The 72,089-nt window shown below is 35.9% G+C and overlaps 5 protein-coding genes across 5 annotated transcripts; 2 read left to right on the top strand and 3 right to left on the bottom strand.

The window, feature by feature from the left end:
* Positions 1-9,846: 9,846 nt before the first annotated feature.
* LOC133865842 (transcription factor MYB44-like) lies at positions 9,847-11,459 on the bottom strand. The gene has a single exon (XM_062302335.1). The coding sequence runs from the start codon at positions 11,286-11,288 to the stop codon at positions 10,371-10,373; it is 918 nt and encodes a 305-aa protein (XP_062158319.1). The 5' UTR covers positions 11,289-11,459; the 3' UTR covers positions 9,847-10,370.
* Positions 11,460-31,931: 20,472 nt separating this feature from the next.
* Positions 31,932-36,586, top strand: LOC133866930 (D-3-phosphoglycerate dehydrogenase 1, chloroplastic-like). The gene is made up of 5 exons (XM_062303592.1): positions 31,932-32,550; positions 33,377-33,753; positions 33,837-33,947; positions 34,036-34,131; positions 35,804-36,586. Exons 1-5 carry the CDS (start codon positions 31,998-32,000, stop codon positions 36,473-36,475), a joined length of 1,809 nt encoding a protein of 602 aa, XP_062159576.1. The 5' UTR covers positions 31,932-31,997; the 3' UTR covers positions 36,476-36,586.
* A 1,423-nt stretch (positions 36,587-38,009) lies between these two features.
* Positions 38,010-38,861, top strand: LOC133867456 (uncharacterized). Its single transcript, XM_062304226.1, has 2 exons — positions 38,010-38,166; positions 38,257-38,861. The coding sequence occupies exons 1-2, from the start codon at positions 38,152-38,154 to the stop codon at positions 38,650-38,652; spliced, it is 411 nt and encodes a 136-aa protein (XP_062160210.1). The 5' UTR covers positions 38,010-38,151; the 3' UTR covers positions 38,653-38,861.
* A 5,671-nt stretch (positions 38,862-44,532) lies between these two features.
* LOC133866187 (probable isoaspartyl peptidase/L-asparaginase 2) lies at positions 44,533-46,481 on the bottom strand. The gene is made up of 4 exons (XM_062302728.1): positions 46,244-46,481; positions 45,621-45,854; positions 45,223-45,309; positions 44,533-45,133 (listed from the first exon to the last, which is right to left on the bottom strand). The coding sequence occupies exons 1-4, from the start codon at positions 46,403-46,405 to the stop codon at positions 44,636-44,638; spliced, it is 981 nt and encodes a 326-aa protein (XP_062158712.1). The 5' UTR covers positions 46,406-46,481; the 3' UTR covers positions 44,533-44,635.
* A 4,413-nt stretch (positions 46,482-50,894) lies between these two features.
* Positions 50,895-52,829, bottom strand: LOC133866533 (probable isoaspartyl peptidase/L-asparaginase 2). The gene is made up of 4 exons (XM_062303087.1): positions 52,596-52,829; positions 51,991-52,224; positions 51,584-51,670; positions 50,895-51,494 (listed from the first exon to the last, which is right to left on the bottom strand). The coding sequence occupies exons 1-4, from the start codon at positions 52,755-52,757 to the stop codon at positions 50,997-50,999; spliced, it is 981 nt and encodes a 326-aa protein (XP_062159071.1). The 5' UTR covers positions 52,758-52,829; the 3' UTR covers positions 50,895-50,996.
* Between the last annotated feature and the right edge of the window lie 19,260 nt (positions 52,830-72,089).

The raw sequence follows: 72,089 nt of genomic DNA, 5'->3' as shown, positions 1-72,089 counted from the left end.
GGATACATGACTACCCAAGTGCGAGTAATGGCATGTCTATGAGTAAGAAGGTTGACTGTTCTTATTCTTCAGGAAAGACATGTTAGCATGATTGAGTTTAACTCTAGTGCTCTCATGTTCTACTGACGTTCAAGGCACGAAGCTGAAATACGATTAGAGATGGTGTTGCGAGTGTTTTGTTGAAAGATGTTATCCTAGTATGGAAGAGTAAGATGTCATGTTCCTTGCTTAAGACTTATGTGTATACGTGATATCTATGATGGAGTGATCGTGTGCACATATGTCTGAGAATTCGATGAAAAGTATTATTATAGAGGGGACTATATGTAGAAACTTCCAAGAAGGAATGTATGGATCTTCTACATATTTTCACAACTATATAGTATGTTTTAAGTGTTTTCTGAATAGTCGGTGTCTGCTATATTAGCTATTGGTAACTTGTGGCTAATATAGTGCTCGCACGACTAAAAATAAAATAAAGGTTTGTTCTTTATGAAAACTCAGTTAGTTTTATACCACTGAGGTCTTAGTGTGTTTCATGCTAAGGCGGTGAACTCATCATTTCACCTATGCGGATATGGATACTACCACAACCGTGTAGATGATATTCCTGTGATTGCAGGTACTCTTGAGGCGGACGATGATCCGGTAGCACACTATTTGGGTTACTACGATTGAAGCCCGTAGCGACAATCGTAGTGGGATAGGACTAGGGTGTCCTTATTTTGGGTACTTTTGTATATGGCTTGTGGTGCATGTGTCACATATTATTTTGTATAAGCCATTCTTTTGTAATAGTTATGTGTAGTTGAACCTTAAACAGATAGACTTGTGTTATGGCTCATGTTTGTATAGATAACAGATATATTTATAGTTATGCTTTTCTGCTATATGCAATGATATCATGATTTATTCCGCTGTAGATGTAACTCTATATATCAAGTACATGTTATGGGGCATGTGTCTATGTTGGCTGAGCGACACATAGTCGTGCCACTGCGATGACTCATTTGTGTTTTGTATAAAAAAAAAAAGGTCGTCACAGGAGGGGTATATGGGGTCGAAGCTTGACATGAGTAAAGCATATGACAAGGTGGAGTGGAGATATCTGAAGGCTATAATGCTTAGAATTGGCTTTAATGCTCGATGGGTTGATCTTGTTATGAATTGTGTTGCCTCTGTTAAATACTTTGTGTTAATTAATGGTAATTCGGTTGGTAACATCTAACCTTCTAGAGGTCTTAGACAGGGAGACCCTATATCCCCTTATTTGTTCCTGATTTGTGCAAAAGGCCTCAGTTCCTTGATTGGGAAAGCGGAGAGAAAAGGATACATTTCGAGTGTTCCCTCTTCCCCAAAAGGCCCAAAAATCAGCCACCTTTTCTTTGCTGATGACTGCATTCTCTTTTGTAAGTCAAGTGATGTTGAATGGAAAAGGTTGATGGGAATACTAGAAAAGTATGAGCAAGCCTCTGGTCAGAAATTAAATGTCAATAAAACCTCGGTGTTTTTTAGTCGCAATACGTGTTTATCAAGGAGACAAGAGATCCTTCATGAGTCGGGACTGGCTGAAGCTCATAGAATTGATGTTTATCTTGGCCTTCCTTCTTTTGTGGGCAAATCTAAAATTCAAACTTTCAGTTACATCAAGGATAACGTGATCAAAAGGCTCTCAAATTGGAAGAATCAATTTCTCTCTCAAGCAAGAAAGGAAATTTTGATAAAAACTATTGTTCAGGCTATTCCTTCCTATTCTATGGGAGTTTTTAAAATTCCCACATCTTTATGCAAGGAATTAAATGATCTGATGCAAAGCTTTTGGTGGAATCACATGTCTAAAAACTCTAAAATTCATTGGATAATTTGGAGGAATTTGGGGAGATCTAAGGCCATAGGTGGTTTGGGTTTTAGGGACTTGGTAATTTTTAACCAAGCTCTTCTTGCTAAGCAAGGCTGGGCATCATCCAAAATCTGGATTCTCTTGTCTCTAGATTGCTTAAAGCTAAATACCATCCTCATTCTAGCTTCCTAGACTCTAAGTCTGGGCCTCATTCTTCTTTTGTTTGGAGAAGCATTTGTAGTGCTAAGGCTTTGCTGAAACAAGGCCTAGTATGGAGGGTTGGTAATGGATTTTCTATCAACATTTGGAAGGATCGTTGGTTTCCCACCCCTATTACTCATGAAGTTCAATCTCCCCAAAGGCTTGAGGGCCAACTTGACATGGTGGAGGAGCTCATTGACCATAATCGAGGCATCTGGAAGGAAGACATTATTAGAGAGAATTTTTTTCAGGAAGAGGCTGATGTGATCCTTAATATCCCTCTTAGTCCTTGTTTTCCCCCTGATCAGTTGATTTGGAAGGAATCAAAAGATGGCAAGTTCTCGATTAGGAGTGCTGACCATTTGGGTCTATGGCTTAATGACCTTTATAAGGGGCAATGTTCTAAGGGATTAGAGGAGAAGTTTTTTTGGAAGTTCCTTTGGAGTTTAAAGGTTCCAAACCAGGTAAAGACCTTTACTTGGAGTGCTTGCCATGACACTCTGCCCACTAAGTCCAATCTTTTGAAGCGTAAAGTGATTGAGGAAGACATTTGTCCTTGTTGTAACTTGGAGAATGAGACTTTATTTCATGCTATTTGGCTTTGCCTTGCGGCCCAGGATGTATGGGGGGACTCCAAGTCTTACTTTCAGAAATGCAACATGATTTGTAATTCCTTCAAATCCCTTTTTGAGGAGTGTATGTCCAGATTCTCCAAAGAAGATATGGAACTCTTTGTTAATATTGCACGTAAGATCTGGCTTAGAAGAAATGTTCTCATTTTTGAAGGTTCCTTTAAACATCCTTCGGATGTCCGTAAATCGGCGATGATTTCATTGCAAGACTATCGAAATAGTTTGTGTCGTGACAACACTAATTGGCAAGAGCCGGATGTATCTACAGTTCATAAGTGTCAAGTGTGGTTAGCTCCTCCTCCAAACTTCATTAAAATTAATTGGGATGCGGCTTTAAACTCTAGTAGAGGATGTGTTGGTTTTGGTTTGGTGGCAAGGAACTGTAATGGGGTTTTTTTGGCTGCCAAATGTATTGTGCACCCTCAGAAAATAGAGGTAAAAACAGCGAAAGCCTTGGCAACTTTCTAGGCAGTTAGATTTAGTATGGAGATGGAGTTTCGTAAGGTAATCTTTGAAGGAGATGTGGCTCAGGTGATTGATGATATTTGTTCCCCTCTTCCTCATCTTTCTAAATCTAGCCATATTACTGAAAGTATTGCCCATGACATTTATCGCTTGACAACTGCCAAATTCGTTCACGTTAAAAGGGAAGGAAATGCGATTGCTCACTGTTTAGCAAAATTGGCAGTTGACCAGATTTTATCTTCTTGTTGGATGGTTGAGCCACCGGCTTGTATTGTAGATTTATTGTTTAGAGATCGTTTGCATCTCTAGATTCTATTTGGAATCACCTTTGTATTTCCCCAGTTTTAATGAGAAGTTTCTTCTTCTGTACCAAAAAAAAAAAAAAAAGACTCAATACAATGTAGTCCATTATTCTCTTCCACTCTTTCTATATTTCATATATTTAACTAACATGATATCAGAGTCATACTGTCTTGTGGCCTTCAATAAATTCTTTTTATTTTTCTAGCATCTTCCCAACAGTTTTTTGGCGCCACCTTTTCTTCCACAACACCTCATCGCTCTGTCTTTCACGATTCTTCCTCTTGCTGTCCTTGTTTCGAACTAGTGACTATACCACTAGAAACCTTGGGAGACGACCGTGCCAAAGCTGCCGAGATCAGTTTCATCGAAGCCTCCACACTCCGCCACATGCCACTTGAATATTCTACTGCCTGAAGCTTCTGTCGTCCCGCCGCCAGCCGCTACAGTCCGCTAACCGATCCAATTTCTACCTAGATCCGTTGATCAGCCCAAGACCTGTTCAAAGTCACTGAGAACGCCCCCGTCAGATTTTGCACACACCTTGTTTCACGCACCCCACGCGCTGCCCAACTGCCGCATGTGCACTACACGCGCCTATAGTGAAGCTTGTGCCTCGCCCTTTTTAGCCTCCAGCCTCCACTTTTCAGCCGGTGACATTTTCTAGCGACTTTCTGGCAATTTTTTGGCCTTTCCCGGTGGCTTTTCGTTTTCAACTTTTGGCCTCTTTCCGGACTTTTCCAGCAGCTTTGTTGTCGACTTTTGGCCTCTTTCTGGACTCTTTTTGGTCTCTATTCGAGCGACTTTTCGGCCTTCTCTGGCGACTTTTCTGTGCGACTTCTCTAGGGACTTTTGCCTTTCTTTTTACCCACACAAGGTTATACCTTAAGTTTGAGGGGATGTTAGAATATTTGATATTCTCATTAATATTATGTTTACCGTATATTTTCTGTTAGGGTTTATTCCCTACCAATTATTCTAAGTAGCAAATTTTTATAGAAACAACATCGTCAACAGACAACAATTAAAAGCAAAACAGACGTCGTTGTTCTTCACGTTCTTTTCCATTGATATTTTATGAAAGATCTCGTCTTTGAAAAGATGTTGCAGCAAGAATTACGCAGCTCCTGAGCTCCTCAGCAAATTCAGCTTTCCACCTGAGCAATTAATCACCGCCGTTAAATCCCATCTCACAGGCAAGGCAAGGGAGCTCCGATTCTCCAAATGCAAAGTTTTTTATTTCCTTGAAGTGTTTCAAAACAACATTAGGGGAATAGTAAAAGAAATTGTTAGAATTGGATTTTATGGCTAGTTTAGAAGAAACGAAATGATGAAGAAACTGTGAGAACTTTTATGGGGAAGCCTTAATTGCCTTGGTTTTGGATTTAGGTAAAATTAAAAAACGAGAGGGGAAAGAAAAGGGTGGTGTCGATTTGGGAAGAAGGGAAGCAATGCATTGCTGAAGACAGAAAGGCATCTGCTTAAACGTTGACGACGTCTGTTTGGCTTTTTGGTAGTTGACGACGTCGTTTCTATAAAAATGCTACATCAAATCTTGACCGTTTAAATTTTAACAGCAGATATCCGGTCATATTTATAACTGTACTGAAGCCAGATCCATAATATATTATATTAACAAGACTGAATAGAATATAGTCCATTATTCTCCTCCGCTCTTTCTATATTTCATATATTTAACTAACAACGAGAATCATTTTTTCTCAAACTTTCTCGTTTCTTTTGATTTCCTGTTACTTCTCACCATCAGATTCAAGCCACTCAATTCACAGCTGGCTCGGGCTACCATGGCGTCAGCTTGGAACTTTGCCTCTCTGTTGGCCATTGAGACACTAGCTCCAAACAAGTTCCACTTTGCTGCTCCCCTTCAGAGCCATGTGGATCGTATTCTTCAACAAGGGCCTTGGAATACCCGGGGTTCACTCCTCCTTCTCCTGCCATGGTCGCCTGACCTAGCCCTTGATGAAGTTGATCTACACCTCTGCCATTTCTAGATCCAAGTGCACGGTCTACCTATGCAAAATATAACTCTCCGGAATGCCATCCGAATTGGGAAAGCTCTTGGGAATCTTTTGGAGGTGGAGAACCAAGATGTCTCTGGACTGATATGTCAACAGCATCTCTGTCTCCGGGTGGAACAAAACTCTTCACTACCGCTGACCCCTGGCTTTCACATTCCTCGCACTGGTAAGGAACCCCTCTGGGTGAGCTTCAAATACGAACGGCTAGTCGATTACTGCAATCTGTGTGGTCTTACAGGTCACAAAAAATTTAGCTGCCCTACTGCATCTTCTCCTCTTCCACTGGCAAATATCAGAAATTCTCTTAAGGCAATGGCCTCCTCCAGCCCTCGCATGGTTTCAGCTGGCATATCTAAAGCTTCTATGCCTGGAGTTATGTTTGGCGAGCCCACTTCGGCAAGACCTGCAACCTCCGATCCCGGCTACAGTGGCGGAGTCTCCAACCAGATAGCAGGGCTTCTTTTGCTCAACCAGATATTGGCCTTAACCAATATCCAAACTGACCCGAATCCATTTGAAGTCACTCTCACCCAGCCCACTTCCATGATTTCCCTTCTCAATGGGTTGTCGTCTCCCCAAAGCCCAACGCCTACCCCCTCCTTAAAAAACCGGCCTTATCAATCTCAACAAACCCTCCCACTCTCCAAAGCCCACCCTCCCCCCTAAACCCAGCCTTATCAGTCTCGACAAACACTCTCCTAAGCCCATCTTCCCCCCTAAGCCCAGCCCCTCACCCCCTTTGCATCCGGAAACTGGCCCGTTCCTCTCCAAAGCTCTCTCGCCTTCATCCGTATTTTCCCAAGCCTGCCTCTCCTCCTAGCCAGCCTTCCTCCCCTCCCATGGCCTCAGGTTCTTCGCCCCCCTCCCCCCCCCTTATCTCCTGATATTCCCCTTGAGTTCATCAACAAAAAAAGACTTCCCATAATGACGATACAGAGCCTATTGCATTCCCGAGGAAACCAAAAATCTCAAGGACGTCTCACTCAAATTCTCCATCCCAACTGGAAATGGCAGCTGTGTCTTTAATTGCTCTGAAAAACTCAGCCACTCCCATGGAACCAATTACCACCTCCCTTTACAGTCCGTTACTACCTTTGCAACCCGGAATTACTACTCAACCACTGGCATTCTCTCACATTAGCTCAAATTCTGGATTTCTGGACAGGCAAGTAAACAGGTCCCCGCCACCTCTACAAACGGTTACAACCACCCTAGCACTAATGGCAGATCCTCCCATCCTTTCCAGCCGGTTCTTCAGGTCTACTATTGGGCGCAAACTGTTCAACCCAGCTATTATGAATGACGCTTCCCTTGAGGTCACAACCTCGTCTTCCACTACTTCTACGTAGGTGAGCCAAGCTGGGCCACCTGGCCCACCTCCACCACCAAGAAGCTCCAATCTTGGAACTGTCAAGGGTTGACCCGTGCCTCTGAAGTTCGTAGCTTAAGGGTCAAGGTTAAAAAGCTATCTCCTGATGTAATTTTCTTGTCTGAAACCAAGGCCTCACCTTCTGTTACTAGTGTGATCATGAACAATTTGGTTTTTTCTTTTTTTTGTCCCATGTCCCTTCTTATGGTTCCAAAGGAGGTCTTTTGTTGGCATGGCGCAATGGTGTGGATCTTGTATGTTTTCTTACCAATGTCAATATAATAAATGCTTGGTGCTACTCTGCCCCGGATACTGTCTTGTATATATGGACCCCTGTATAGAAAAAATAAATGCAATTTTTGGGACTCTCTCCAACTAGTGGTGAAAATCATGATGGAGCTTGGATATGTATAGGAGACTTCAATATGATAATTGACCAATCTGAAAAACCTGGTGGCCGTCCCTTTGCGTGCTCATCCTCTGATTTTTTCCGTTTGTTTATTAGTAATAATGGTATGGTAGATTTAGGATTCTCTGATAATCCCTTTACTTGGTCAAATAACATAGATGGTGTTCACCTCATCAAAAAAAAGATTAGATAAGGGCTTAGCCTCCACTCAGTGGATCCATCTATTTCCATGAGTTTATGTACAACATCATCCTGCCATTACCTCTGCCCACAATCCTCTATTTTCTGCATACTGCTACTCCATTAAATAACCTGCCCCAACCATTTAGTTTTGAGGAATTATGGACAAAGGATCACTCTTGCAGGAATATTATCTCCTTTGCCTAGAGCTCTTACTTTGCTTGTTCTCCAGCTTTTACTCTAACCAACAAACTGAAGGCCACAAAATATGCTCTCAAAATTTGGAATAAGCTTCACTTTGGCCATATTCAAACAATGATTTCTTCTCTCACAAGACAACTGGATATGATACAACAATCCATTGCCTCTAACCAATCTTTTCAAGCAAAAGTATCGCTCAAACAAGACTTAATTGAGCTCTTCTACAAGAAGAAACTCTTTGGAAAAATAAATCCAAAGAATTCGGGCTCACTTGCAAGGACTTAAAGACTATGTTCTTCCATACGTCCACTCTGATTAAAAGGAGGAGAAATATTGTCACCTCTCTTAAACTCTCCCCTCTGGAGCCTAGATCTCTAATCGTGCTACAATCAGAAGTTGCTTTACAAATCACTTTAGTTCTTTGTTCTCATCTTCCTTGCATGTTATTAGTAACAACTTGTTAAATTTATTTGATAACTCCATTTCAACTGAAGAGAATTTAGCTCTATGTGCCATCCCATCAAGACAGGAAATTTTCACGGTCCTCTCGAGCATTAGATCTTCTAAGGCACCAAGCCCGAATGGCTTCACAGCTCTTTTCTATAAGAAATATTGGAATATTGTAAAGGATGTAGTTCTACAATGTGTTTGGGATTTCTTTACGATAAACCATCTTCTGAAAAGAGCAAAATCACACATTTATTGCTCTGGTCCCCAAGCAGTTAGGGCCATTCTTTGTCAACCATTTCCGAGCAATCAGCCTCTGCAACATCATCTACAAGATTATATCAAAAGTCTAACTAATCGCTTCAAAGTTTTGCTCCATCACTTTATCTCTCCATATCAATCTGTTTTTGTTCCTTCATAAAGTATACAAGATAATTCTATTATGGCCCATGAATTACTCCATACAATCAAAAATCAAAACAAGGTTATGGAGGGCTTATGGCTGTCAAGATTGATATGGAAAAAGCTTTTGATCATATGGAATGGTCATTTCTCTTAGCCATCTTAAGTAAACTAGGCTTCCACCCTACATGGATAAACTGAATTCGGGTTTGTGTCTCCTCAATGTCTTTCTCCATCTTAATCAATGACAACCCGTTTGGGTTATTTGCTCCAACTAGAGGACTTCGTCAATGAGATCATTGAGGGTGACTCTCAAGTAATTATTCTATCTATACAATATTCTCATAGTTCTCTTGATTGGCACATCTCATCTTTTATTTATGATATCATTAACTCTCTTCCGGTCTTCATCTCCTGGAATGGTAGAAAAGTTAAAAGATGTACAAATTTCTATACTCAATTAGTAGCACATTAAGTCACGGCCAAATCTTTTTCTGACCGCATTTCCACTGCTACCCCCAGTCCCTATTGTAAGTGGGAAAGACCCACCTCCTATTAGATTATTAAGTTGTTGGAAAATGCTACACTTACACCCAAAGTTTCACACCCTGATTTGGCATTTCCATGTAAGTTTTTTTTTCATTAAAACAAAACACTCTCTCTCTCTCTCTCTCTGGCGAGGAAGGGATCTGAAGTTCGGGACGACGGGGGAGAGTGCCGGACTCGGGAAAGACGGATTTCTGGCATGGGTTTCTTGGATCCTGCCGAAAATCCAAAAGAGAGAGAGAGAGAGAGAGAGAGAGAGAGATATCCAGCTAGAAAAATGAGCACACCAACTGGATCTCTCTCTTTCGCAAGTGGTCGGGTTTGGGTCGTGGCAAGAGAGAAAGAGAGATCCGGCCAGAAACCCACGTACACCTGCCGAATCTCTCTGTAGGAGGTCAGGATTAGGCTGGGGTCGAGAGCACTAGATCTCTCTTTCCCTCACCGAATCTCTCCTTCTCTTTGGTGGTATGGGTATGAGTCAGGGTTGAGAGCACCGGATCTCTCTTTCTCTCACTGGAGTGATTGGGGTGCTGGTGGCTTGGCTACCAAAAAAAAAAAAATCTCACTGTAAAAATGAGTGTGAAATTTTGAATGTAAGCGTGACCGCCCTCTTAAGTTGTTAGTTTCTTTAAGTTTGGGAACTGCTTGTTTCTTGTTCAATGTTCTTCAAAAAAACAAAGATGGAGATTTTTTATCATTTATCTTCCATTGAAAACCATTAGAAAAGAAATTGATATCCCCAAGTTTTTCACATGCTCTCTAAATTAATTGCAAGTCACCACTCAATCACATCTCCAACCCCAAGTCAGTCGACAAGCAAACAAAATTATTTAGAACCTTTTCGCTTCTCGCTCCCAAACAAAACTTTGAGTGTCCGATTTTCCTTTCAATTACATGGAAGCAAACAAAATCGGTTGTCATCTCTGTCCATCACTATTAATCAACTTGGACCTTTGAATCAGCCCCTCAGAGAATTTAATGGAAGATAAGTAGGCTAAATATGTCCACTGCAACATAATTTAAATGCACAGGTTTCCCCAAACTCTCATTCCCTCCCTCCCTCCCTCCCTCCCATTCCCATCAACCATAAAACGACACCGTCTCCTCCCTCTTCTTACAAACCCCATTATGTCCCACTGTACACTACCAAAATTATTTTCAATTGTATTCTAAAAAAAAAAAAAAATAGGGGGAACGGAACTTAAAAAAGAAAAACGAAATTGAAAAAAAAAAAAAAAAAGATCGATTTCTTCTTCTCTCTCGTTCCTTGAGGGTCGGGACTCATTTCCCAATAAAAAAAGAAGCCGAGTACTAAGAGTAGAGTCTAGAGTCTGTTTGGCTACTCGATCTTGCTAATCCCAATCCGCTTCACCACGGCGTTCCTAACAGCTTCGGTCTGCAAATTACACAGCCCGTTCTGCTCAATCCCGGACATGTAATTCCTCACTTCCGTTCTGATCATTTCTTGCATCACAGACAGGAACTCGGAACTGAAAAACGGCTTCTCGTACCCGTTCTGAGCTGCCAACAGAGTTTGCTGCACCGGTACCGGTGGCTGCACCACTTGAGTGGGACTCGCAACCTGGTTGGATCCTGTGCCATGGTTCGAGACCTCGCACAAATCCGATCCGGGAAGAGAGAGACTCAGAGAGGTGGGCGGATCCGTATTGGAAGACGAGGCCTCAACATGCTGAGTCGGTGGAACCAGAGAGGCGGTCCTGGCCAAAGGTCTGAAGACGTGCGACGGTGACATACCGGGCAAACTCGAATCGCTCAAATCGGATCCTGATGGGCTACCCGGGTTCAGGTACAGACCCGAGCCGGCTGTACCCGATCCCGTACCCGCACCGACACTAGCCGATCTCTTGAGAGGCTGTTGCGCATGTGCGTCGTCGTTTAAATCTTCGGTCATGGATGAGCATTTGCGCTTGAGGGTGGAGTTCCAGTGGTTCTTGATGGCGTTATCGGTGCGACCATTGAGGAGGCGAGCGATGGTGGCCCACTTGTTGCCGAACCTGGCGTGGGCCCTGATTATGGTGTCGTCCTCGTCCTGGGAGAAGGGTCGGTGCTCCACCTCCGGGGAGAGTTGGTTGCACCAACGTAGACGGCAAGACTTGCCGGATCGACCAGGGATCGACTTGCTTATCAGAGACCAGTTTCTTGGGCCGTAGGTTTGGACGAGTCGCTGCAACGCTTCGTCTTCCTCGGGGCTCCATGGACCTTTTATCCGATCCACATCCTTCCTTGTGGACGCCATGGAATGAAACTCTAACCTAACTTTTGAACAAAAAGGAAAGCAATAATAAATAGAGATTTGTCTGATTTTTTGGATATTTGAAATGAAAAATAATCGTCGGTAAAGAGGTTTTGTGGGAGAGAGCTTGGGAGGTGGGGGAGGCCGAGCCTCGCCTTCTTCATAGAGAGAGAAGTGTGTCGTGAGAGTGAGAGGGTATATATAAGAAAGGATAACTATGACTGGTTGAGCCGGTTGTAGTGACCGGTCATGGCCGTTGAGCTTTAGGGATTCTTCCAGGCAAGGCAGTTACTAGCATACAGCTGTCAAACAGACACGCGTCCCCTCGTAGCCCTTCCAGCGTACACGTATAAATAATAATCACTCCCTCACTAGACCGTTCCTCTGAAAACTGGCGTGCGTACTGTTCCAACTATACACGACGTCAAATTCACACCATAAAACCTTCTTCTCCCCCGTTATAATAACAAGACAACAGGATCGCAGATCCATGATCTAGTGGGCCTCTCATCAACGATCCCAAGAACCAAAAATCTTTCCCAATTTAATGATTTTTTACTCCAATACCAATCAGATCTAATTTAGAAATTACAATTAATATCACCCCATATTTAATAGTGTTAACACTTAGAGAAATGATTCCTACACTCAATTTCTTATAACAGCCTCACAATAAATTGACGTGATGGTAATATTTTATTATTTTTTTACAAAAAGATAATAAAACAAAAAATAATAAAATATTACCAACTACGTCAGCTTGTTGTGACGCTGTTGTGAGAAATAAGTGTAGTAGAGATCATTTCTCTAACGCTTATTACTCATTAGTATTATTTATTGTGGACCATAATTACCAAATATGCGTATATCCTACAATAAATATGAATCTAAAAATTAAAGGTTGTTTCTAATATATTATTAAATTACATTGAGTTAATATAAGTATACTTTTAAAATAGAATATAGTAAAAAAAAAATGTAATTTAAATTGAACTTACATAATTTTCCTTTAAACTCGAATATTTAATAAATATTTTAAAATCTTAAGGTGAATATTTGCGTCGACCCGGCATGAAGAACCTAATTAACTGTTTAGCTCAAACAGAGGAAACGTTGGAAAAGTCCGGTACGGAGATGGTAAACGGCCGTTTTGGAAGTTAAATTCAAAAGAGCAAACGTGCGCTTAATGAGAAGAGACTTTTAAAATAATTTATTCAAAAATTAAAAGATACAGTTGGAGGGTAGATGGGGAGAGAGCGGGAGCGGGATGACTTTGACCGAGCCAGGCTGGAGAGCAATTTCGAGGAAGGGGATATTTTAAGAGATGAATGAGACGCACGGAAGTGCTGAGCTAGCCCGTAACACGACAAATTTCAGTAGCAGAATTGGGGGACGAACCGAACTGCTATCTTGTCAGTCCAGCCTGTCAAACCCACTCCCGCTCAACCAGTACCCCCAACGGCCTACTCCCTCCCACCGCCACGTGCCAGTCACGCACTCCGCCTTCCTGAACTGCCAAAACAGACTCCACTGTCTTTACGATGTCGGCCTTCCCAGTTACTTCTCATCCTCCAATTCTCATTTCTCAATTTGACAAAGCCAACGCTCAAAATAAAAAGTAAATCTTGTTATTTCGTATTTTCCTTTTTGCTGCCATGCTTAAATATTAAAAAATAGTGATTAGCCTGGTTTCTTTTTGTAGTCAAAAATATGATTTTTTTTTTTTTTTTTTTAAACCAATAGTAAAAAAGGGTGTCCACTTTATGAATTAAGAATTAATTAGTGATTACTAGACATAATTAATGTCCGACAGTTTCTGTACCGCACATTCCATATCTTCGTTTTAATTAGTTACCAACCAAATACTGAATTATGAGAGATTTTTGGACCACATAACATTATAATGATTTGAAATGTTCATGTTTTGGAAGCTCCTTTGCCTTCAATGCAAGAAATTCAAAACACAGAGAGTTTTTACTTTTATGTTATATTATAATTTTTTTTGTTTTTTTTTTTTTAAAAAAAAAAAAAAAAAAAAAAAAAAAAAAAAAAAGCAGAAGTGGATATGAGTCAAATATTGGCCAGCAAATAACAAAATTCAAAAGCTAATTTCCGAAATATTTGAATTTGCAAATAAATAGTGTGAATAAAGGGGGTGTAAACTAAAGAAGTGGTCTGACGGGCACGCACAAAGGTGCGTGGGAATAAAATTGGGAAGAGAAACGGAAAAAACGGAAAAGCGGAAGAGGAAAGCAACAAAAACAGAAAGCAGAAAAGGAGGGAGAGTCCCAATCTTCAACATGCAGTCGTTACGGCGAAACAGCTGTATGGAGCTCTTCCCTGCCATACATACCCACTCTCACGTGCCACGCGCACCCATCCCTTACCTAACCCCCCCGTCCTTTAGCCGTACCCGCACGTTTTAGAGAACTCATCACGTGTCTTAGCCCAGCACGCGTGTGCACCTCACGTGAGCCACCTCCACATCGATCCCACGCGTTTATAAAATGTTACAATAGCAATCTAAAACAAAAAAATATATATATAATAAAATTACAGATAACCGAATAAAGGCACAAAAAAAGAAGAAGTACACTATCCATTGCATCAATCTATTCTATAGCTATGGCGTATGGGAGGATCCTCAAAATGGAGCTGTGCTAGTTGTAGTGGCCCATAGTGAAAATTGTGCCGATGTGCTTCCTGTCTGTGAGGAGAGTTGCACTCGCAAGGCGCCTTAGGTTTTGGCATAGTTATGTTCTGATGAGGGCGAGAGAAACTCTTCGGAAAGGGTACAAATGAAGCACATTAAGGGTTTTTAGTTTCAGGTCCAGCTGCAAGAAGAGCTAAAAAATTAGGTGATACATCTGCCATTGGTAACAGATTCACCACCACAAATTGTGAGACAAAGAAAAAAAGAGAAGAAAGGCTAGTTTATTTTTTTTTAGGTCCAGATCTAAATCTAGAATTTCCTATGCGGTAAGAAGTCTCCTCAAGAGGAGAATCCTGAAAATTGGAATGGGATAAAGGGTTCGTTTGGGTTTGCGATTTCAAAATAGCGATTTTAAAATGTGCGATTTGAAATAAGTGATTTTTAAAAACGCAGTTAAGCGTTTGACAAAATTACAGTTTGGCCTTTAAAATCCCAGATTAGCCTTTTAAAATACTGCGTTTTCAAAAAAACACCACATTGTCTGCAATTTGAATATGCACTTTTTTGCATTCTGCGTTTTCAAATCGCAATTTTTTAAAAACGCAGTTTTCAAACGGTTCATTTTCTGCGATTTTGGTTTAAAATCACACTTTTTCTCTACGAAATCGCAATCACAAACGCACCCAAAGAAGCTTCATATCAACCGAATATTTATTTGGGATGAGATTCTTATTCATTAAAGAAAAAAAAGTTTCAAATCAACCAAAATGAGCCAAAAAGGACAGTGACGAGTGTAGCTTACACGTGACAAGGCAGCGAGTAACATACACGCACGGTAGAGGCGGAGGCCCTCTAGTAAAAGAGGGACTACAGCCATGGTTCATTTGCATTTAGCAGCTCTTCTAATGTGGTTCAGCACTACTAGCTAGCAAGTAGGAAGAATATATTGGTCCATGGATGAGGGAATCGCAGACTATAGAATGGTCCCAAAGGTGGCAGGCTTGTGCTTTTGTATGGCCTTTTGCAACCCATTTTGTGCCTTGGATCCTTTCAATCATGCTGCTCTTGTGGTTTTTTTTTTCGTTATGGGACAATGGGTGGTGGCCGGTGTCAGTCAACTAAACCCTTCTGAAAGTACTGCCTTTAAGTACTCCAAAATTCGGATCAGCCCAGTAATAAAATATTGATTAAGGAATGTGATTCTCATTAAGCTGGGCAAGCTAGTCACATGGTTTAGAAAGAGGCAGGATGTTTCCTAGCAGTGGAGCCCTTGATTGGAGTACTATAAGAATGAAAGAAATCTCCCTTTGGTAATTATCATTAAACAAAAATCATGTGTCATCAACACATCACCAATTCACATATGTAAGAGCGACACATGGGTAAGACAGGTTTGTAGAAAATTCTTACAAATCAACCTCTATCGGTCTTTAACAATGAAATGTTAATTCTTTAAATTAGTAAACAAGCACGTGAAAAGGTTATGTATATTTGTATTGTAGATATTACATGCCTATCTATACAGGCTTTAGAATTTTTTCTTATCTTTTCTTTTTTGTGCGTATAAGTTCTGAAATATTGAGACAAGAGTTACAAGATGATAAATTAAATTTATTGTTACTAATGTAGAAGTAGAAGAGACTTATAACGTTTAGACTCTTTCTCTATAAATATAATCTTATATACAATCAAATGAATCAAGAGAACATGCAGCCAAGAAAAAAATTTGACGTGTAGACGTAGGCAATAGGTCAAACCACCTTAAATTTCTATATCTTTCTTTCATGTTATAATCTCTTTCCTAGATTATATGTTGTTGGATGAAAAAATTTAATCAACAACTAATATGCCTAAAGTGATATTAACACTAAAAGCAATTGGAAAAGATGAAATAAAACCCTATATTCTAAAAGTCGGAAAATTATATATAAATATAAAAGATTGATCCATATATATATATATATATATATATATATATGCTGCCCCGGCCAGATCAGATTCTCTCATATCATATTTACAAATTCCTCATTTAAAATAGGATAGTAGGATGCATTCCATTCCCATGTTAAGAATAATCGAACCCAAGTATTTACGTACGAATGATTTGAACCCAACCAATACAAATGCCGGGGGGCGGCCCCCAGCGTACAAACTTTTCAAATCCTAGTACGTAACTACGTACTTCGACGGAAGAGACTAAATTTTGGATTTTTTCTTTTTTAAAAAAAATAATTATATTCTCGATGCTCATTTTAAACTAATATTGATTAGAGATAATTTCAACTACACAATTTTACACAATAATTGCATAATAATGCTGATGTGTTGTGCAATGAGTTTATTTTATTTTATTTTATTTTAAAAAAAAAATGCTGGATAATATTAGGAGAGAGGAAAACTCACTTACACGTCAGTATTATTGTGCAATTGTTGTGTAAAAAGTTGTACAGCTAATATATCTTGAGAAATGATCCCTACACTCATTTCTCACAACAGTCCCACAACAAGCTGACGTGGCTGGTAATATTTTATTATTTTTTTTGTTTTTCTTTTCTTTTCTTTTTGTAAAAAAATAATAAAATATTACCAGCCACGTCAGCTTGTTGTGGGACTGTTGTGAGAAATGAGTGTAGGGATCATTTCTCAAATATCTTTATGAATTAACTTAATGTATTTTAAATATTTTTTAAAATATTTAGGATAATTATAAAAAAGCCCTTCAAACTACCAGTTATTTTTAAAGTAATCCCCTAAACCACCAAGTGCATCACTCGGACCCCACAAACTACCAGTGCAAAAAATACTAATTTTGTTGAAATATTCATGTAATATCCTCGCCACGTATCATATATTCAAATTAAAACAATTTAAAATCAAAGAAATATTAATATATTAAAAAAAAAATGGCCAATGGGGTGGCCGGCCACCCGTATTTTTGCCAATGGAGGCTGCCGGCCAACGCCATTTTTGACAAGGGGTAGCTCAACTATTCCCATGGCCAGTCTGGGGATGGCTAAAGCACCCTATAGTCCTTGGAGGTAATTCGACCACCAAGAGTCGGAGTTGATCGGGTTGTTAGTTGGTGGCCGCTATTGTACACATCATAGAACCGATATTGTGCCATAAATTCTTACAAGAACGTGAAAACCCTTCCAAAAATGGATTAAGAGCTTCGATAAACTATATAGAGTTGAACTATAATAATGTAACTTATTGCTTATCATGAATCTATGTGTTTCTACCCGTAAAACATGTATGTGTTTTACAACTAGTCGTCAATTTGATGCCAAGCTGTAACACCAACTATCGTTCCTTTAAAATAGGTAGAGCGATTGGAGAGATTGGTGTGCGACTTTGGAGGATCTGGCAGCCTTAAGTTGTGGAATGAATACAAAGGAAAAGCTTGATGAATTTATGGTCGTGTTATTTTTGGTATATTGTGTTCGGTGTCGACAGAATATCAAGAAATCATTGCAGAAGTAGATGATTTAGAGAGTTCAGATTTTTAAGAGTAGTTTAATTTTATTATAATATTTTGAGAGACTCGTCCTATTTTGGGAGACGTTTTATAGTTATTTTTTAGGAGTTTGTTATGACCTTGGTATTTAAGTTTAATTTATGTGAGACTTTGGAGACTTTAGTATTCGGTTCTGGTAACTTAATGCTTATGTTTTATTTTAGACATCGATCTGTCTTATGTAAGTATTTCATTTTTCACTGAATATTTTAATTTAGAGTTAGCAGCAAGAATTACATTAAGGCTTATTTGTGTGATAAATAGGTCTTTGGACGCAAGTTGGGTTAACTAATAATTAGTTAATTTTCAAACGCGTTACACAATAACACCAAGGTTTACATTGTTCCTTCAATGTATGGTACGCACACAACAGTGTCAGTCATAACAAAATTTACCATCAAAGATGAAAAATAAAATTGTGAAGAGGATATCACTTAAAATAGAAATAAAAAATAATAATAATAATAAAAATACAAACTTCTTTTTTTCTCTCTCTCGGTTCACTTCTAGCTCTCTTCTTACACGCCCGTGCGACTAACTGAACAAAGGGATTTGATTCTTGTACAACACCAATACAACAACTGTACAACAATCTCTCACATGAGAGTGGGTCCTAGACCCACCCTCATGTGAAGGGTTGTTGTACAGTTGTTGTATTGGTGTTGTAAATCTAACATTTTCCCTGAACAAAAGCTCTTCTTTTGTTTTTGTCGTGCGACGCTTATGGAGAAAGACTCCAACCCCAATAAAAAGAAATAAAAGCCGTGAGATCAACCGTGAATTGAAGAGAGTGTAAAGTCATACGTAAAACAGGGGATAAGAATCGTTTTGCACTTTGATCAAACTAACGGTTAAAAACATTTTGACTTAACTACCTGCATAACCGAAAACGTAACATTAATGCAATTATGCAAAAGATGTTGGTTCGTTTTTTGGTGCTTTTTTTTTTTTACTATTTTTTACTTGTTAAAAGGGGAAAAATACAAAAAGTTTCATCAACAAACATTCGATTTTAAAATAATTTTTAAAATTTTTAAGTATATTAATGTGACTCATTAAACTACAAAGTGTGTCAAAAAAAGCTATTGTTGCCATAATATTCCTATAATATTCTTATTCTCTTAAAAATTAAAATAAAAAAAAACAATTTTTTTAAAAAATAAAATTAAAAAACTATTATTATAAAACTAAAAAGTTAAAAAAAAATAAAAAATAAAAAAAAAAGTGAAAAATTTTAAATTTTAAATTTTAAAAATTAAAATTTTTTAATTAAAAAAAATTAAGAAAGTAAAGAAGAAAATGGGTGGCTACCACTCCCAAGCCACCCCTGTTCTTTTTGCTTTTAATTTTGTTTTTTTTTTTTTTAATTTTTTAATTTCTTTAACTTTCTAGTTATATATATATATTTTATTAACAATGGCACATGTTGTTATTTTATTGATGCTAACATGACACTAATGGAATCCATTAACAAGTTTGACGGAATTTAACTACAAGGGGTGATTTAGTTTTATAGATGTATATTTTTAATGTATTGATATTTTTTTAGTAATAATGACATATGTTATTATTTTATTGGTGTTAACGTTGACACTAACAGAAAATTTGTCAAAGCATTTTGACGGAATTTGACTACAATGATAAATTGTTATTTTTTGCTAACCTTGAAGACCTTTAAATTATTTTTTATTTCACGGTGAGCGATTTGTAATTTAGGCCAACTACATGGATTGATTTTGCATTTATCCTTTTTTTTTTTTTTTTTTTAAAAAAAAAAGCTTTAAAGAGAATAGGGGTATTATATTAATATTTCAACAAAAGTGGCATTTTCGGCATACTTTGATAGTTTAACAAGTCACATTAGTATACTTGAAAATTTAGGGGACTATTCAAAAGTCAGTTGTTAGTTCATAAGGCTTTATATATATATATATATATATATATATATATATATATATATATATATATTTCCCTAAAAAGTAATATTTTTAGCAAATAACACAACTTAAAAAACAATCACAAAATACTTAAAATTACTTTCATCTATTTGTTATATATATATATATATATATATACCACCTTTTTTATTTTTTTATAGTTCCTAAAGATATTTCATTAATGCAAATATAGGACCCTTTTTCATGGTTGTTCGAGAATTGAGAAAGTTTATTTACTACCCCTCAGAAAACAGATCTTAGGGGAGGGAGCATATCAGCAATTTTGGCATCTCCGCTATGCATCCTTCCATCTACCTTTGTGCTTTGCCATTACATTTCCTCCCTGGCCGCCGCTGTTATTTGCTGGTTGTGTTTTTACTTTGAATAAGAGTTTTCATCTCTTTAAATTTGTCATTTTAGGCGATCTATGGAATAAAGGTTAATTAAGTGTGAGGGGTTATCTCTCACAGCCTAGATAGTTCAGTGTGAATGATAATTTTCATTAGGTTTTTGCTTTCTATTAAAAAAACCTATTAAAAATGTGGCATGTTATAGTTGTGAATTGAGTATATTTTCATTAGGTTTTTGCTTTCTATGTTGTAAAAAAGTTTTAAGCCAAAAATTGTATTTTTGGGAGGGAAATTATTTATGGTTGCGTCGATAACATGCCACATTTTTAATAGGTGGTCTTTTACAAGCGTTTCGATGCCTATAAATGGATAAAATTACGTAATTTGAGAATCTACAATTTATTTGAAATTGTAGAGGATCCTAATCCACTCCCACTCAGTATCCCCTAATCCAAGAGGAATAACCTGATGAAAATATACTCAATTCACAACTTTAATATGCCACATTTTTAATAAGTGACATTTTTCAAGCATTTCAAAACCTAAAAACGACTAAAATTACGTAATTTGATAATCTAAAATTTATTTAAAATCGTAAAAAATTATAATCCAGTTTCAAGCCCTAACAAATAAATTTCACTACTCTCTCTCTCTCTCTCATTATTAGTGTCATGTTGTGCCATAAGATTCATCGGTAAAAGTAGTTGTGCATTTTTTGGCTATGGATGTAATCGAGCTGAGCCAAGCTTTAAGATTTCAAGATTGACTTGTTTATGAGTTTAGCTTAAATAGTCGAGCTCAAACTCGAGTCGAGTTATGAAATGTGTATTCAAGCTTAGCTCGTTTAAAACTCGGACGAGCTCAAGCTTGAGTTCGAGCTCGTTGAGAATGCCGTTCGAGCTTGTTGAGAATGTCATTCGAGCCGAGCCGGGTTACTCGATAAGCTCGGCTTAACTAGAACTCCAGCTAGACTATTAAATTTTTCAATGTGTGATCAAAGCAGAGTTCAAACCCGAGTTTGTGAACAACTTCTATACATTTATTAATAGCATAAATATATAATATGTAACTATATAAGTCATATTATAAAATATAGTACATAACTATAATCTATAAACTATGGTATATGTAAATGTGAGTAAGTAGTAAATTTAATATATTCTATATAACTTTAATAATATATATATATATATATATATAATCAATATTGTTATATACTCACTATTAATAACTTAATATGTTAGTTTAACATATTAAATACTATTATCAAAGTATTACAATTAATATGTAATACTATATTTACTTAGCTAGTGTACTATATGCTTATTGTGTGTGTGTGTGTGTGTATATATATACCAAGAACATATAGTTAATTATATTAACTTAGTATATGTTAATTAACTAGATAAATGTTAGTTTATGAACTAACTAGTTAGTATGTTAACTAAACACATACATATAAATATTAAGTAACATATACAACATATATTACTTAATTACTAATATACATGCTTAAATTTATACAACTCATTTTTAGTAATATATTAAGAACAAACATTTAATACAAATAAGTTTGTAGGAAATTTCATATAACTTACATATAAGAGTGACATGTGTCTTTTAAACATGTGAGAAGTACACGTATTTTTATTAATGTTATTAAAAAAGCATGTGAGAATCACATGCTATTAAAACAACATATGTTTCTTACATGTGAAAAGACACATGTCAATCTTATATGTGAGTTGTAAGAAATTCTTCTCTCTCTCTCTCTATATATATAGAGTAATGATTCACTACCACCTAAATATACAACTTTTCACCACCTTGTCTATGTGGCAAGGTGGTCCCCTACTAACTTTAGAGTTTTTTTATTTTTAAAAAATAAAATAAAGTGGGGGACCACCTTGCCACATAGACAAGATGGTGAAAAGTTGTATATTTAGGTGGTAAAGAATCATTTCTCATATATATATGAACGAGTTAACGAGTCGAACGAGCGATTCGATCGAGCTTTAAATGAGCTGAGCTCGCAAGTCGAGTATATATTACTTACTAATCGAATGAATTTCTACAATAATAAGTGAGTCCTTACATTATTAAATTCGAGTTCAAATCAAACTATATCGAGTGGGCATCCGACATCCGATTGGTTGATTTCAACCGTAAATTTTCGACACTTGTGTTTAGTGGACCCAATCCGAAGGCATGCAACGTGACACATCGATCAGCGTATAGCTCAATCATCACTAGGAATTCTGCCACGACGCTTGATTTGTCCGTTACTGACTGACGTGGCCGCTACACTAACTAACGGACGTAAACCGAAGCAGAAGCAATTTTTGAAAATCTGGTGGTAACGTCAGTCGGTGCCAGCTATAACCCACTTCGGCAGTTCCAAAAAAGAATCCATACTATTGGGATCCGCGTCGCGTGGGGTCCCTTTCCATGATTTTCAGCTACATGTATCTGCCGTACGATGTGACCTCCTGACGTATGACACACATATATATTAACTGCTTGGGAAGTGAGCCTTCGTATTTCCTACACCTATATGATTGCTTCTTCCCCTCCTCCTTTCATTAGCGGTGGTGCGTCTACACTCTACAAACCCTTTTTCCACACTTCCATTTTTCCCCAACAAAAGTCAAACCTTCTCCATTTAAAAGTCGTTTGGAATTGATATTTAGTAGATAAAAAAATATGATATTAAATCAAATACCATAAAATAAATTCTTTAGAAATTATAAATTAAAAATGTCGAAATTTACCTTTTCAAATTGTACTTAATGGTTGATTTTTTAAAACGTAAGATTTTAAAAATTAACTGGGAATTTTGTCAAATGCTTAATTGTATTTTTTAAAATTTTATATTTTTAAATCTCAATTTTAAAATCGCAAACTCAAGCGAATCTTTAAGTTCATAATTTTAGAATTTTCCTTTACCAAGTTATTGATGACTGATTTGGGAGTGTAATTTTTTTTTTATAATAAAATAAAATAAAATTGTGTGATATGATATTTTGTCACCCAAAGATACAACTATTGGCTTTTAATTTTTAATTATTATTAAAAAAAAGCACAAAACTAGACCCTAACCCATTTACCTGGTTTTGTATTTTTTTTTAATCAAAGAAAAATAAATAAACAAAGTCAATAATTATGTTTTTAAGTGACAAAATATCATATTTCAAACACTAAACACATCTTTAATCCATTTAAGATTAGGAAATTAGTTAGAACAAATCATGTCATTTGTTTTTCCTCTCATGGTTAGAGTCTTTGTAACAATCTAACTTTATTTTATGCTTAGAAAGGAGCGTCAATATCAAATAGCATATCTCTTAATTATAAATGGTTAGAGTTTTTGTAATATCTTTTTGAAAAATTAAAAATATTTTTCTTGACATAAAATATTTTAAGCCGAAAGAAACATAACATTAATGTGAAAGGTATCTATAAAACTCTTGGACAGTTGAAAAGACCAATGAATACTTTTTTGTTACCGGAAATCCCTCATCAATCTTAAGCATCTTTCCCCGCTTTTTATGTTCCCGGTGACAACTTAATTTCTGAATGAAATCAATCCAACTGGCAAAGCGACCAAGACAAGGCTTGCAGCAAATGTCATTCAATTTGGTCCTTGTTGTTTGTTTGTTTGTGTTTATTTTTTATTTTTTCTCTGTTGGTTCTTTATTGTTAATTATATATATATATATATAAGAAATTTGTAACAACTTACTTTATCAACATAATATTATTCGTTTTTTTGTTATTTCGAACTAGACTTCAGAAGAAGTCATCCATCATAGTTCTATTTTTGCAAAAAACACACTGAATTGTGAAATTCTTATAAATTCATAATCATTACGGCTTTAAAACACGTTGTATTAAAAAATATGCGTTTATATATATAAACACATCTCTATTTTCAAGTTATATGGGACGTCTCTCCTTTGAAAAACTCCAAAAGGAGAAAGAGTTCATATGGAACAAAAAGTTTTCAAAATTAATAAAGCAAAAAAAAAATTAAAAGTTTTATCTAAAGTTTATCTTCCTTAAAAAATGAGATAAACTTATCATTGAAACAAATGATTCATATATTTAATTATTTATAGAGGATGGGAGTTAAACCGCCACCATTGATTTGTTGTTTGAAAATTCATTCGACATATTTTTTTAGGTTATATTTTGATAGCTGTGAATTAAGGTCCCTCACTCAAGCTGCAACATGTTAAGACACTTGGGCCATGTACATCTGTTATGCTTGTACCCATAGAATTTTCTGAACAAATATTGTAGTCGACAAAATCAAAGTTATATACTCTTGGCCAACACAAGGGTCCAAGAATAGGAACTAGACAACATCATCTAGTGGGCGAGCAAGAAATACTCAAATTAAATTCACCAACATCATCTGTTTACCCTTTACAAACAATGGCAATTATTTAATTACCCGCATTTCATAAATACATTTAAGTATAAGATTTATCATGCTTTTATGGGACTATAACTAGCATCCGAATCACCATAAAGTTAAGAATTTGATGAGTATTGTATTGCTTTTAATAAATATTAGATTCATTTGAATTTTTTTTTTAAAAAAAAAAAAAAAAGATATTCTTGAATTTAGGAATTCAATGATATTGAAATTAAGGGATTTGTTTAAGAATATATTTCATCTGTAAGCTATATAAATTTCATTTATAAGCTCTATAAATAGAACATTTTGTATTGTAAACTTATCAAGTTAATAAGAATATAATTTAGCTTACTTACAAAAAAAAAAGAAAAAAAGAATAAAATGTAGGTCTTTGGACTTAAGAAAGCTATCTTTGTGTTATATATATATATATATATATATATATATATATATATATATATTATATTGTCTCATATTGGTTATTGGTGTGTGTATTTGTATTATTGACCTCTATATATAGGTCTTTCTTATATACTACTACGTGTGATTCAATATACAATCATATTCTCAACATAATATTAAAGCTTAGGTTCTGAATCATCTTCCCCACATCCTCTCTAGCGCCACCAGTCTTTTTAATGAATCTAGTAGCTCTGCATTCTTCAGATCTTCCTCTTTCACACATCATTTTGAGCCGATGACTCCACCAATTAAAACATTGGAAGACGATCTATCCAAAGCCGTAGAGACCAATCCCATTGAAGTTGCCACGCTCCTCCTTGCGGCTCTTGAAGGATCATCTACCCATTTTGCCATGCGCTGCCACGTTTGACCAACAGATTTGCCAATGACCTTTCTAGTGCCCCCTAGATCACTGTTGTCCGAGCTATCATGTGCCACCAGAGGATCCTGCTACCGTAGCCTGCATCGCTGCTATTACTCAACGTGTCTACCATGCGCCGGCATGCCTCCAACACACATCTTTCGCCATGTATCAACCAAACTGACTACCACGTAAGTAGTGCTGCCACATCAGCCCTATTGACACATCAACAGATACATCATGTTTGACTGTTGATTGCTAGATGTTGGCTGTTGATCATTGACTTTGATCATTGACCAAAGTTTATGTTGTGTTTTCTACTCAATCTTTCTCCCTGATTTCATGTTTTTGGTATGTTTTTGCATTTAACATCTCTAAATGACACAAAACGAGGTTTTCATCATATTTAGGTTACATTGGATGACACCAACTAATCTATTTGGACCCAATGCATGTGTGGTTTCCGCAAAGTCCGTAAGCTTTGACTTTATGTGACTATAAATCTCAAAAAGCGCGCTAATTGTGCTTCTGAATCCAATCAAGATTTTTACACTCGACTCATGGATTGGAATATCAATCATCATCAGATTCTTACGTGGCTTCGTAACACCACCATGTCATCCATCTCAACACTATTTGGTAGTTTTGACGATTCTAAGTCTGCTTATGATATGCTTACTTTCTGTTACTCATTTGCTGATGGTTCTCGAGAGTACCAACTTCTGTTTGATCTCTATCATTTGAAGCAATAATTGAGATAGACTATTAATGACTTCTTTACTCGTATGCAATTCTTATGAGATCAGCCGTAATAGAATTGATTATTTGTGGGTATATAGTGACGAAGTGGGAGTCCAAGGGTTCCTTGGGCCCTAATGAATGAGGGGTGCGAAGAATAGTTACTAAATTTTCTTGACTAGAAGAGGAAGCAGGTGAGTAATTTCTGACTTTGGAGGTCGAAGCTTGTGAAGGAGACATGGCATAAGCTGATAAGCATATGCCATTCTCCGACTTTGGTCCTTTCATTTATGGGCAGGGGCCACAACCTCATGCTTATCTTTTATTAACCACTTCTAATCACACTTTTATTGAATCGTCACTCACCTCAAAACTAGAAGGAAAAAGAAACAGAAATAAATAAATAAAAATAAATAAAAAGGTGGGCCCAACAGTTCGTAGTTATCTTTTAGTACTCAGTTTTGACGATACCATCGGTTCATAAGTTTCCCAAAAAAGAGAAACAAAAGGCCAAAGAAAAAAAAAAAAATAAAGAAGGAAGAATTATTAGAAGAATATCTCGTGATTCTCGTGCTGCATTTTTCGTCCACAAACAAAAACATCGCAGGTCCCATCGAGTAATTGTCTATTCAGTACGTAAGTCAGAATTGGCCAAGGATGAAAGATGAATTGGCAGTTGGATTGAGTCGGCGATTTTTTACATTATCATTGGATTTAATACAAAATTAATTTTTCAACGATATAAACTTTTAATCAAATAGATTGAGTTAAAGTTAATTTATATTATTTTTATACCCTTGCTCTAATAATATCTGACCCCGATACGTGACATAAGGGCGGACAATATTTGACACGACTCACAAATCCAATGCAAAATTAACGGGTTGAAATTGAGGAGTATGACCTATGTCGGGTTAAGATTGGCTTATATTGTTTTAAGACAAATTTCTTTCGAAAAGCGACATGTGTCCATTGCATGTAAGAAGCACATATATTTTTTTTTTTTTAATTGCATGCGTTTCTCACAGTTTTTTTTAATAGCTTAAATAACACGTGTCGTTTTTGCTGTTAATAATTTTATACTCATGTCACGACACAATTCAAATCCGACACGCAAATAGAAATTGCCACAGCAATCAGAAAGCTTTAATTGGGTCTCCCTTTCGGTCATCCAACTTGTTGATATATAACGCATTTCTCTCCACTAGAAATGAAACATTTTTGGCAAAAGGAACATCTTTGTCGAGACTCATATTAAAATGTAAGTGGTTTACAACAAAGTATTCATGGTAGGGTAACTAGAGCTTATTGCTAATATTGAAAAGGGCAAAATGACAAAAGTCTAATGTACGTCTACATCTTCAATCAATTTTGCAACCACAGCTTCTAGAATCTGTGTTACGTCCGGGATTTGGAAAGCAATCAAAATGGCTGGAATCACTTGGTCCCCCCCAATTGGCTAAGACAGTCGTCAATTGGTTGGCACCAAAATGAGATAGGTTGATAGTATTAAAATTTAGTAAACAATTAATTGTAAGTGATACCTTAAAATGTTATTCAAAAGTATCCCAAACTATATGTTAATATTTAATTATTTATGGACCAATATATTAAACGTACACTACCTTAAATTAATTGATTAATTATGAGGATGCATGGCATGATGTCCGGACAAAATGGATGAAAAGAAAAACGACATTCGAAGGAAATTCAGCACGAGATATAGAGGTCCATGCTCATCATTCAATAGAACTTTATGACCACGAGATACACAACAATTTTAGAAGAAAATTCTCTCGTAATGAAGCAAAATGGCTGAAATTTCATTTAAAACAAAAAACAATACATTTCTAATTAAGTACTTTTAACGTATCCTTTGTATAGGTGATAACAGGAAGCCCTACCTTAATAACATAATATGACGAAAATATCCTTAAAAATATATATATATATATTAAGAACGCGTGAAAAAAACCTTACATTCATTATGTTCGCAGATAGTCAAAGCAACAGTCGACCAAGCCTATTTATTGAGGTGAGTAATGCTAGAGACCATTTTTTTTTTTTTTTTAATTTTCTCAAAATTAATGTGGCTTTTACGATCACCATTGAATTTGAGATAGACTACTATTAGATTTTGTTCCAATTGTGGTTTTAAAAGTCACATCAACTTTAAGAAGGTGAAAAAAAGATAAAAATGTCATAGAATAAATTGAATAATAGGTACATTATAACATAACTTAATAAGTAAATTTTATTTATTTATTTATTTTTAATTTTTTTTTTCCCCCAAGGCACCTATTAAAACATAAAATAGATGTAGAAAAAGTAATGACATGCTAATACAATGATCCCTCAACGAATCTCTATATCAAGGCCACCTTTTTTTTTTTCTTTAATATGGGAAAAGATAAAGGGGGTCAAACTACAAGCCAATCGAGCCACAACGGAAAAGGCAACAAAACACAAACACAAACAGTAAACAGTAGGCAATGGTAGTCATCTACGATTCTAGAATAACTATAAACAAGTCGGGCCTTTCCTAGGGCCGCATGCACTGGGTGGTTTTAAATGGCAAAATGGCTCAAAGTCGAGCGCCAACAAGTAAAGACAACAACCATTGGGAAATGTTGTTGCTGAAGAAACAGTGCCAAAGACAAGAGTGGATTTGTTGATGAAGAATGAAACCCGATTACAGAAGTCTCCTCTAATAAATCAGATATCAAAAGAACTGGGAGATGGAAACCCAAATCACAAAACAAAAAAACCAAACAACCAAAACAAAAAGCACATAAAAACTAGGGAAAGTAGTAAAAAAAAGGAACAACACGCTGTTAATTGGCGGACCGACGGTCCTTTGCTAGTGCGTGAAGACCACGCGTCAGCGACAGTTGCCAGAAACTCCACAGGAGGCCGACGGCGGTTGTGGAAGCCGGAGGAAACCGCCACATGCGGCCCTGCGTTGTCCACGTGTCCGCGGCTGTGGGCCACGCACCCGTGAGTAAGATCTACTCACAAGAGCGTGGTGGCCGGGCGAAGGAGCAGCTAGTGGTAGAACAGAGCAGAATTAGCCCATATCACGGTGGAGCGGCACGTGTGAGGTGAAGATGCCTGAAGTGGACAAATCTGATTTTGAAGAAATGAAATCTAAAAACTTCAAGAGAGGGCAGATCCGGGGCTAGGGCGGCGATGGGAGGCTGCAAACGGACCATCCGCTGTGGAGGAGAAGCAAGAGGAGAAGTTGAACCAGGATAAATCACCTAGGACAATGTATAGAACCTCTGTGTCGTTTCAAGTATATCGTACACCCTTAGGTTTTTTTTTTCCTTTTTTTTTTTGTCTTATTAGAATTTTGTGTGTGGCATTAACTTTTTCTAATCGACATTTCATGCACAATTTCGTTTCTTTTCATCACACAAATTTTGCAAGAAAACCTAATATGTAAAAGATGTCAACAACTTAAAAATCTTAATAAAAATGCCTAGCCTCCCTCTTTTTTTCTTTTTTCTTTTTAAACCATGTATGTATGTTCTGTTTATTTGTCCTCAAGAATTAAGGGTCCGTTTGGGGTTGTAATTTCAAAATATGCAATTTTAAAAAACGTAGTTAAGCATTTGGCAAAATCGCAGTTTGGCCTTTAAAATCACAAGTTAGTTTTAAAATTCTTCATTTTCAAAAAAAAACCACATTACTTGCAATTTGAAAAAACAGATTTTTGTGTTTTTAAAACGCAATTCTTAATAAATTAATTTTTTGCGATTTTATTTAAAATTGCATTTTTTGTTATGAAATACATAAACATGCATGCTTATTTCTTAAATTAAAACGTCGTAGCATATATTTTTCTATTATTTTATGTAAACTTAAAAATTCTAAATCAAACTAATAAACCCATCAGCTGGAAATGGATTTTTGGCCCAATCTAAGTCCATTCCAATTCTATCGGCCCATTTCCCTTATCATTTGGTCCAAAATCCAATCCAAAATTTTAGTAGGCCTAAGTTCCAAAAGTTTAGGCCATTTATTTTTCAATTTTCTTTTATTTCTCAAAATAGGAGAAGTTATTTATCTTGGAAAAACACATATTGTTAATGGGCAGAGGTCTAATTTCCGCAAATTATTTCCAATTTCAAATTGGATAACTATTTCTGCTGAAAGTTAAAAAAAAAAAGGGTTCTCTAAAAGCCCATTAAAGTTTTTTTTGGCCCGTTTTGACCAATCCTTGAAAGTTCTTTTTCTTTTTGAAAAGCCCACTTGTGTGTGAGTGTGTTTGTGTATGGTATTTAAATATGGACAGAAATTATCTACAAATTGATTTGTTGTAATTAGCTACAACCCAGTCTAATAAAGTGACACATGCCTCTTAACATGTGAAAATCATATTTCTTTTAATAGCATTAATAATTAAGCATGTTTTTGTGTTTCCAAGGGGTAGCTCATTCGGTTGGGGACCACGCCTCATGAAGCGAAGGTCACTAGTTCGAATCCCCCTTCTTGTATGGACATGTCAAACAAAAAAAAAAAAAAAAAAAAAAAAGCATGTTCTTCTCGTATGTTTTAAGAACACATGTTACTTTATTAGACTGGTTTATAATTAATTGATACATACCAATTTGAAACTGATTTGTGTCCAATATTATTGTCAATTCACATCAAACAATTGCTTTAGAACAATGCTTGGGTGTACTTACACCGTATGCACACTTGCGCATGCACGTGCCCATGTACTTATGCGTGGCTAATGATTGTAGGGCATTAGTGGTGCATTGTTGTGGTACCTTAATGGCGCACTTGACACTTAGCACAAAGCTTCAAAGCGATAAGCGATTAGATCATGACCATTAAATTTTGGCCAATTATGTTTGCACAATCTAGTAATTTAATCTGGATCGTAGAATGCTTCCAAATATGATCCAATATTTGTATTTAATTGACCTTTAGCAATAGCAACTATAAGATTAAATCGAGTCAGATCTAATGGTTAAAATTTAGTAATCGTTACTAAAAAGTAAGATCTAACACTTATAATTAAATAATCGTTATCTATAAGAGAGATTTAACAGTCATGATTAAGTGTCCGTTGGTAAAGGTGCAATCGAACAACCATAATTTAATGATCATTAAAAAGAAATTTATTTTTTAAAATTGTCTATTAATTAAATGATAAAGAAAACTTACCAAGTCAATCACCTAAATTTAGTGGCGAAGCCAAATTAAGGCAAGTTGGGGCGTAGAAGACACAACACCCAAGAACCTCTTCACGGGGAAGTTGATTATGGGAAGACGTGGAATTGGGCCTGGCATGCCTTTTGCGAATGCAATATTGGCCCAAAACCAGAGCTTCAGGGCGATTGGTTTGGTCCCCTGTGCAAAACAAGGAAAATTGAACCAAGATATCGGAGTGGGCTTCTTTCTTTTTCTTTTTTTTTGCAATTAAAATATCATTTATCAGGTGTTCAATGTTCATTAATTTATATATTGAAAAAATGTATGTTAATTAAGAAGCATGTCCAATTCACACCACAACTTTAAATATCTCTTATCTTACAACACTTCGTCTGAAAAGAAAAAAAGAAAAAAAATAAAGAAAATAAAGTATTCATGCATCAACATGGTAAATCAATTTATTGAAAAATTACCATTCGAGATAGTCTATGAAATGACTTTGAAGCTAGTAGTAGACCTAGCAAATCTAACAAGCTACCAGGGGCTAGCATGGCAGCGAAGCATATACTTGAACGAGTGAAGTCCACCCAAAATGAAAATTGGTCGGCATTTAGATGAATCTTATGCCATAAATAAAATAGCAGCAAATAAGGGTCGGCGATCAAAGATTAAAATAACATCTAAAAGAGTCTTATGTCAAGTATAGGATAGCACTAATTGGCCAATGATGCAGCCTCTCCGTCTTAAAAGAATAATAGATAAAGATTCACAGTAGTTATTGTTTAAATGGTGTTAATAATTTAGATAATAATGTAAAAGATTTTATTAACCATGAAGAACATTATCACGGTTGACAAAAAGTATTATTAAAAAAATTATAACATTGTTTTTTTTTTTTTTTTTTGTTAAAAATGTAGAGATAAAAATGAAGATTCAAGTGCTCTAATGATTGATGGTAATTGCAATCCATGAATGTTGGTGTGGCAGCATTTAACTGGACAGTGGATCCACTGACACTGTGGAGTTATCAAAGAGTCAACCAATTCCAATTCTAAATCCCGACACATCCACTCAGAAACAGAGGAACGGAGACATAGCTACTGAAATGGCGGCTGCATCCCCATGGAACCTCATGTTTACAAAACCTCTAAACAAAAGTAGACGACTTTCAACTTGCTCTCTCTCATGGAGGCTCTCTCCCCCCTCTCCATTCGCCGTTTCCCCTCTTTGCAGCCGCCCCAGAAATGCCAAGTCCTTCGTAGTAGTGGCCATGATGGACGCCAAGCCCACAGTCCTCGTGGCCGAAAAGCTCGGAGACGCGGGTCTCCAACTCTTGAAGAAATTCGCCAACGTGGACTGCTCCTACAACCTGAGCCCCGAGGAGCTCTGCACCAAGATCTCTCTCTGCGACGCCTTGATAGTCCGGAGTGGCACCAAGGTCACACGTGAGGTGTTCGAGTCCTCGGGCGGCCGACTCAAGGTGGTGGGTCGTGCCGGTGTTGGAATCGATAATGTTGATCTGTCGGCGGCCACGGAACACGGGTGCCTAGTGGTTAATGCTCCCACCGCCAATACAATTGCGGCCGCTGAGCATGGGATTGCTTTGCTTACTGCCATGGCCCGTAATATCGCTCAAGCTGATGCCTCCATCAGAGCTGGTTTGTGTTGCTTTTTCTTGATTTTCATCTAGGCATTCGCGGTCGAGCGGTTCGTGTGCTTTACAATTTGTAACTTGTCTTTTTTATTGAACTATTGAATTTAGATAATGGTTTTTGTTGCTTAGTTGAACCTGGTATTGGTACTGTCAAAATGCGGAGTCAATTAGCGTCTAATTCTTGCGACGTATTCAATTTTTGAGCTATTTTTACTTGCATTGTTCTAGCAATAAACTTCGAATGCTTGAACATGGATACAATGAACAGTGATTATATGAAAGAGAAGTGTGATAAGCACATGATATCCTCTTTGCTTCCTAATTTACTGAAAACCCTCATGGGAAATTGGTGGTTACGACCATCTTTGGGACCATTGTTAAGTATCAAGTAATAGCTCGAAGTGATTCCAATTTCATTTTCTGTATGTATTAGAATGTCAATCAAATTATTAAAATCAACCATTTCATATAAATTTAAACTTTTGAAACAAATGATGATTTACCGTGATATCAGAGTAAAGGCCCTGAATTCAAACCTTGTATCCATTATTCACCTCCCATTCAATTAAATATTTCACATGTTAGGTCTCCCTTATTAAGATGAAGTTTGGTCTCACACGTGAAGGGGAATGTTAGAATATTAACTAAATGATTAAATTTACTCTTTCCTATTAGTTTAAGCTTTTGAGATAAGTGAAGATTTAACACTATGTTATCTAGGGTATGAATCTTATTAACACGTGTTATTAACTCAACTAAGTCTCATCCCTGGCTTCATGCTGCTTAAAAAATGCTGGAACTCTTATTTTGTAGTGCAATTTGGTGTCTAGGGAAGTGGCAGAGAAATAAATATGTTGGGGTGTCGCTGGTGGGAAAAACCCTTGCCATTATGGGGTTCGGAAAGGTTGGATCAGAAGTTGCCCGGCGTGCCAAGGGACTTGGCATGCAAGTGATTTCTCATGATCCATACGCCCCTGCAGACCGTGCCATTGCAATTGGCGTAGAGTTGGTGACCTTTGATGAAGCCTTAACAAGAGCAGATTTCATCTCCATGCACATGCCTCTCACTCCTGCTACCTCAAAAATGTTCAATGATGATTCTTTCTCTAAGATGAAAAAGGGAGTTCGAATTGTCAATGTTGCTCGTGGCGGTGTGATTGATGAGGAGGCTCTACTTAGGGCCCTGGATTCTGGTATTGTTGCTCAGGTACTTCTTTCTTGTTAAATACCTTTTTTCCTCTGTTTATACGACCACGCGGCGAATACTTGACAAATTATATTTTTGTCCAGGCAGCACTTGATGTTTTTACAGAAGAGCCTCCACCGAATGAGAGTAAGTTGGTCCAGCATGAAAATGTAACTGTAACTCCTCATCTTGGTGCTAGCACTATGGAAGCTCAGGTGTGTTTGATTATCTACTCTGGTCGTCGCTGATATTTCTCATTTTTCCATAATTATCTAGTTCTTCAATACTGGTTATTGGAATCAGGAAGGTGTGGCTGTTGAAGTAGCTGAAGCTGTTGTTGGGGCATTGAAAGGGGAGCTTGCTGCTACTGCTGTGAATGCGCCCATGGTTTCTGCTGAGGTACTAAACCCAAATATCTTCCTATTGTCTTAAATTGCAGTGGATAATTGACTGCTAATCAGTTTATTAGTGGATCTGAATCTGCTGTTAATCCTGTCACGAAAGACTAGCTTCCGGGCAGATCATTGTTTTGAATTTATCATGTACATGTCATTCTGAGCTGAAATTTCAAGCATTACTGGTAGATACATAATATGTGCCGGACTCTTTTATTTGTTGGTGTAGAGCTTTTGGCAAATCCCTATACCACATAAGTGTTCTTGGAGTTGGAAGAAGATCTTGAAGCCTAGATCTTTTGCTAGACCTTTTCTTAGTTTTAAGGTTGGTAATGGAGATAAGATTTTCTTGTGGTATGATACTTGGCACCCTGCTGGCTGCCTTATTGAAAAATTTGGATATAGAACAGTCTATGATGCAGGGCATAATGTTGGTCCTAAGCTGTCTTCTATCATCAAGAATGGTGAATGGTATTGGAAGGGAGCTTGTTCAGATAAATTGGTGGAGATTCAATGTAGGCTGCCAGAAATTCCTATTGGGACTGTAGACCTTCCTATCTGGAAGTCCAGCAATGGCAAGTTCTCTTGTTCCAAAACTTGGAATCATTTAAGAGTTAAATACCTGGTGGTGGATTGGTATAATCTGGTCTAGTTTCCCTTAGCTATACCAAGGCATTTTTTCATCCTTTGGTTGGCTTTTAGGGATGCTCTCACTACCAAAGATAAAATGTGCTTATGGGGTTATTTGGGGCCTAGTGTATGTCTTTTATGCCATAGTTATCAAGAGACGAAAGAGCATCTGTTTTTTAATGCAGCTTCAGCCGTAGGATTTGGAGGGTTTTAATGGCTGACTGTGGTGTAGTTGATCCTCCTGTGGATTGGAATGGTGTGGTTAGCTGGTTTAAAGCTGAGAAGTATAGAAACAGTCTTAAGATAGCTATCTGCAAGCTATGCTTAGGGGCAGCAGTCTACCACCTTTGGAGGCAACGGAAGGATCTTCTTCATGGTAATCCCCCTCAATCTGAAGAAGCTATGGTTTCACAAATTAAATGGCAGGTTCGGCCTCGGCTGTTGGCTAAGGGTTCTGTGAAACTTGTTGGAGACAGAATTGGCCTGAGTCACATTTGGAACCTACATACTCTGATTCGGTTGTAGACATTGTTTACTGGTTTGTTATATTTTGAGTTGTTTGACTCCTTATTTTGTCTTGGCGAGGAATCTATTTCTGCTGATGTTTAGATGTTTTCTGGTTGTTGCCCTGTTGGGGTTGCTGGTTGGTATGTTGTTTAGGTGTTGATTGTGTTCCTGTTGTAGCTTCGTCTTTTGGCTTGGCTTTCTGAGTCTAGCCTTTTATGGTGGTGCTCTTGACTAGGGGTCTGTCCCTGAGCAGGTGTTTGGTCCGGTCTTTACTGGAGTGGTTGTAATCTTGTGTTTGTGCTTTATAAAGAATTTAGTTCATCCAAAAAAAAAAAAACAATATAATCGGACATCCTACCTGTTAATCACTTGATAGTTATATATTAGAAGTTCTGGTCTGGTTGATCAGTATTTCTTTTACACTCTCTAACGAAATTCAGTATAGAATCCATTAGTGGATGTACTTGAATCTCTCCTGCTGTACTCATATAATAAACGAGAACATGATTTCATCGCATACTTTTCTTCTTTGATGACAGGTTTTATCAGAACTTGCACCATTTGTTGCACTGGCAGAAAAGCTTGGCAGACTAGCTGTGCAACTGGTTGCAGGTGGTGGTGGTGTGAAATCAGTGAAGATTACATATGCTTCTGCCAGAGGTCCAGATGATCTTGATACCCGGCTGCTCCGTGCTATGGTTACCAAGGGTCTGATTGAGCCTATCTCCAGTGTTTTTGTGAACTTGGTGAATGCTGACTTCACTGCAAAACTGAGAGGACTAAGACTAACAGAAGAGCGAATCATGTTGGATGGCTCACCCGAGAGTCCACTTGCGTTCATCCAGGTTCATATTGCCAATGTAGAATCAAAATTTGCCAGTGCAATTGCTGAGTCTGGTGAGATTACAGTTGAGGGAAGGGTGAAGGACCGGAAACCTCATTTGACAAAGGTGGGATCATTTAGTGTTGATGTCAGCCTGGAAGGCAGCCTTATTCTGTGCAGGCAGGTTGATCAACCAGGTATTATTGGAAAGGTTGGGAGCATCTTGGCTGAGGATAATGTAAATGTGAGCTTCATGAGTGTTGGAAGGACTGCTCCTAAAAAACAAGCAGTCATGACCATTGGCGTGGATGAGGAACCAAGCCCAGAGGCTCTGAAGAAAATTGGGGTTATTCCTGCCATTGAAGAGTTTGTTCTCCTCAAGTTGTAGCTTAGCCAATATCATCGTATTCTTGTAATTGTGTCTGCTGCCTAGTTATGAAGAAAGTTGGTATAGAATATTCCCTTTCAATTAAATTGGCTTTTTTATATCTCTAGTTAACCTCATGAATGCCTCTGGTTATTATTTTAGAGCTTATTGAATTTATAAAATGCTTGGATGATAAGCAAAGCCTTAAGTTTAGTTAGGGTCCATTTAATTGGTTTAGCACTAAACGTGCAATTTCAAAACACAATTAATAAAAACGTGGCTTTTAAAAACACAGTTATCGTTTCATAAAATTGTCGCTAGGCCTTTCAAATTGTGTTTTTAAAAATGCACATTCCTGCATACAATTTGAAAATGTGAAACCACTATTTTTTTTTTAAACATATTTTCAAACGGTACATTTTTCTTGATTTTATTTAAAATCACACTTTTAACTTACAAAATCACAAGGCCAAACCAACTCTTAGTTCCAGTAATTGCCGTGATCTTGATCACCTTTCTTAAAACTTGTGTGCCTGCACATGGGTAAGTAGTTCTAGAGTGGCACCCTTTGCCCTTTTTTACTTTTTTACTTTTATTTTCTTTACCAACCTTTGAACCTTTGATGTTGGGATAGCAAAACACATGACTAATTACCATCAAGCCAAAGAATTACTTTCCAAAAAAAAAAAACGACCAAGCCAAAGAAGGTTGGTTTGCCCTTGTCTACTTACTACAAAGTTATCTACTTTCTTGTTCCTTTCCCGTACGTAAACTAGATGATTCGAGAGTATGGTGGAGGATTTGAACGCCTTCTTATATATTGAACACGGTTTCTTTATTTTTATTTTTGGTTTTGGTTTTCTTTTTTGAGATAATCAACTGAGAACATGATTAGAAGAGTGTTAAAAGGTAGGGATGAATTCCACGATGGATGATATGAATCTGATTCAGCACGCACAGAGGCATCACTTGGTGGTCAGGGAGCTAGGAGGAAAGAGAGAGATTTAGAAATTGCAGAGGCATCACTGGTTGCATTATTGTATATACTGTTGTTTTTAGTTGCTAAATTGAATAAATTGCTTTATTTTTTGGTTTGCTTTTGCATTCATAAATTGAATAATTTTGATAGAATATTTAACTTGGTCAAGTCATTCGTACGGTGTGAAATTTAATATATTTTTTAATTGAATGTTGGCAAAAATATTATAATAATAATAATAATAATAAAGAATATTTAAATACAAATAAAAAATAGAATAAAGAATGTGTTAGATAAAATATAGAAAAAATAGAAACTAAAATAAAAAAAAAAATAAAAAATTATAATTTTTTAATAGCTAGTTTAGTTATTTATTGTTGAATATGCCATAGCAGAAGGAGCTAGAAGAAAATCTAGCTAATGGAATCATAAAGAGAAGGAAGAAGAAGAGAAAAGAAGAGAGGAAGGACACAGTTAGCCAGTTAGGGACAGCTATATATGAGCTGTTGTGTGCGTGTAAAAGTCCTGGTATTAACGTGTCACGCCCTCGGGAGTTTTGGCCATGAGCCAAGCAGAATCAGCCACCTAGCGCAACACGTGTCCTTACATCCTAGCCAAACGAGTCAATTTATAATGAAACCCATAGGATTTGTTAGCAGATTTTCAGGAAAACAGGGTTGCATATCCATTGGTAATCTATTGCTTCAAGTCCTGCAAGATGAACAAATCAAAGGTATTGAATTCAAACCTATTTCTCCATAAATTTTTAGTAAATTTGGATAATTTTCAATGTCCATTTTGTGTTCTGTTGTGTTGGCCGTAGGAAACTGAAGAGGTTAACGAACAAGGTGAAATAGAAACCAAGGTGGAGACAGTAGATTATCGGTCACCGGCTGGGCGAGACGAAGAAGAACCCACTAAAGAGAAAGTGGAGGTGATTCATCTTACTCGTGACGAGGGTCATTCCAGCGTCAACGAACAAGGTGAAATAGAAACCAAGGTGGAGACAGTAGATTATCGGTCACCGGCTGGGCGAGACGAAGAACCACCGACTAAAGCGAAAGTGGCGGTGGTTCATCTTACTCGTGACAAGGGTCATTCCAGCGTCGGAGGAGGTGGCGTATTAGCTGGTCCAGCTGCTGCGGTGGCAAATACCGTTCGATCCGCTAAGGATGCCGTTTTGGGCAGTGGAAAAGACGATCCCTCCCCCAAAAAATGAGACTTATCAACAACAAATAGAGGTAAAGCAATTGTGTTCAAGCATGTCTGTTGTCACTTGCTCAGACTAGTGATTCTGTGAACAAATCTTTAATTAAGGGTTTTTTTTTTTTTTGTGTGTGTGTGTGTGTGTGTGTTACCTTGTGTTTGTTGTTGTTTTGAAAGGTTTGTTCTTATTACAATTTATAAAAGTACTTTTAATTGGGCTTATTTTGATAATGGACACTGCGTATGGTATTGGGGCGTGCCTTGGAATTGCAGGCCTGTAATTCCTTGGATCTCATTCAAAGTGAACGGCTTAAATTAAATCATGTAAGCATCAAGAAAACCTTTCATGCAGTCGGCAATTCTTCGAGGAGTGGCTGATCATTATTTTATTTGGTCTTCCATCCTAAAGGGGTGGTTGAAGGTCAAGGGGTGGATCATGGTTCGCCATTTTTGAAAGAGAAATGATGGCCAGCCATTCTCCATCTCAACGGGTGGACCACCCTTCCCTTATCCTCAAAGGGGGATAGCCGACCAATCTTGAGTGTGAGCACCCTTTTAGGTGGTGGTCGACTACACTTGAGTTGAAGAGCGGCTAACTACCTACGAGGCTAGGGTGCAGGGGTGATTAGCCATCTCAAAGCACCCTTCATAGGGTAAAAATAGGATTTGTCATTTTTTAAACGATCTGCGAATTCGACACAATTTGATTCGATTATGACTCGTCAATTAATTTATGGCCCGTCAACCCAATTAATTAGTTGGGTTGATCCGCACAACCTGTTTAGTTAATTTGTCCAACTCTAATTAAAAGTAAAATAGTGGTCTATCACTCTTCACGATTCACTTAATTTGATTTTTAAATTTTTTTTTTTTAAGCATATGGGCCCAAATTTAGGCCATTCATTTTTAATAAACGGCCTGGTTTTCATGGAGTTTAAGGAAATGAATTGTATGGATCCTCAATCCATAATGGACCCTCCTTGGATGGTAGTGTAGAGCCCAAGAATCACCTTAAGCTCACTGCTCGTGACGGGGCTCAAGTGCCCTTACCATGGGGCTGGCCTAGGAGACCAATGCCTGAGAAAATCCGGAATATTCGTCCCGCTTGAGAGGCCCAAGACCCGGCGGGCCGGGAGCATCCAGTTTACTTGCGAAATTTAGGACCCAACGAGAAGGAAGTAGAAAGTATCTTTTTTTGTTTTTTGAAAAAAGAAAAAAGAAGAGAATAATTACATAAGACAGGGTAACTAATCTATACAATAAAACTTCGAGATTAGATACTTTTTATTTCATCTTAATGTACCCACCAGTAGCTACTCAAGCAGTGTGAATGTCCCGAATCGCAAATAACGTCATGAAGCCACTGAAAGTATAGGCGTTCTTGAAGCTAAAGGATTCTGGGCATGATCAGCTTTAAAGAGCCTGTTTTAAGAGAGGTTATTGGAGATTAAGGGTATGTTTGGGTTTACGATTTTAAAAAGTGCGATTTAAAATAACAATTTAAAAATGTGTAAGTTGAAAAAAGTGATTTTTAAAAACGACGATTGATGTTCTGTGATTCAGTTTAAAATCGCACTTATTGTCTACGGAATTCCAATCTCAAACGCACCTTAAATTAAACTAAGAGTTGAAAGGATGGTTAATCAAATAGAAAAATAAAGACAAAGCATAATAAAGATAAATAGAGACAATGATTTTACGTAATTCAATTTATGACGTATGCCCATAGGATAAAGCCCTAAAGCTACGTTTTGCTCTTATTCATTTGATAAATTTTACAATACAGAAGACAACTACTAATAAGTATAGAAGAATTGAGATAGATAAATATAGTAATGAAATCAATCAATTTGATTGATTTGATTACCATCAAACCAGATTACGATAAATCCTATAAAGAGTAAATAACATACAATATCATTTTAATATATTTCCTTTCTGGCCGGTTGGATTGTGCTTTCGGGATGGTTTGTTTGACTGTTAGCAGCTGGGGTGGCTCAACGCTCCGCTGTTTGAGTGGTCCCTCCTCTTGTCGGCTTCGATTTGTTCTGTGTTTCCACTGTTTATTCTTGCCTCTTTCACAGTGTACTATTATAATGGGCTAAAAATTGCTTGGGCATTTAGGTTGCTTAGAAGCTAGACCACGCCCTTTCACTTTAGGAGGGTTGTTCTTCCTTGTTTTAGAAAGGGTCAATTGTTTTGTTCTTGCATTTTTTAGCTTGTTGTTTTAGTAACTGCTTTAAGTTAGGCTTGTTCCTAACTTGGTGATTAGGGTTTCTTCATCTCTTCTCACCACCTTATGCCTTCGGGCTGTTGCTGTATCTTTGGGGCTGCCTTCGGGCTATTGTAATTGAGGCTGTGTTGATGCCTTCAGGCTGTTGTAGATGCCGTCTGGCTTTTATGATATGTAAAATTGGTCCCCGTTCAAAAAAAAAAAAAAAAAAAAGTTTCTTTTATTATATTGTTTACCTTCTTCGTAGTTTTATTGGTACGGGATGTCTTTGATGTCAATATTCTCTTACACATTTCTTTTAGAAATTCATCATTGAAATATGTGGAACCTACATGTGGCCATATAGGTTCAATGACGGATTTGCACATCTCTTATACGGAGATGGACAAAATATATGCAAGAGAATGAATCAAACATTTTTCTACTGGTATACACAAGTTAGTCTATATGTATTTGAGAAATGTTTGATTTTATTCTTTTGCACATCTCAAGTCCATCACATGTGGATTTTACAAATTAAATTGTAAACTTACAAAATAGATGTGCAAGAGAATTATACCAAATACACCTCATGTGTTTTGGCACACCACAATTTTGCACATGACAGCACCCAGCAGTCCAAACTACTATTTTGGTCCTTTTGACTGGTAATAAACTAATAACGGGGTAATTTTTGCCTCTTTCTTTTCTTCTTCTTCTTCTTCTTCTTTTTTTAATTATTTTTTTTTGTCTTGCAAGATTGATTTCTAATATTTAATATTTAGTTTTTATTTACTATGTGGGATTGTTAAAAATATTTTATTTTATTTTCTTGTATATTTATTGTATATTTTCGTGCAAGAGATGAACAAATTCATCATTAAATTTATGAGATCACATGTGAATTTCACATAGTTAATGATGAATTTACAAAAACAAATGTACAAATAATGTGCAAGAAAACAAAATCTACGATATCTAGTTCGCGTATTGCTTAATTGATGTACATACATTGTTGAACTCACGAAGTATCCTTAATATGATGCGTGGGACCGATTAGAGATTTAATTTTGAAGGACCATCATTAATTTCCTAAAATGATATTTTTAAAACAAATTTTGGGAGGTTGAGGGCATGGCCGCCGTGACTAGGGGTGGGCAGGACCCGCCCCGCCCCTAGAAAGACCAGTTTTATTTTTTTTTAGCGGGTGCGTGTCAAAATATGGGGGATCCGCGTGGGCGGGGCGGATTGCGAGTCCTGATTGTTAAAAAAACCGAGGACCCACCCAGCCCCGTGTGAATAATATATATACATATATATGTTAAAAATCGGAACCCTAAACTGCAAAACCCTAGCATAGCGCTGCACCCCCTTCATTTTTTCCTTCATTTTCTTCCTAGCGCGCACCCCTTCGCCTCTTCTTCTTCTTCAATCTTCCTCACCGTCCTCTTCCTCTTCTGGCTTCTCTTCACCTCTTCGCCTCCTCTTCTTCTTTTTCTTCTTCAATCTTCGATTCTTCACCCCCGGATTCCCTCCCTTCGTCTGATGAAGATCGGAAATCAACGAACGTCAATCACGTCAACGGTCGATGCACATCCTGTGGTAGATCTAGTTTGTCCACTTCATTAGCTTCCAAGTTTTAATTTGTTTGTTGTTTCTATGGTAGATCTAGTTTGTGTTTGTGTTTAGGGTTTTTGGGTTTGAGTTGGTGGGTGGTGTAAGGGGTATTTCACCGTGTTTGTGTTCGTGGAATCTTGTTGTCGTGGCCCGTAGTAGTGTGGTTTTGCAACTAGTAGCAGAAAACCTGCACAAACCGCCCCTCACCACCCTACCTCGCGCTACCGCCGCCCCGCACGGACACAACATATTTTGTTCGGGGTACGGGTCTGATTTCTTGCACCCGCAAGGGTGCGGGGTGGGGGCAAAAAGGGCGGAAATTCTCCCGTCCCTGTGCACACCCCTAGCTGTGACCCCCTTGGGTCCATCTTTCGTACAGTGGTTTAGTGATTGTCCGGCGGTTTGAGAATGAGAAATTTAAATTTGAAAAATAATTTATGAAATTTAAAAATTGAAAAAAAATTTAAAACTAAAAAAGTTTTTTGGTCAAAATGAAAATATTTTGGGTCATACTAATTAAACACCGAAAAAATACAAAAAAAATATATATATATTTTACACCAAAACAAACGGAGCTTAAGATTGATCGAAAAATAGTAATATTTATTACACAACTCTTACACAATTCTAACAACTTTTTTTTTAATATCAACCATTAAATATTTATGGCTTACATGTAGGAAAACAAATCTAATTGTTGATCATAAAAAATATTAGTTAGAGTTGTATAAAAATTGCGCAAGAATCATTACTCTTCCTCAAATATCAATAATTGTTTTAAAATTAAATGATTTAGATTATGTCCTATCAGCATTTGTTATCATATATTTGTCCATTTCTTATAAGGAAATGGAAAAAAGATAGGAAAAAAAAAGAAGAAACTAAAACATTCAATTCCAAGTTGTTAAAAGTAAATATGTTATCAAATACTGATATAGAAAAATAAGATACGATTCAATTTTAAAACAATGGTGAGGACCAAGGAATTAATTTTAGAGGATCTTGATCCATCCCATTCTAAAGCTCTTCATCACTTTTCTCTTCACGCAATAATAGAATGACCATCATCGTCAAGTAATTTTCATGATATGTGAAAGTGTGTAAATTTGATTTCATTCAAACAACCATTCATTGGGTTGGCTTATTGGCTAAGAAGTATATATATATATATATATATATATATATATATATATATATATATATATATATTCTAAGCAAAAATTGAAATAGTTACCAGGAAACAAAAAATTAAGAGATACTGGGCTCTCGATCAACAAACCTAAATCGAAATACTGAAAAGAAAATAAGAAAAATAATTAAGAAATATTACGCACCTACTTTACACCTATTTATTAGGTTCATGTCACACTTGTCCATATAACGTGATTTAAGTGGCTTAAAATATCAATCACTTAAAATATATATATATATATATATATATATATATATATATATATATATATATATATATATATATATATATATATATATATAAAAGTCACTTTAAACACACGAATGTATCACAGGAACAATAGGATTCCTTTAAACACACAAATGTATCACGGGGACAATAGGATTCTCTCCATTTTAAATGAAATGTCAGGATTTAAAGTTTGTACATTTAAGTTTGTACATTTAACGGTGGGTATATCTAACGATGTATATAAAGTTAATGTTGACACATCTTTTTTAAAATTTTAAGTAATGTAAAATCATATATATCATTAGATCAATTTCACAAGGATAACATCAATTTCACAAGGATCCAAAGGATTCTATTCTGGGTATGCGTAATATAAATGCAGCGCCAAAAAGTTCCAGGCGGCAATTCTATTCCATAATAAAATTCCTGTTGGGGCTAATGTGATTAATGTGACAAGTCGTATGGGAAAAGGATTAGTTTTATACATATTCCTAAGAAAGATACCATAATTGTTTAGTGGCGTTTTAGTGGTAGCTGTTTTCTATCAAATTAAGGCACCATCATAGTTTAGTGGTGTTGGGCTGTACGTTGTTCCAATCAAAGGCACCAATTTTGTTTAGTGGCGTTGGGCTTTTCCGAAAAGAAAGAAAGAAAGACTTAGCATTTTATTTCCAAGATACACCTAATTAAGATTTCTTATTACATAAAGCATAGCAGGAAACCCCACGCAAAGGCCCCGAGAGTCTACTCCCAAATACCAACCTCCATAAAGCCATCCTCAGTGGTAGAGCCCCTGAACATGCCAGTTGTATTAAACCCACAAGCCACTTCCCCCTTATTCGACACCGCTATGAGCCCAGCCTTCCCTTCATTGAGCCGTTCCTTGATCACATAGTCCACGGCCTCCTGAAGGCCCAGGCCCTTGTACTCCATCACAGCCGCCACCTCACGCGCCAGGGTGCCCCGTATGATTGCCTCACCTTCTCCAGTGCACGAGACCCCACAGAGATTACACGCGTAGGTCCCAGCGCCTATCATGGGCGAGTCTCCAATGCGCCCGCTCATTTTGTTCATCAGCCCCCCGGTCGACGTCGCAGCCGCGCACCGGCCCTGGCTGTCCACCACCACGCACCCAACCGTCTCCGGCGCGTACACGCTGATTGGGAGCCCGTTCATCTGAATCGGACTCTCCGCAACGGCGCCGCATGTCTCCAATCCAACCGCTGGAATCCTGTAATCAAACTGCTCCGGAAAATTGCCAAAGTTAGTGGGGTTGTCTTTGTCTCTCCACGTGGTTTTTCATTGTTAGAACTTAGAGACATACAACGTACCACGATGGCGTTTGCTTCCTTTGCCAATTTCAGCATTCCCACGTTCTCTTCCGTGATAAAATATTCATTGTCCACAAGCTCCACCCCCTACAAAATTCAACAACCATCCACAAATATCCTATAAAAAAAAATACAAAAAAGGCAAGAAGATGAACAAAAAAGATCCTAGATTCTGATATGAGCTAAAAATTGTCAGGATTAAAAAACCTTTTTTTATAAGATAGACAAAAAGGACACTGCAGGCGAGAAAATGACGTGTGAGGAGACACTTGGAAATAGACGTGGTGCCAAATGAAAAAGGGGCGGCTAAGATCTTTCTACACGTGACATTAATTAAAGCTGAGGGACAGACTTTTCTAATTTCTACAAAGCTAGGATGGGTAAAATGGTAAATTAACCTGTTGCCTGGCGAACTCTTCGGCACCCGAAAAGGCGAGGTAGGAGTGAGGAGATTTGTCCATGACGAGCCTGGCGAGCGATACCGGGTTCTTGACGGTGGTCAAGCCCGAAACGGCGCCGCATCTTCTCCCATGCCCATCCATGATGCTCGCTTCCATCTCCACGGTTCCTTTCGCCGTCAGGGCAGATCCGCGGCCAGAATTGAACAGAGGATCGGTTTCCAGTTCTCTGACCTGTAATATTACACACACCCAATCACACACAATGCTGACGGTTGCTTTATCAGTAACAAACTCCAGCACGCAGCGCCATTTGGCATTCAAACATGACCAAAAAAGTTCTTGAAAAAATCGGTAATTAACTAAAACCAAGGGAAGAGGCGGGTAAATCGCATTTTCCTTGCGCTTGTTTGTTTTCCTAGAAAATGCAAGAAACGACATAAAAGTAGCAGCCGTTTCGATTCCTTCTCTATTTTTATTTCCCTCTGTGCGGCGTTATAGGAAGACCAATGCTAGGGCACTATAAAGCAGCAGCCGTTTCCATTCAAACGCTTATGGTGGCTGCATGGCGAAAAACAAGCAAAACAGAAAAGCCCAAATCAGAAAAAGATCGATACACATACAACGAGTTCGACGACATCGATGGCAGAAAGGTTGGAACGAAGAGCGGAGATGCCGAGATTGAGGCAGCGAGCAAGGAGTTGTTTGGCCTCCTCTTGACGCTGTTGTGGGAGATTTGGGTCGACTCCAGCGCCTCCATGCACAGCAATAGCCCACCCTCCCATATTCTCTCCTCTCTTCGTCTCTCGCTCCTCCTGCCTCTCTGCCTTGTGTGTGTGTGTGTTCACTGACTACGAAATTGCAGTGGTTAGGTGTCTTAAATAGGCAGTCGCGGATTTCAAGTAGCTAATGAGTTGGATTTTAATTATGAGTTGGATTCTCCCTGTTTCCGCCTTTTCTCTTCCCACTTGTTTCGGGGTACGTTGTTCCTTTCCGTGTATAAGTTCCCTCTTATTTACAGCGTTGCCCTTCTCCAAGGTATCTGCCAAATCTGTCCCTTATTTAAATTAGATCCCGGTCTGAACTGTCGATTAACACACAGAATCCCAGATATAACAGACAAGCTGGTTCTGGTGCTTTTTTACTTTTTGAAAAAAAATGTAAAATTTGATTCTCGGTTGATTTTGTTGTATTAAAATAATCCAGATGTCTATATGGTAAGCGAAGATTGATAATTTACTCCCTTAAATTAATTTTCGTCTACAACTTAATAGAATTGATTTCTTTTTCGTTTTAGAAAGAAATATTATTTTTAGTTTATCTCAAAAAAAAAAAAATTAAAAAAAAAAATTGAATAAAACTTTTATTAAAAGTGATGTTACCTCTTTGATATAAACTGAAGAACATTTTACGATCCATATATTTTCTATTATTTCAATGATCGATAATCTTGTCATTTTAAATATATTATTTTCTTAAAAGTTGTGCTTTAGCCTTTAAACAAGTTTACTATTTTTGTAGGACGGAAAGAGTATATCATCAATGTTTAACCGGAGCTCAGAAAATGGCAAAAAAACCATGATTCAGAGAGATAACTTACTTTATTCCTAATTGGATTATTCAAATATTTAACTTAATAAACAATAAATTTAATTTATCACGAAACTTAGGGGGAACAAAATATTTATTTTCTAGCTGTTTTTCTCTCATTTCGGTATCTAATTACCCTCAAGGTAGGCTTGGACTTTTTTATAGTATAACTTTCCCAAATTGCTAACCATTCATAATAGAAAAATTGTGATGATACTTATCCTTCTTATGATGGGGAGTAACGTAGGCTTATAGTTTTCTGAGGAAGGCCAGATGTAGCAGTTGTATCTTATAAGGAGGTCCTTGTTCTTCTATTTCACGTTGTTCAATTCCTTTACTTAATCAATTCTTTCTCGATAAGTTTCAAAATGGATTTGTATGTCTATGTGTGTATGACAGATTAGACATGTATTTCGGCAGAAAATTAAAAAAAAAAAGGAAAAGAAAAAGAAAAGTCATATAAAAGAGCTTGAGTGGTCTACTTAATTTTCCAATTAAACTAAGCAATCAGATTATATATGGACTTAAAATTGCTGCAAGAACGTTTTAGAATGATTGGAGAGCAAATTTGCAACACTTCCGTTCAACCTCGTAGAAATAATTATTGTGAATCACGATTTTATGTAAATGCTCTTGCAGTTAGCGTCCATTGTCCAAATCATATTTATAGGAATTTTAGTAAGTTAAAAGTATTGATTAAATTTATCATTTTTTATGGATTGATTTTTGAGATAAGTGATGATTTAACATACTATCAGAACAAAAGTTATGAACTTAAACATTGTTTGCGTCAATTCACATATGTTGAGAATTGTTGGGGAATTATCATCCCCAAAGCCCAAACGGGCCCATTACAAAAGTTTGGGCCCAGCCGATCTGCCCGGTTCCACAAGTATTGGAATTCAGGAAACCCCTATCAAAAGGGAAGTGAGCCTGAAAGTCCAACTAAGGCCCACCCCTAATCCAAAAAAAAAGACCCGTTGACTGAGTCCAATGCAATGCTTAGCCCACTTCCTGTCAAAGAACGAGAAGCCATGAGAATCCGAGATACTCGGCCACGTTCCACAAAGATGTCTCTAATCCGGTCGTGGGTGTACATGTTCCAGATTATCAATGCTCATTAGGGGAACATTGACATTTTCTGATAGTTTAAGAGGGAAGATTGACACAATTGGTAGTTTAAGGGTACATTGACAATGATGTGGTAGTTTGAGGGGGTTATGTGTACTTTTCTCAAAAATTATTCCAAAAAAAAATTAAAAATTAAAACTGTTATTCATTTATTTTTTTAATTAATAATTTTCAGTTTTTTTTTTAAAAAAAAAATTGTTCTTTTTCGTTTTTTTAATTTAATAAAAACTGGTTTTTTTTTTCATTTGTTTTATTTTTTAAAAAAAGAAATAAATAAATTTCAGTTATTTTTTGTTTTTATTTTCTTTAAAAAAAATGTTCTTTTTCGTTTTTTAATTTAATAAAAACTGTTTTTTTTTTTCATTTGTTTAATTTTTTTTAAAAATAAATAAATTTCAGTTATTTTTTGTTTTTTCGTTTTTTTTTTCTTTTAAAAGAAATTGTTCTTTTTCGTTTTTTAATTTAATAAAAACTGGTTTTTCTTTTTATTTTTTATTTTTTTAAAAAAAAATCAGTTATTTTTTGATTTTTTTTTTTTAAAAAAAAATTAAAAAAATTAGTTCTTTTTTTTTCGTTTTTTATTTAATTTTTTTTCATTTTTTTTAAGATTTTAAATTTTAGTTTTAATTTTTTGAATTTATGAGGACATTTTTGTCATATTCAAAAAAAATTAGGGTTATTTTTATCTTTTTGTTGATTTTAGGGAGGATATTGTCATTTTTTTGTAGTTTAAGGGAGACATTGACACAATTAATAGTTTAGGAGGTACATTGACAATTGAGTAGCAGTTTGTGAAGGTTATGAATACTTTTTCCTATAAAGTTAGAATATTTTAAATTTAATTATTTTTGAAAAAAGTAAAATAAAGGAGGAAAAATTTTATTTCTTTTACCAAAGAAGCTCTTAGGGTGGGCAGAAGTACGAAACAAACGCCAAATAATGGAAAAGGAGCAGAAAAAGCCTGGTTTTGTGGTCCAGGTGGGTTCTACGTACGTAGGTAGCTCCTTGTATCCGGGTGGCAACTAGCAAGGCGGCGGACAAAATAAAAGTATAAAAGTCGCTGCATTCTGGGAAAGCAACTGTCTTAATTATGATTAGCAATTTAGCATTATGAGATGAGGTGATAAGAACGGTGATTGTCTGGATTTGCTTAACAACGATGACTAATAGTACCGGTAGAAGTTATTTTATATTGATTTTTTTTTTTTATATATATTTAAAAAAAATTCATAAAAAAAATTAAAAATTTTTTTTACAGCAAATACCTTACATTTAGATGAAGAGGTTGGGAATGAATAATAATTTCCTATATATACATGTCTACTATTCCTTCCCTAAGTATTATTTTAATATAAAAAAAGTATAATTAATTGATATAAAGAAGAGAAAAAAAGTAGAAAAGAGAGAAAAATAATAAAATAAGAGTAAAAAAATAATATTTAATTGATATAGGAAAATGTAAAAAAATTTATTGTAGGGTATTTTTTTATAAGAAAATAAAAAATAATTTTGCTCTTTAAATATAAAAAAATTGATTGAAAACCTGTTGATGGTACTCTAAGTGATAAGAAAGCTTTTGGATGTATATAAAGCATTATTAAGTTATATATATTTTATAAAGAAAGACCGAAGATGTAAGCAAGCACACAGCGCACTCCGAAATCGAGGTAGAGGTAGTTGAGGAGGAGTAATTTTCATGATATGTGAAAGTTTGTAAATTTGAATTCATTCAAACAACCATTTATTGGGTTGGCTTATTGGCTAAGAAGTATATATATATATATATTCTAAGCAAAAAGAGAAATAGTTACCAGGAAACAAAAAATTAAGAGATACTGGGCTCTCAATCAACAAACCTAAATGGAAATACTGATAAGAAAATAAGAAAAATAATTAAGAAATATTACGCATCTACTTTACATCTATTTATTAGGTTCATGTCACACTTGCCCATATAACGTGATTTAAGTGGCTTAAAATATCAATCTATAAAAGTCACTTTAAACACACGAATCTATCACGGGGAGAATAGGATTCTCTCAATTTCATTAATGAAATTGAGGCTATCCATTTTAAATGAAATGTTAGGATTTAAAGTTTGTGCATTTAACGGTGGGTACATCTAACGGTGTATACAAAGTTAATGTTGACACATCTTTTAGAATTTTAAGTAATGTAAAATCATGTACATCATTAGATCAATTTCACAATTTCACAAGGATCCAAAGGATTCTATTCTGGGTATGCGTAATATAAATGCAGCCCCAAAAAGTTCCAGGCGGCAATTCTATTCCATAATAAAATTCCTGTTGGGGCATTTAAAAAAAAAAAAAAAATTCCTGTTGGGGCTAATGTGATTAATGTGACAAGTCGTATGGGAAAAGGATTAGATTTATTCATATTCCTATGAAAGATACCATAATTGTTTAGTGGCGTTAGTGGTAGCTGTTTTCTATCAAATTAAGGCACCATCATAGTTTAGTGGCGTTGGGCTGTACGTTGTTCCAATCAAAGGCACCAATTTTGTTTAGTGGCGTTGGGCTTTTCCGAAAAGAAAGAAAGAAAGACTCGGCATTTTATTTCCAAGATACACCTAATTAAGATTTCCTATTACATAAAGCATAGCAGGAAACGCCACGCAAAGGCCCCGAGAGTCTACTCCCAAATACCGACCTCCATAAAGCCATCCTCAGTGGCAGACCCCCTGAACATGCCAGTTGTATTAAACCCACAAGCCACTTCCCCCTTATTCGACACTGCTATGAGCCCAGCCTTCCCTTCATCGAGCCGTTCCTTTATCACATAGTCCACGGCCTCCTGAAGGCCCAGGCCCTTGTACTCCATCACAGCCGCCACCTCACGCGCCAGGGTGCCCCGTATGATTGCCTCACCTTCTCCAGTGCACGAGACCCCACAGAGATTACACGCGTAGGTCCCAGCGCCTATCATGGGCGAGTCTCCAATGCGCCCGCTCATTTTGTTCATCAGCCCCCCGGTCGACGTCGCAGCCGCGCACCGGCCCTGGCTGTCCACCACCACGCACCCAACCGTCTCCGGCGCGTACACGCTGATTGGGAGCCCGTTCATCTGAATCGGACTCTCCGCAACGGCGCCGCATGTCTCCAATGCAACCGCTGGAATCCTGTAATCAAACTGCTCCGGAAAATTGCCAAAGTTAGTGGGGTTGTCTTTGTCTCTCCACGTGGTTTTTCATTGTTAGAACTTAGAGACATTCAACGTACCACGATGGCGTTTGCTTCCTTTGCCAATTTCAGCATTCCCACGTTCTCTTCCGTGATAAAATATTCATTGTCCACAAGCTCCACCCCCTACAAAATTCAACAACCATCCACAAAAATCCTATAAAAAACAAAAAAAAAAAACAAAAAAGGCAAGAAGATGAACAAAAAAGATCCTAGATTCTGATATGAGCTAAATATTGTCAGGATTAAAAAACCTTTTTTTTATAAGATAGACAAAAAGGTCACAGCAGGCGAGAAAATGACGTGTGAGGAGACACTTGGAAATAGACGTGGTGCCAAATGAAAAAGGGGCGGCTAAGATCTTTCTACACGTGACATTAATTAAAGCTGAGGGACGGACTTTTCTAATTTCTATAAAGCTAGGATGGGTAAAATGGTAAATTAACCTGTTGCCTGGCGAACTCTTCGGCACCCGAAAAGGCGAGGTAGGAGTGAGGAGATTTGTCCATGACGAGCCTGGCGAGCGATACCGGGTTCTTGACGGTGGTCAAGCCCGAAACGGCGCCGCATCTTCTCCCATGCCCATCCATGATGCTCGCTTCCATCTCCACGGTTCCTTTCGCCGTCAGGGCAGATCCGCGGCCAGAATTGAACAGAGGATCGGTTTCCAGTTCTCTGACCTGTAATATTACACACACCCAATCACACACAATGCTGACGGTTGCTTTATCAGTTACAAACTCCAGCACGCAGCGCCATTTGGCATTCAAACATGACCAAAAAAGTTCTTGAAAAAATCGGTAATTAACTAAAACCAAGGGAAGAGGCGGGTAAATCGCATTTTCCTTGCGCTTGTTTGTTTTCCTAGAAAATGCAAGAAACGAAATAAAAGTAGCAGCCGTTTCAATTCCCTTTGTGCGGCGTTATAGGAAGACCAATGCTAGGGCACTATAAAGCAGCAGCCGTTTCCATTCAAACGCTTATGGTGGCTGCATGGCGAAAAACAAGCAAAACAGAAAAGTGCAAATCAGAAAAAGATCGATACACATACAACGAGTTCGACGACATCGATGGCAGAAAGGTTGGAACGAAGAGCGGAGATGCCGAGATTGAGGCAGCGAGCAAGGAGTTGTTTGGCCTCCTCTTGACGCTGTTGTGGGAGATTTGGGTCGACTCCAGCGCCTCCATGCACAGCAATAGCCCACCCTCCCATATTCTCCTCTCTTCGTCTCTCGCCCCTCCTGCCTCTCTGCCTTGTGTGTGTGTGTGTGTGTTCACTGACTACGAAATTGCAGTGGTTAGGTGCCTTAAATAGGCAGTCGCGGATTCCAAGTAGCTAATGAGTTGGATTTTAATTATGAGTTGGATTCTCCCTGTTTCCGCCTTTTCTCTTCCCCACTTGTTTCGGGGTACGTTGTTCCTTTCCGTGTATAAGTTCCCTCTTATTTACAGTGTTGCCCTTCTCCAAGGTATCTGCCAAATCTGTCCCTTATTTAAATTAGATCCCGGTCTGAACTGTCGATTAACACACAGAATCCCAGATATAACAGACAAGCCGGTTCTGGTGCTTTTTTACTTTTTGAAAAAAAAAAAAAAAAAATTTGATTCTCGGTGGATTTTGTTGTATTAAAATAATCCAGATGTCTATATGGTAAGCGAGAAAATGACAATTTACTCCTCTAAATTAAATTTCGTCTACAACTTAACAGATTTAGTTTCTTTTTCTTTTTAGAAAAAATATTATTTTTAGTTTATATATTTATAATATTTTGTTAAAGAGAGACCTGTGTCGCTTTTTATTAGGCATGGTGTGGCAACTAAACCAAATGGATTCTATTAAGTTGCGGATAAAAATTGACTCGAGGAAGTAAATTGTCATTTTTACCCATTACAAGAACATCTGAATTATTTTTTATACCACAAAAAATGATTTGTAAATTAGACTAACTACGATGACCAATTTTTCAATTTTCCCTTAGTTTTATACAAAAATCTCAAGGACTGGTATGGATTAAAGCAATCAAGCAAGTATATATTCATTTTTGTAAAAGTGGAAGTTGTTATTTTTTCTATTTTTCTATTGAGTTTTATCTCAAAATTTTTTTAAAAAAAAAAAAAAAAAAAATTGAATAAAACTTTTCTTAAAAGTGATGTTACCTCTTTGATATAAACTGAAGAACATTTTACGATCCATATATTTTCTATTATTTCAATGATCGATAATCTTGTCATTTTAAATATATTTTTTTCTTAAAAGTTGTGCTTTATAGCCTTTAAACAAGTTTACTATTTTTGTTGGACGGAAAGAGTATATCATCAATGTTTAACCGGAGCTCAGAAAGTGGCAAAAAACCATGATTCAGAGAGATAACTTACTTTATTCCTAATTGGATTATTCAAATATTTAACTTAATAAACAATAAATTTAATTTATCACGAAACTTAGGGGGGACAAAATATTTATTTTCTAGCTGTTTTTCCCTCATTTCGGTATATATCTAATTACACTCGATCAAGGTAGGCTTGGACTTTTTTATAGTATAACTTTCCCAAATTGCTAACCATTCATAATAGAAAAATTGTGATGATACTTATCCTTCTTATGATGGGGAGTAACGTAGGCTTATAGTTTTCTGAGGAAGGCCAGATGTAGCAGTTGTATCTTATAAGGAGGTCCTTGTTCTTCTATTTCACGTTGTTCAATTCCTTTACTTAATCAATTCTTTCTCGATAAGTTTCAAAATGGATTTGTATGTCTATGTGTGTATGACAGATTAGACATGTATTTCGGCAGAAAATTTTTTAAAAAAAAAAGAAAAAGAAAAAGAAAAGTCAAATAAAAGAGCTTAAGTGGTCTACTTAATTTTCCAATTAAACTAAGCAATCAGATTATATATGGACTTAAAATTGCTGCAAGAACGTTTTAGAATGATTGGAGAGCAAATTTGCAACACTTCCGTTCAACCTCGTAGAAATAATTATTGTGAATCACGATTTTATGTAAATGCTCTTGCAGTTAGCGTCCATTGTCCAAATCATATTTATAGGAATTTTAGTAAGTTAAAAGTATTGATTAAATTTATCATTTTTTATGGATTGATTTTTGAGATAAGTGATGATTTAACATACTATCAGAACAAAAGTTATGAGCTTAAACATTGTTTGCGTCAATTCACATATGTTGAGAATTGTTGGGGAATTATCATCCCCAAAGCCCAAAAGGGCCCATTACAAAAGTTTGGGCCCAGCCAATCTGCCCGGTTCCACAAGTATTGGAATTCAGGAAACCCCTATCAAAAGGGAAGTGAGCCTGAAAGTCCAACTAAGGCCCACCCCTAATCCAAAAAAAAAGACCCGTTGACTGAGTCCAATGCAATGCTTAGCCCACTTCCTGTCAAAGAACGAGAAGCCATGAGAATCCGAGATACTCGGCCACGTTCCACAAAGATGTCTCTAATCCGGTCGTGGGTGTACATGTTCCAGATTATCAATGCTCATTAGGGGAACATTGACATTTTCTGATAGTTTAAGAGGGAAGATTGACACAATTGGTAGTTTAAGGGTACATTGACAATGATGTGGTAGTTTGAGGGGGTTATGTGTACTTTTCTCAAAAATTATTCCAAAAAAAAATTAAAAATTAAAACTGTTATTCATTTATTTTTTTAATTAATAATTTTCAGTTTTTTTTTTTTAAAAAAAAATTGTTCTTTTTCGTTTTTTTAATTTAATAAAAACTGGTTTTTTTTTTTCATTTGTTTTATTTTTAAAATAATTTTCAGTTATTTTTTGTTTTTATTTTCTTTAAAAAAAATGTTCTTTTTCGTTTTTTAATTTAATAAAAACTGGTTTTTTTTTTCATTTGTTTAATTTTTTTTAAAAATAAATAAATTTCAGTTATTTTTTGTTTTTTCGTTTTTTTTTTCTTTAAAAGAAATTGTTCTTTTTCGTTTTTTAATTTAATAAAAACTGGTTTTTCTTTTTATTTTTTATTTTTTTAAAAAAAAATTCAGTTATTTTTTGTTTGCTTTTTTTAAAAAACAATTAAAAAATTTGTTCTTTTTTTTTTCGTTTTTTATTTAATTTTTTTTCATTATTTTTTTTAAGATTTTAAATTTTAGTTTTAATTTTTTGAATTTATGATGACATTTTTGTCATATTCAAAAAAAATTAGGATTATTTTTATCTTTTTATTGGTCTTAGGGGAGACATTGTCATTTTTTTGTAGTTTAGAAGAGACATTGACACAATTGGTAGTTTATGAGATACATTAACAATTGAGTGGTAGTTTGTGGGGCTATGTATACTTTTTTTTCTTCTATAAAGTTAGAATATTTTGAATTTAATTATTTTTGAAAAAAGTAAAATAAAGGAGGAAAAATTTTATTTCTTTTACCAAAGAAGCTCAGGGTGGGCAGAAGTAGGAAACAAACGCCAAATAATGGAAAAGGAGCAGAAAAAGCCTGGTTTTGTGGTCCAGGTGGGTTCTACGTACGTAGGTAGCTCCTTGTATCCGGGTGGCAACTAGCAAGGCGGCGGACAAAATAAAAGTAAAAAAGTCGCTGCATTCTGGGAAAGCAACTGTCTTAATTATGATTAGCAATTTAGCATTATGAGATGAGGTGATAAGAACGGTGATTGTCTGGATTTGCTTAACAACGATGACTAATAGTACCGGTAGTAGTTATTTTATATTGGTTTTTTTTCTCTATACATATTTAAAAAAAATTTCATAAAAAAAATTATAAAACCTCTTACTGCAGATACCTTACGTTTAGATGAGGGAGTTGAGAATGAATAATAATTTCCTATGTATACATGTCTACTATTATTTTCCTAAGTATTATTTTAATATAAAAGAAGTATAATTAATTGATATAGGGAAGAGAGAAAAAGTAGGAAAGAGAGAAAAATAATAAAATAAAAGTAAAAAAATAATATTTAATTGATATAGGAAAATGTAAGGAAATTTATTGTAAGGTATTTTTTTATAAAGAAGTAAAAAATAATTTTTTTTTTTAAATATAAAAAAAATGATTGAAAACCTGGCGCTAGTGCTATAAGCGAAGAGAAAGCTTTTGGATGTATATAAAGCATTATTAAGTTATATATATTTTATAAAGAAAGACCGAAGATGTAAGCAAGCACACAGCGCACTCCGAAATCGAGGTAGAGGTAGTTGAGGAGGAGTCATGGCGCGTTATAGCGACACGATTGGGTTATGTCCATTGTATCGCTTCCACTCCCACTTTGTCTTTTGTTCATGGGGACTTGATTAGCCTCAGCTCGTGTTTTGTGCCTAAATTAGAGCTAACTGTCAACTGCTGATTCGACATCTTGTTTGGTGCATTTTATTTGATATATATATATATATATATATATATATATTTGGTGGAATGGAAATTTAGGCTCACTTTTGGCACCTAGAAATTAACCTAATAATCTAATAGCGATTTTATGGTATTATTGTGCTGTTAGAATATATATTTTTCTTAAAAAAAAGAAGAAGAAGAAGAAGAAGAAGGAGGAGGTAAATAATAGTTATTCCTTGGTAAATGGAATACCCTCTATTTTTATTTTTATTTTAAATACCATTCTTTTTATGGGGCACAAAAAAAAAACATTTGTATAAGTCATGTTGAGTTTACACGTATGATTGTAAAAAGATTTAGTCCCGCATTAAAAAGGTGTAACAAGTTTAAGTGATTAATATAAAATTGTTGGATTGAAATTCATAAGCTTAAGTTTTTGGTTTGAGTAATGTCTCAACATGCTATATTATAAACTCACTAAAAGACTTCCCTAAGTATCATTATCCATAACAAGATGCCTTTGTTAGCAACCATGTGGCCTCGTTCGTCGCTTGCCACCTACCACTGTTTGGCCCAACCTACCGCCGACAACCATATTCGGCAATCCTTTGTCGTCACAGCCCAATTTTGGTGGTTATTTTACGCAAAAAAGAAATGGTCATAGCGTGTGAGGCGCGTGGCGTGTCATCCAGTGACAATCTTTCACAGATCGATAGATATGTACCTTGCAAACTTAATTCAGGGATTATTTTTTTAGAATGAGGTGCGGTGAAAGCAAGGAAGGCACTGATAGCGGCGACAACGTGTAGGAAAGCTGGCGTACTGCTCAAGAAGCACGTGAACTGTCTGATTAAATTGAGGCCAAAACCTCAAAAGGTCGACGCTTGGAACAACTGTGAGATCACCATAGAGAACACCAAGTAGGAGATGCAAAGAAAATGCTAGAATAAGTTTGTTGAAGGCCACATAAAAGTGGCTTTGATACAATGTAGAAATATATAATAGCATATGCAATATGAAAGAGAGAGAATGGAAGCAGATAGAGAAAGAGACTAATGAAGACCATTGGGGTTACATTATGATTATTGAAGTATGATAAAACTGTATTACAATGAGTAATATTTATAGAAAGAATGAGTGATGAAAAATAAAACCTAAACTAAATAAGAAAAAGAATCAATGATAGTCTTACAATCAAGAAAACCAAATAAAGGCCCCAATATAGAAGATATTATAATTAAAATATTCTAACAATTTCATTTCTACTTAACCTTCATCCATATTAATTTATTAGAAAACTTTGATTTTGATTGTGCAATAGGAATTTAATTGATTTTATTTATAAAAAAAAAAAAATAGGAATTTAATTGATTTTGAATTAAGTCAATCATGCGCCCTTATATTCCTATTCCTATTCCTATCATGGTCAATTTTATAAGATTTTTTAAGATATTAAAGCATAAGTCATTTGATTTCTACATTTAATGTGTGTTATAGAATGTTAATTTTGTTCGAGCAATGCGAAAAAGTGAGAAAAAGTTCAATGGAATCCATGTAATATGAGAAAAGTGGCACTCGTACGTACTTCATATATATCTAATTAGTGTTACCACCATTACTCATTAAATATCCATTGTTCTCAATTATCACAAACAACATGGAGTTATACGTACTACATATGATATAAGCATCAAGATTTTAATAGGGTACTTAAAAAAATAAAATAAAAAAAAATAAAAGATTTTAATAGGGCAACTTGGGGAAGCTTTACAGGTGATGTCCTCCTCTGCTTTCTTTCAAATTTTAAATTTGTCCTGTATTTTAACACTTCTACTGTGTCGCTTTTTTTTTTTTTTTTTTTTTAAAGGAAGAGGTGAGCTCTCCAATAACATACCCAAATAGAAAAAACAATGCTGAAAAAAGAAACAGAAAATAGAAAATTGGTTCATTAATAATCTCAAAGGGACTATAAACAAGCCGGTTCTTTGTAAGGGCCGCACAAAACAATAACAATAGATGAATAGGCACGAATTAATTTTGAAAGGTCCTTTAATCCTTCTCAAACCTTCACTTGAAAAATGCAACAACCACAATAAATTAGTTACTGGGTAAAGGCACTGCCGATCATTGAACAAGATCAGTCGATGAGAAGAAACAAACCCCAGCTGCAAAATTCTTCTCTACTGTATCAATACATGCCATTGAAAATACAAATGCATCCACTTTTTGAGAAACAATACATGCATCCTACTGCCTGGAAGCTGGTACTTTAATTTCTTTTAGATGTGCCATACTATGATTTTTTTTTTTTTTTTTTTTTTGAAGATTAGATGAGTCTTACTTATGTATAATTCACTTATATATACCCTTAAAATTTAATATAAATAATGCATGTGATATGTGTTCTAATACAAGATTGTCGATCTATAGTCTTAAGCCCCTCTCTCTTTCTCTCTCTAACGCTCTCTGAAAAGGGGAAAAAAAAAAAAAAAAGATTATGCTTAAAAAAACTACAACATAGATGCTGTAATTTTTTCAATGGTCAGGATCTAATTTTATTCTCTATTTTCTTTATAAAACAGTATTTAAAATTAGATCTTAACCATTGAAAAAACTACAACACAAAGAGAAAAAAAAAATCCCCCTCATATCTCAATCACGAAGTTCTGCTCTTCCCTCCTTCTCCATCGCAACCCTCATGTACTCGTATTCTGAATCTCTTATTTGTTACTTCATTTTTTCCCTTCTTAGTTTTTCTAGTATGTTTGGGTTATTAGATGTTAGATCTACTGAAAACCCGGCCATAATCTCTTACACCCCATACACGACTCTTCCTCCATCGCTGATTGCTGCTCAACCATCCACGTACGGGGCCCCTACCTTGTGGGTGTATCCCACGCGCCACCACTCCTTTTGATTTTATGCAACATATCTCCTATGTCACAGCACCTCTAGCTCTCATTTGTAAAAATCTTTTGATCCACCAAAAAATTTCATTTTTGAATCTAGACCTTAAAAGTATATGATCTTGGTGGTTATCTGTCTCACCGTTTCAGATGGTGTCTCATCCGCCACTATACAACTACTTCTTAGTTTCTCTCGTGGAGTTAAGTTAAAATGAGTTTTCTTTGTTGATATCCATGCTATCCACCGTGTGCCGCTACAATCAGCTTCCCTAGCAGCTATCTCATTTGAAGTTGAGGCTAGATTGCTACCAAAATTGAATTGTCTTTTTTATGTTGGTATTTTTCTATATTTATATCGTGTTGAATGTTAAATAAATAAATAGTACAAAAAGTTTGTCTGACTTTAAATTCAATATATGTTCAACTATATATAGGCACAAAAACACACATTTATTATGTTCTGGTCCAAAAAGTAATTGGAGTTAAGAGAGTGGCCCATTCAATAATTAATCATATTAGACCGTAGAGTTTGGGTTTCTCTTGCATTAAATCGGAGCCCTCACCCACATAGCAAACAATATGTACGTGGAATTCCATATTCACATAGCCGTTAGGCTCATCGAGAAATCGTCCAAAAAGTTCGCCAAGGTTTTCATACGCAGACCGCATTTCTAAAAGCCTTTTGGATTTAAATTTTAAACCAATCCGGCGCCGGCGAGGTGCATGCATGCGAGGCCAGACAAATTAGCAGCTCAGCACGTTTAATAACTCCTCGTTCAGCTCAGACAAATTAGAAACAATAGATTGGTAAACGTCAGAATCACCCGGCCCACAACGTGGCGGAATCTTGAAGATACTCCTCGCTCCATTCAAAGGGGCATCGCCGTGCGGTACCAGAAATCGCATCACGTGTTCTGTCTCCCTCGGGATCTTGCGAGAGTCCCAACATTTCTTGCATTATGTAGAAAGAATCCTTCCTCGCTTTTTCATGCCAGTTTAGTAACTACCTTCCCTTCTCCTCCCCTCCCCACACCTTACCCTCCCCACACCTTACCTTAAGGGGGAAATTTTTTGTTGAGTTTAAGTAAAAAGTGGTTGATGTGATATATAAAGTAGAAAAAAGTAAAAAAAATTTATATTGTAGTGAATTTTTTTTTATTTAAATAATAATAAAAAAATTATTGATATGATATAAAAAATAAAAAAAATTTAGAATGCTTTGAAATTGATTTTTTTGAGATTGGTGAAAATAAGGAGAGGGGGTTATTAAACGGGGCTTGAAAAATAATTTTTAATATTTTAAAAATTATTTTTTGATGAATAAGCAATATTGAAGTTCAAAATACAACAACGCAATTACATACTCAAGTAACCTACCGGCCGGTAAATAGTAACGAAACTAATACACTTCTAAATAGATGATACATTAAATTTAAAGAGACAAAGCATCATGGAAAATAGAGTCGTATTCAAAACATAATTCTTAAAAGACAAACGAGTCTTTACATCACATCGAAAGAAAAAATAAAGAAATTGAAAAATAAAGGTAATAATGTAAGATTTTATCTCCATATATGGCCTATATGCCACATAAGGAAGCATTTATTAATAATTTAATAAATGAATAGTATATACGGTATTACGGTTAGGTAATTTAATTAATTTAGATTACCGTAATGGAATCGATTAATTGATTTAAAATCAATTAATAATATTGTTTCCTTGATGGGAGGAACAATACGGTACTTACCATATTTGAGGGTCCCTGATCTAGCCTATAAATAAACAGCCTGTGTACACCATCAATACGGCAATTCGGTAATAGGCATAGGTTAGAAGATCCCTCAAATAATCTTTCTTGTTCTTCAGATGGATCGTGGAGACGCTTGAGCAAATATGGCTAGAGGTAAGCCTGAATCCTGTCTTATTCGTTTTCCGCTACGCATGTTAGTTTAGAAATATGTTGAATATTTCTAACATGTGGTATCAGAGCAACTTCTATACTTTTTTGCTCAGCATTAAGTGTTTTGTTGAATCCAAAATTTTCCTCTGTGAACATAATTTATTTATAATATAATTTGTTCACGTACTGTTGGAAAGCATAAGGGTTTAAGGGTATTTTCATTTGTTTATACCGTCTGTTTTGTGAAAAACTGCATTTGTGCCTAAAGAGATTTTGTTTTGCATCTGTTCATGTTCATATACGGTTGAAACCCTTGTTTTTACCGTTTTGCCCTTGTAAAACCCACTGTGCAATGCCTTTTGAAACCCATGGCCGATTGCTTCTCTGTACAGGCCATTCGCCGGCGGTTTTAACCCGCATAAAGTTGGTGCTGTTTTTTTTTTTTTTTTTTTTTGTGTGGCCAGCATCGCAGCGGCGTCGTTGCCGATTCGTGGAGAGGCCGCTACCGTGGCCTCTTCCCGTTACCATTACTGGCGTGACGTCGTTGCCGTGCGAGGATCCCATGGCCTCCTCCCGTCACTTTGACGGGAGGCGGCCGCCTGTCACAGCACCAGAGGCCCTTACGGGCCGGCTGGGTTTTGGGCGAACGGCGACCCACGGGGTCGCCGTGGCTGCTGAGCAGCAGCCCCTCGTGGCCACTGCATAAGGTGGCAGCAGGATCCATTTGAGCGTTCGGCGCATAAGGAAGGAGGAAGAGGCGGCGGCGGCTGCAATTTTATCAGCTAGGGTTTTCAATTTTCGGGTCAAGGGGATAAGGCATTAAGGCATCCGGGTAGGGTTTCAACCCATCAGGCAATCCGGGTCGGGTCAGCATATGTGTATTTTCGGGTCATTTTTTGGGCATCCAGGTTATGGTTTCGACCCATAAAGAAATGCGGGTCGGCTCAGGTTTAAAACCCATGAGCCCAACCCGATATCAAGTGGGTTGACCCATTCGGGTCAGCCCAATCCAAGTGCTGGCCCATTGGGTCAGCCCAAGAGACCCTATTCAGTTAAATTAAAAAAAAAAAAAAAAAAGGAGGACCCTTTTAAGTGGGTTTGACCCAGCCCTATAAAAAGATCCACTAGCCCAATGCAACAACCCATCAAGTTCTTTTTAAAAGGGGAATTTAGGCCTTATGGTGTTTAGAACTTGGGTTCACCAAGTGTAAAGGGCCTTGGCCACCTACTAAACCATTGGGCCATGTATTTTATTATGTCCTCATATTGCAGTTTTATTCCACTTATTATTTACAGTGTTGTATATTAAGATTATTGTTTCTTTAATACATGAATTGAGGAATATATTTTAATTGATAAATTTTTATTGTTTAAATATAAATTGCTTGATGCCTAGACCTAAGAATAATTAACAATACCATATATACTGGTGTGTTTACAGTAATATCTAAGAATGCAATGTCGGGGAAAGTTTTGGCAAGGAAAGTCTTGGGATTTAAATGTGTCCGGTGTGACCCCCTTCACTTTCCTGGGAGCTCATCTGCTTGCACCTTAGAAAATGCTGTTTACCCCATTTAAGTATTGGTTTGTTATATTCCTGGGGCTATTAAGGGGGCATCTATAAAGTTGTTAGATGTTAATGAAGTAGCAATTATCATGATAATTTTGGGAGAGCCACAGCATCCCAATTTTGAATGACAATTGCATCAAGATTACACACACGTAATTATCATTATGATTTTGGGGAGCCACAGCATCCCAAATTTTAATGATAATTATATCAGGATTACACGCATGAACCTCATAAAGATTTATTAGATGTTCATGAATTACAGCATGATTATTATGATTTTGGGAGAGCCACAGCATCTCGATTTTATAATAATTGCATAAAGACCGTACACGTGAACTTCATATAGAAAAATTAACACCGTCTTGTAATTAATTCATAAATTTAATTACTTATCCCCACATGGAAGTTTTTATTTTTATGACTTAATTAGAATAAGATTACAAATTTAGTATTGAAAGTAAAATTTCTCTCGGTTGCCCACAGGTACGAAGAATTTTGTTTATTAATATTTAAATTTGCTTTAGTCTTATTAATAAAGAGTAAATTTCATGCGCGATGCAACCTTTGTCCACAGGTAGGTTAAAATTTACTATTTAAATTGGTATTGGCTAATTTAAAATAAAGTTAATTCATAGCATTAAAGTATTTATTTTCTTGGTTATTGTAGCTATTCTTGTTACTCTGCCTTTTGGTGGTTTTATATTCCAATACATTATGGTAATATTTTTCTGACTGGAAAAGGATTGATATGCCTTTTCATTTGAGTGTTTCTAATTCCATTATGGGAATGAAGGATATTGTAGTTAAGCTTAAGTCCCTAAAGATTAAGATTTTTGAGTCATTATTGGTCATTTTATTTTTGGATTCTCTCTTCTAAGTGTAGAATTTTATCTTGTAACACACGTAAGGATAAATGGTTAGTAAATAAACTTCTAACCATGTGTGTTCAAGGATATGAGAGAATTTATAAAGTGTTCACATAATTACTCATGTCAAGGGAAGGACCAATAAATGCAATCATGTCCAACACTTAAAGCATGAGAATAAGGTGCCAATAAAGTATTATGGCAATCAAGATACATATTTCTCTTGCAATAAGGAAAATTAAGGGCATATAAAGAAAGATTGCATGAAGTATAAGAAATGACTTAAAATAAAGATAATCTCATATATCTGGTATGTCGTGAATCTCTTTTAGTGACTCATTCAAATTTATTGTGGATTGTTTATGGTTTAACAATCCACGTTGTCAACACAAATGCAGAGTCCTTTTAAAATGAATAACACGTGTTTATAATTTGAGCTTGTTGGGATTTATAGGTTAATTTTAAAATTCAGTTATAATTTTGACCACAAAAAAAAAAAATGATTTATATTCCATAATCTTTTAGAAATTTACTTTTCTAGTTTGGCTTGTTAAAAATTTCAATTTTATTTTAAACTTGAAATTTTTCTTATTTTTTGGTGGAATATTGGTTGGGGTTTATTTAAGGTATATTTAAAATTGACCTATATCCCAACTTTTGAAACAAAATTATTTGTTTGTCTCTGCGTATTGATGTTGACGTAAAGTAGAGTCTTTTGAGAATTTTAAAAATGCTCTTGTTATGGCTTTGGAGATTGAAATATATCTTCATACAGTAAATAAAAGTCGATAATTTACTGACTTTGGTTCTTGTGTGGGCTGCATAAGGGAAAGCATACCAACAAGACCACTAGAGGTGCCAAAGAGAACATTTTGAGATTCTTGAGATCATGTAAGGTGTTGACCTTTTCATACTCATTGCCTAAATGGTCAGAAATATTTTTTTATCTCTTTTAGTGATGACCATATAAAGTTTATGTATCTCTATTTTCTAAATATTAAAGCTGGGGTATTGAATGCTTTCAATATCTATAAGGAAGAAGAAGAGAAACAATATGAAGATCATAAGATCTAATATAGGCATAAAGTATTAAGGTAGGTACACACAAAGGAGAAATGATTAGTAATACTAATCTGCTATTACCCTTATAGAGTAAAGCTTTGAAGACCGTTGTGTATATGTTAAACAGGATTTCATCTAAGGTTGTCCTTATGACACCTTTTAAAGTATGAAATAGATGGAAGCTTAGTTTACATTATTTACACATATAGGGTTGCCTTGTTAAAGAGAGGATTTATAATCCTCGCCTTAGGAAATTAGATTCAAGGACAACCAGTGGATCTTTTATAAGCTATCTAGTAAACTTTAAAGGGTTTTAATGTTTTATTATCCTTCATATAATCCTAGAGTTGTTGATTGTAAAATTTCTAGAGGATGCAGAACCTAATGGGAGTGCTCATTCACATAAATTGAAATTTGAGGAAGCACTAGAGTTGGTCAAATCTCCTCCTCATAGAGGATGATTGATTGTATTCAGGGAAAATCAGATTGATTATCCTGAGCCACAATCATTTCTAGAACAACCAACTCATACATAACAGGTTCAAAAGTCTATTCTCCCATTGCAAAATGCAGAGGAGGTAGAATTAAGAAAATCCTATAGAATAAAGATATCAACAATTCTTAGTGATCATGTTGTCTGATGTTGACATTGGACATAAAGATGATCCAAATTTGTTTTCACATGCTATGAGTGGAGAAAACTCCACATTGAGATTCAGTGCCATGAAGTGAGAGTTAAGTCCATGGCTGAAGGGTCGAGCTAGACTCGTAGCCAATGGTTTTACTCATAAGGAAGGCATTGATTATCGTGAAACATTATCTCCAGTGTCTAAGGATGGTTCATCAAGATGATCATAGCATTAGTAGCTTATTTTTGATCTAGAGCTACATCAAGTAGATGCGAAAACAACTTTTCTGAATGGGGATCTTAAAGACGAGGTTTACATGAAACAATCAAAAGGTTTTATAAATAACAGTCAGAAAGCTTGCAAATTAAAGAATTCTATTTATGGGCTGTGATAGATCTCTCATTGGTAATATACTTTTTACAAGGTTATTGTTTTATTGTTTATTGAAAACCTTGTTAATTAGTATATATACCATAAGGTCAGTGGGAGTACAGTAATCTTTCAGGTCCTATATGTGGATATTATTTTTTGCAAGTGCTGATTTAGGTTTGCTACATAAAGTTCATTTCACAAAACTTTGAAATGAAGGATTTGGGTGAAATCTCTTATGTCTTTTGACATAGAGATTCACAGAGACATAAAGAATATTAACATTGTCTCGGAAGGCCTACATTGAAAAAGTTTTGGGAAGATTTAGAATGAAGGATTATGTACCTTCAGTAGCAATTAAGAGGGACCAATTAAATACAGCTTAATGTCCCAAAAGGTATTGGAATAAGGGCAGATGAAAAGTTTTGAGTGTCTGCATTATACATAACCATATGACTGACAATAAATATATTGAGTCAATAAAGTGCTGCAAATAAAGTCTTGCGGTATATGCAAGGAACCAAGAAGTACAACTTAACCTAAGGATACACTTTCCATTTGAAGGTGGTTAGTTGTTCAGATTTGAGTTTTGCTGATTGTGTAGATAGTAGAAAGTCTACTTTAGGGTATATATCTTTTTATTGAGAGATATATCTTAAAGATGCAGTATGCAGACTATGGTTGCTACGTCTACCAAGAAAGCTAAAATTCTAGCGTGCTATGAATTTAGTACACAGGCATGATGGTTGAGACATTTTGTTGAAAGTCTCAATATTGTCGATTTTTACAGTTAGACCATAAAGATACTCTGCGGTAATTCTACTATAATTTTCTTTTATAAGAATAAAGAGTAGAAGCAGAAGTAAATCGACATCAAGTATCTCAGTACGAGAGATAACGTTAAGAGACATAAAGGGTCTATTGAGCATATAAGTACTGAATTAATGATTGCGGATCCCATGGCTTAAAGTTTACCGGTAAATAAAGAATAAAGTCATGCGGAATATATGAGACTCATTAATTCATTTTTTGCTTGGTTTGTCTCTTTTTTGGTCTATAGACATAAAGTTATTATAATAAAGATTTTGTGCACATTTGTTATTTTATCCATGAGGATAAATAAAGTTGGACCCGAATGACTTATAGGAAGTTCATTCATAAAGCTTGATTATCCATAAGGTACTCATGTAAGGAGTGTTTTACATCGTGATACATGGAAGGGACGACCTAATTTTATAATGGTTTTACCGCCATGATTCATGTGAAACATTTCTTATCTGAGTGGGAGGATTCCATAAGTGATTGGCCAAACTAAAGAACCTAATACCATAAGGTTATGTGTCATAAAGGCCAAGTGGGAGAATGTAAGATTTTATCTCCATATATGGCCTATATGCCACATAAGGAAGCATTTATTAATAATTTAATAAATGAATAGTATATACGGTATTACGGTTAGGTAATTTAATTAATTTAGATTACCGTAATGGAATCGATTAATTGATTTAAAATCAATTAATAATATTATTTCCTTGATGGGAGGAACAATACGGTACTTACCATATTTGAGGGTCCTTGACCTAGCCTATAAATAAATAGCCTGTGTACACCATCAGTACGGCAATTCGGTAATAGGCATAGGTTAGAAGATCCCTCAAATAATCTTTCTTGTTCTTCAGATGAATCGTGGAGACGCTTGAGCAAATATGGCTAGAGGTAAGCCTGAATCCTGTCTTATTCGTTTTCCGCTGCGCATGTTAGTTTAGAAATATGTTGAATATTTCTAACAAATAACGGAAAGAGAAAAAAGACAAACAGAAGATAATACAAAATGATATTAGGGATATGATTAGATTACCATCGGTGTTGATTGCTGCACTACACCCCCACAACATTCATTTATACTCAAGGTAAAAGATTCTACAAACTTGACTTGGATTTTTCTTTTTCTCCCATTATATATATATATATATATTTTTAGATGGCATAAGTTGACAACGGTGGCTGGAAATGTTCGCGATAGTCATAAGAAATGTGCCTTAAATAACAATAAGCTAAAAGATGGTCAACTAAGGGCCAAAATGAAGGACATAAATTTCTTACAAATCAGTTTGTAGAAAATTTCATATAACCCACATATAAGATTGACATGTGTCCTTTCACATGTTATTTAAATAGCATGTGCTTCTTACATGCTTTTTTAATAGCATTAATAAAAAAAATATACGTTTCTCACATGTTTAAAGGACACGTGTTCTTTTTATATGTGGGTTGTAGGAAATTTCTATCCCAAAATGAAAACCAACAAATGGCTTGAAAATGAGGCCAACTATATGCCTTAAATGGGCCTGAGTCTTCAAACTATACCACAAATATCAGAAATTGTGTCAACAAATGACCAAAATAAGAGCTACCAAATGGATGAAAGGAGGCCAATTATGAGCTTAAATGAACTTGGATCTTTAAATAATACCATAAAGGTTAAAAGATGGGTCTAGGTCAACAACATGACTAACAAATGACAAAATAATATGGGCAACTTAACCTCTATTTTTTTATTTCCATAGAACTAATTTGGTTCCTTTTTTTTTTTTTTAACCCTATTCTTTTTCTCTTACAAGGAATATCCTATTAGCATATTATAGCAAACTGGGATAAAGATTACCTTAATCCCATAACCAAATAGATCCAAGTCTAACACCTAAGCCAAGATATCATATTCTTAAACTAGAATAAGAATATCTGCACAATCAATGCTGAAATCAAAACAAATCTTGTAATATATTCTAATACACATAACATTGTTTTCAGTACGCTCTCATTTTCAATAATTGTTCTCTTTTGTTCTACGGTCAGTCTTGTTATATTATATTAAATAAGTGAATAAAATTATTTATTTTTTAGTATTTTAGTAATTATAAAAATATATTTTATATCTAAAAGCGTTACGTGCATTTAATTGAACAATTTACATTTTTCATGTCGATCCAAAAACCGGTGCTCGGTTGTGGTTACCACCTCACGGCTCACACTCAATGCACATGGAAGACTTGCTAAAACCCTAATTTTTGTCTCTTTCTCTTCAGTCTTCACTTCTCTTCTTCACTGTTTTAGCACGCTGTCAGCCTCCAATTAATCTCCATTCTCCACTTCTCTTCTCTTCTTCTTTCCCTCTTCTTCTCTACTTCTCTACTGTAACTGAATCTATCCACGCATAAGCCCAGTGCCCATGCCGAGTCGCTGAATTGCCAAACCATTCTGCGTCCAAGTGGTACTTTGTTTTCCTTGTGTTTGTGTTTTGTATGTAACTGTTTACGTTGTTAAGTAATGGATTATTGATACTTGGATCCGAGTAATTCAAATGATGTGTTTCCCTAACTCTAAGTGATATTCTGTGTACTGAGCACATAGTTCATGGGTCTTGACATCTTAATTGTTGGGACTTTATTTGTATCATGTAAAATGTTGGTCGCAGTATTCGCAGTTAACTAATGGCTTTGACTGAACTGGTTGATTTTTTGTTTATTTTTTTGGGGGATCACGATTTTTGCTTACGTTACCTACCCAGCCAAATTTTTTATTTTTAAAAAATTAAAAATTTCAACAATAAAAGAAAATTGGTTATCCGGTTAATAACTGGTTTAAAATAACCGGATAACCGGTGGTTGATAAAAATCACAACCGGTAGGCCGGTTGAGATTGCGGTTGTGATTGTTAAAATAAGAAGAACCGGAAACCCCTACCTAGAGCAATAGATTTTTAGAGTTATTGAAAATTGATCAAATGATTTGGGAAAGTTAGATGCGACTAAAATCAAGATGAATGAGGATCATATTCATAGACAGCACAAAAATAACATTGATCTATTCTTGTTATCATAGAAAGTGCTATTCTAGAATAACACTTGAGTTCATTTTCTCTTGAGAAGTTGCGATCTAGGCTTGAAGTTCTACTTTGCCTTCATATTTTTCCTTTTTAAAACTTTTATTAAGTAAAACTTTTCATTCAACAACTGAAACTAATACAACAATCAGCCAAAACAAGCTGAAACACAATACAAAGGCCTGCAGAACCAAACCCAACTACAGACTCCACAACCAAAGAACAGAACTAAAGACAACCAGCTAGCAAACCAGCAAATCCACATTAATTTTCCAATTTTATCACAGAATATAATTTTCCAGAGTCTTCTAGTGCGCCAAAGATTACAAACAGTACGTGTGGATCGAGCTCAAACCCAGCCGGCCGGCACAACGTGTCATGCATGGCTTTCGCCTTTCGACTTCCAATTCTCGCACCCCACACTAATTACATTTTCTCAGAGAAAAAGAGGTTCCACTCTGCAACGATGCATACCTGCCTTCCAATTAGGCAACGTAACGATCGAACATCACCCTTATACCACCCCCACTTGGACAAACATTCCCCATTTGAAAGGCTATTCCTCATGATTGACCATAAGACAAAACCTTGCTCGTGGATAGCATACGGAAACCAAACAAGCGGCCACAAATCGACCACTAGTTTCTTCCTTCTAAGAGTTTCCCAAGTGTCAGAGCTCAGATAAGAACCCTTCTAAGAAGCAGACAGATAGGGTTATCACAATCACCTATTTTGATCTCCGGTAGCCTGCTTTGAATTTCAACAAGAGCATCAGATCCTGCAGGCCGCCAAGACCTACCACCATTAATCAACACGGTTGAAAGTTTAGCCTCCCGCTTATTTTGAGCATCATAAACCGCAAGTCGATCCGGTGATTTTGTTAATAATAATACTAATAACATACAATTTAGGGGTGCACATGCAAACGAATATTAACCCCTCGCATCCGCTATTTGTATTTATCTGCACATGCGGATGCAAATAGTAGGTTTAGGGTATGTAGATGCAGTTAAGAACTGCACTCGCATACCATTATATGTAATATATATATATATATATATATATATATATATATATATTTTATATATTATATTTAATAAATTCACAAAAATGATGTCATTTTGGATTAGGTATAAGTTATGTTTACATTGATTTGGTTAGTTGTGTTATTTTCTAATGTAATACTTAGGCAAAAAATCAAAAGTAATGTGAAATCAATATATTTTCAAAATAATAGGGTTTAAAAAAATTTAAACAAGCTCAAAATACTAAAAATCGGCCTAAATTATTTTTAAAATAGTTTAAAATATGCTCTAATAGAGACCTAAAGAAGAGACAAAAGACTAAAATAAAACCATTATATGTAATATATATATATATATATATTTTATATATTATATTTAATAAATTCACAAAAATGATGTCATTTTGGATTAGGTATAAGTTATGTTTACATTGATTTGGTTAGTTGTGTTATTTTCTAATGTAATACTTAGGCAAAAAATCAAAAGTAATGTGAAATCAATATATTTTCAAAATAATAGGGTTTAAAAAAATTTAAACAAGCTCAAAATACTAAAAATCGGCCTAAATTATTTTTAAAATAGTTTAAAATATGCTCTAATAGAGACCTAAAGAAGAGACAAAAGACTAAAATAAAACCATTACCTAATATGTGGATAAATGATAATATCCGGATTTAATAACCGTAACAACCGCACGGATATGGATAATAAAAATATTATGCAAATATCTAAAAGTCATACCTCATTTTATGGATGCAAATATTGTAAATAACCACATCTGCCTCTGCATATACTTTTCTATATAATTATAATAAAAATATAAACAAACATTATGAGTCTGTCAATCATTATATATGTCCGGTTATAAAAATAAGATATCGCTCTATATATGTTGAGCTTCAGTTGGCAATCGGTCGACTTGGTTGGTTTGAATTTGATGGGGTCTGTTCTTTTTTTAAGTCTTTAAGCCCATTCTACATTTTAACTATCTTTTTTTTTTTTTTTGCTTCGGCCCAAT

The sequence above is a fragment of the Alnus glutinosa genome, chromosome 4, assembly GCF_958979055.1.
Source record: "Alnus glutinosa chromosome 4, dhAlnGlut1.1, whole genome shotgun sequence".
NCBI classification, from domain to species: Eukaryota; Viridiplantae; Streptophyta; class Magnoliopsida; order Fagales; family Betulaceae; genus Alnus; species Alnus glutinosa.
Note: the sequence above shows the minus strand (reverse complement) of the source record. Positions and strands in the feature narration are given on the sequence as shown.

Bases quoted from the DNA above. Each gene is read 5' to 3' on its own strand.
- LOC133865842 (XM_062302335.1), bottom strand. From the start codon at position 11,288: ATGGCGTCCACAAGGAAGGATGTGGATCGGATAAAAGGTCCATGGAGC.
- LOC133866930 (XM_062303592.1), top strand. From the start codon at position 31,998: ATGGCGGCTGCATCCCCATGGAACCTCATGTTTACAAAACCTCTAAAC. The intron at 33,754-33,836 runs GTACTTCTTTCT...ATTTTTGTCCAG, and splicing joins ATTCTGGTATTGTTGCTCAG to GCAGCACTTGATGTTTTTAC. The intron at 33,948-34,035 runs GTGTGTTTGATT...TATTGGAATCAG, and splicing joins CTAGCACTATGGAAGCTCAG to GAAGGTGTGGCTGTTGAAGT.
- LOC133866187 (XM_062302728.1), bottom strand. From the start codon at position 46,405: ATGGGAGGGTGGGCTATTGCTGTGCATGGAGGCGCTGGAGTCGACCCA. The intron at 45,855-46,243 runs GTATGTGTATCG...GTAATATTACAG, and splicing joins TCGATGTCGTCGAACTCGTT to GTCAGAGAACTGGAAACCGA. The intron at 45,310-45,620 runs GTTAATTTACCA...TGAATTTTGTAG, and splicing joins AAGAGTTCGCCAGGCAACAG to GGGGTGGAGCTTGTGGACAA.
- LOC133866533 (XM_062303087.1), bottom strand. From the start codon at position 52,757: ATGGGAGGGTGGGCTATTGCTGTGCATGGAGGCGCTGGAGTCGACCCA. The intron at 51,671-51,990 runs GTTAATTTACCA...TGAATTTTGTAG, and splicing joins AAGAGTTCGCCAGGCAACAG to GGGGTGGAGCTTGTGGACAA. The intron at 51,495-51,583 runs GTACGTTGAATG...TTTCCGGAGCAG, and splicing joins AGGAAGCAAACGCCATCGTG to TTTGATTACAGGATTCCAGC.